This window comes from Giraffa tippelskirchi, chromosome 2, assembly GCF_054371585.1.
Source record: "Giraffa tippelskirchi isolate mGirTip1 chromosome 2, T2T-mGirTip1v1.2.pri, whole genome shotgun sequence".
Classification (NCBI taxonomy): Eukaryota; Metazoa; Chordata; class Mammalia; order Artiodactyla; family Giraffidae; genus Giraffa; species Giraffa tippelskirchi.
In genome coordinates this window covers 2,557,745-2,628,588 of record NC_137276.1, presented here as the reverse complement: position 1 = coordinate 2,628,588, position 70,844 = coordinate 2,557,745, and the positions used below count along the sequence as shown (strand labels likewise).

Below are 70,844 nucleotides of genomic sequence, written 5' to 3'. Positions count from 1 at the left end.
CTGCTCATCACAACTCTCTGTGCAGGCTAGCTCCAGCTCCACGTGGGCCTAGAAGGCCGGGAGGGGCTGAGCCCTGAATCCTCTCTGGCCAGGCCTGGGCAGGGCTGTCGCTGTGAGTCCCCTCTGGCCTGGCCTGACTTGGGCAGGGCTGTCGCTGTGAGTCCCCTCTGGCCTGGGCTGACTTGGGCAGGGCTGTCGCTGTGAGTCCCCTCTGGCCTGGGCTGACTTGGGCAGGGCTGTCGCTGTGAGTCCCCTCTGGCCTGGCCTGACTTGGGCAGGGCTGTCGCTGTGAGTCCCCTCTGGCCTGGCCTGACTTGGGCAGGGCTGTCGCTGTGAGTCCCCTCTGGCCTGGCCTGACTTGGGCAGGGCTGTCGCTGTGAGTCCTCTCTGGCCTGGGCTGACTTGGGCAGGGCTGTCGCTGTGAGTCCTCTCTGGCCTGGCCTGACTTGGGCAGGGCTGTCGCTGTGAGTCCTCTCTGGCCTGGGCTGACTTGGGCAGGGCTGTCGCTGTGAGTCCTCTCTGGCCTGGCCTGACTTGGGCAGGGCTGTCGCTGTGAGTCCCCTCTGGCCTGGCCTGACTTGGGCAGGGCTGTCGCTGTGAGTCCCCTCTGGCCTGGCCTGACTTGGGCAGGGCTGTCGCTGTGAGTCCCCTCTGGCCTGGCCTGACTTGGGCAGGGCTGTCGCTGTGAGTCCCCTCTGGCCTGGCCTGACTTGGGCAGGGCTGTCGCTGTGAGTCCCCTCTGGCCTGGCCTGACTTGGGCAGGGCTGTCGCTGTGAGTCCCCTCTGGCCTGGGCTGACTTGGGCAGGGCTGTCGCTGTGAGTCCCCTCTGGCCTGGGCTGACTTGGGCAGGGCTGTCGCTGTGAGTCCCCTCTGGCCTGGCCTGACTTGGGCAGGGCTGTCGCTGTGAGTCCCCTCTGGCCTGGCCTGACTTGGGCAGGGCTGTCGCTGTGAGTCCCCTCTGGCCTGGCCTGACTTGGGCAGGGCTGTCGCTGTGAGTCCTCTCTGGCCTGGGCTGACTTGGGCAGGGCTGTCGCTGTGAGTCCTCTCTGGCCTGGCCTGACTTGGGCAGGGCTGTCGCTGTGAGTCCTCTCTGGCCTGGGCTGACTTGGGCAGGGCTGTCGCTGTGAGTCCTCTCTGGCCTGGCCTGACTTGGGCAGGGCTGTCGCTGTGAGTCCCCTCTGGCCTGGCCTGACTTGGGCAGGGCTGTCGCTGTGAGTCCCCTCTGGCCTGGCCTGACTTGGGCAGGGCTGTCGCTGTGAGTCCCCTCTGGCCTGGCCTGACTTGGGCAGGGCTGTCGCTGTGAGTCCCCTCTGGCCTGGCCTGACTTGGGCAGGGCTGTCGCTGTGAGTCCCCTCTGGCCTGGGCTGACTTGGGCAGGGCTGTCGCTGTGAGTCCCCTCTGGCCTGGGCTGACTTGGGCAGGGCTGTCGCTGTGAGTCCCCTCTGGCCTGGGCTGACTTGGGCAGGGCTGTCGCTGTGAGTCCCCTCTGGCCTGGGCTGACTTGGGCAGGGCTGTCGCTGTGAGTCCCCTCTGGCCTGGGCTGACTTGGGCAGGGCTGTCGCTGTGAGTCCCCTCTGGCCTGGGCTGGGCTGTCGCTGTGAGTCCCCTCTGGCCTGGGCTGGGCTGTCGCTGTGAGTCCCCTCTGGCCTGGGCTGACTTGGGCAGGGCTGTCGCTGTGAGTCCCCTCTGGCCTGGGCTGACTTGGGCAGGGCTGTCGCTGTGAGTCCCCTCTGGCCTGGCCTGACTTGGGCAGGGCTGTCGCTGTGAGTCCCCTCTGGCCTGGCCTGACTTGGGCAGGGCTGTCGCTGTGAGTCCCCTCTGGCCTGGGCTGACTTGGGCAGGGCTGTCGCTGTGAGTCCCCTCTGGCCTGGGCTGACTTGGGCAGGGCTGTCGCTGTGAGTCCCCTCTGGCCTGGGCTGACTTGGGCAGGGCTGTCGCTGTGAGTCCCCTCTGGCCTGGGCTGACTTGGGCAGGGCTGTCGCTGTGAGTCCCGTCTGGCCTGGGCTGACTTGGGCAGGGCTGTCGCTGTGAGTCCCCTCTGGCCTGGGCTGGGCTGTCGCTGTGAGTCCCCTCTGGCCTGGGCTGGGCTGTCGCTGTGAGTCCCCTCTGGCCTGGGCTGACTTGGGCAGGGCTGTCGCTGTGAGTCCCCTCTGGCCTGGGCTGACTTGGGCAGGGCTGTCGCTGTGAGTCCCCTCTGGCCTGGGCTGACTTGGGCAGGGCTGTCGCTGTGAGTCCCCTCTGGCCTGGGCTGACTTGGGCAGGGCTGTCGCTGTGAGTCCCCTCTGGCCTGGGCTGGGCTGTCGCTGTGAGTCCCCTCTGGCCTGGGCTGGGCTGTCGCTGTGAGTCCCCTCTGGCCTGGGCTGACTTGGGCAGGGCTGTCGCTGTGAGTCCCCTCTGGCCTGGGCTGACTTGGGCAGGGCTGTCGCTGTGAGTCCCCTCTGGCCTGGCCTGACTTGGGCAGGGCTGTCGCTGTGAGTCCCCTCTGGCCTGGCCTGACTTGGGCAGGGCTGTCGCTGTGAGTCCCCTCTGGCCTGGGCTGACTTGGGCAGGGCTGTCGCTGTGAGTCCCCTCTGGCCTGGGCTGACTTGGGCAGGGCTGTCGCTGTGAGTCCCCTCTGGCCTGGGCTGACTTGGGCAGGGCTGTCGCTGTGAGTCCCCTCTGGCCTGGGCTGGGCTGTCGCTGTGAGTCCCCTCTGGCCTGGGCTGGGCTGTCGCTGTGAGTCCCCTCTGGCCTGGGCTGACTTGGGCAGGGCTGTCGCTGTGAGTCCCCTCTGGCCTGGGCTGACTTGGGCAGGGCTGTCGCTGTGAGTCCCCTCTGGCCTGGGCTGACTTGGGCAGGGCTGTCGCTGTGAGTCCCCTCTGGCCTGGGCTGACTTGGGCAGGGCTGTCCCTGTGAGTCCCCTCTGGCCTGGGCTGACTTGGGCAGGGCTGTCCCTGTGAGTCCCCTCTGGCCTGGGCTGACTTGGGCAGGGCTGTCCCTGTGAGTCCCCTCTGGCCTGGGCAGGGCTGTTGCTGTGAGTCCCCTCTGGCCTGGGCTGGGCTGTCGCTGTGAGTCCCCTCTGGCCTGGGCTGGGCTGTCGCTGTGAGTCCCCTCTGGCCTGGGCTGGGCTGTCGCTGTGAGTCCCCTCTGGCCTGGGCTGGGCTGTCGCTGTGAGTCCCCTCTGGCCTGGGCTGACTTGGGCAGGGCTGTCGCTGTGAGTCCCCTCTGGCCTGGGCTGACTTGGGCAGGGCTGTCGCTGTGAGTCCCCTCTGGCCTGGGCTGACTTGGGCAGGGCTGTCGCTGTGAGTCCCCTCTGGCCTGGCCTGGCCTAAGGCCATCTCTGCACATGTGAAGCCACAGCTCCAGAAGCTTGGTCCCCTGGTCTGGGGCGGTAGGTCTGCACTGAACGTTGGCTCCACGTTCATAGCAAAAATCTATCAGCTTTTGGGCTAACAAGCTCAGAATCCCCGAAGGTCTGACTTGTCATGTCCCATCTGAGTTGCCTTCATTTCATATCTTTGTTCACGTGCATCTATTGAGCAAATTTATTTGAGTCAAAGGTGATTTCCTTTTAGATGCCACACACTGAGAAGAAAGTAAAAGTTTAGTCACTCAGTCATGTCCAACTCTTTGTGACCCCATGGACTGTAGCCCACCAGGCTCCTCCGTCCACTGGATTTTCCAGGCAAGAGTACTGGAGTGGGTTGCCATTTCCTTCTCCAGGGGATCTTCCCGACCCAGGGATTGAGCCCAGGTCTCCCACAGCAGATGCTTTACTGTCTGAGCCACCAGGGAAGTCACACTGAGGTGGAGTGTAAATTGGGGTGACTTTCTGGAAAAAAGCATGCATCAAGCAGCCTGTGCAGACACACCCCTTGCCCGATCATTCCTCGGCTACGAACGGGTCAAGCTTGGCCTCGAGGTGCAGCCTTCAGGATACACATCTCTGCTGTGCTTGTGATACTAACAGCAAGCAGGCAGCCTCAGTGTTCCCTGTTATGAATTAGTCCAAATGAAATGCGATCAAGCCATGTAATGTCATGTTCTACAGTCATTAAAATACAACATTCAAGAAGAAGAGTTAATCAAATGGGAAATATTGTAATAAGTGACATTTTAAGAGGCATTAAAAGAGTAGATGAAGTAAATCTTATTTTGGTTGCAGATAAGAAAAAAAATATACTTGAATGTTTCTCCATGAAAATATGTGGATGGTTCTCTGTGTGTGTGTGTCTAAGGGGAGGACAAGTTCTCCTCTACTTTCTTTGAGTCCCTGCTGGTTGGACCTAAGAATTAAGTGGACATAAGATAGATTGACAGGAGAAAATTTTATTGAATTTGTGCATATATATGAATCTTTACCAGAGAATGAAGGTGTTTAGAAGTGACCAGGGCAGGAAACTTTCACATCTTTTGGATGAAGGAACAGTAAGTTTGTGAAGAGTTGACAGGACAGAGGGGTCTGGGCTGGGGGTTGTAAAGGGTGAGGATGTAACTAGGAGCTAAGGGTTAGTTTGGCCTTCCCTGGTGACTCAGTGGTGAAGAATCCTCATGGAATTCAGGAGACGCGGGTCGGACCCCCAGGTCAGGAAGATTCCCTGGAGAAGGAAATGGCAACCCACTCCAGTATTCTTTCCTGAAGAATTCCTTGGACAGAGGAGCCTGGTGGGCTACAGTCCATGGGGTCACATAGTCAGACGTGCCTGAGCAACCAAACAACAAGGGTTAGTCTGACAGGTTTGTGTGTCCAGGTCTCTCAGCCCCTGGTGATAAGGACGCTTCCCTTCCTGGGGGCGCGGGGAGGACCTTCCGGGAGCTTTGCCTCCTGCTTCAGGCGGAGGACGGAGGGTCAGCGTCCTCCATGCCCTGCGTCTCCGTGCTCCGCAGCAGCGTGTCGTGAGGCAGGAGCTCTGCTTCCCTTCGGTCTGGAAGTGCTGTCATGCGCCAGAATGAATTGGGTCATTTCTGGGGGGCAGGGTCACTAACTTCAATTTACCTCTGTGTTTTATCCATTTTCTTTTGTGTTTTAAATTTTTCTATAATAAAAGTGCAGATTAAAAAATTGTGATACAAAAAACAGCCCCAAGTAGATGGGCCAGTCCCTTTTGCTCTGGCAAATGTGATGATGGGGGGCGGAGTGGTGCTGGGGAGCCATGCTGATGCTGATGAAGGGAGGGGCCAGAGACGGCGGCCGGAATGAACGTCCTGTGACAGTGACCGTGCCCCCAGCCATTCTCACAGTGGAGAGGGAGCACCCTCTCGCTGGACCGACGTGGCTGCGCCTGCTGCTGAGCTTCCTTTGCGTGCTGCTGTCCAGGGCCACCCCTTCTCCTGGGGGTGCCTCTGGGACCCTCCCAAGCCCCTCACTGCAGAGCTCTCCCTTTTACTCCCCTGTCTGAGTCTTCTCTCTGGCTCCTGCTGTCTTCCCTTCCTCCTCCTCTCGCCTTTTCTCCCCACCTCCATTTTCTCTCTTTTTTAACAACTGTAAAATACGTATAACATAAAATTTAACCATTTGAAAATTTTGACCATTCTTAATTGTACCACTCAGTGGCATTAAGTACATTCACCTCATTGTGCAGCCGTCACCACCATCATCTCCAGATCACTTTCCATCAGACACTTTGCCCCCATTAAACACGGCTCCCTGTAATGTGGATTGCATATTAAAAAGCAGAGACATCACTTTGCCAACAAACGTGGATATAGTCAAAGCTATGGTTTTTCCAGTAGTCATGTACAGATGTGAGAGTTGGACCATAAATATGGCTGAGCAATGAAGAATTGATGCGTTTGAACTGTGGTGTTGGAGAAGACTCTTGAGAGTCCCTTGGACTGCAAGGAGATCAAACCAGTCAATCCTAAAGGAAATCAACCCTGAATATTCATTGGAAGGATTGATGCTGAAGCTGAAGCTGCAATACTTTTGTCACCTGATATGAAGAGCCGACTCATTAGAAAAGACCTTGATGCTGGGAAAGGTTGAAGGCAAAAGGAGAAGGGGACGGCAGAGGATGAGATGGTTGGATGGCATCACCGAATCAGTGGACGTAAGTTTGAGCAAACTCTGGGAAATAGTGAAGGACAGGGAAGTCTGGCGTGCTGCAGTCCATGGGGTCACAAAGAGTCCAACACGACTGAGCGACTGAACAACAACCCATCCCCCTTCTCCCTCCCCCCAACATCCACCTTGTGTCTCTGTGAGTATGTCTCTTCTATGCACCTCAAAGAAGTGGAATCACAGTAATTTGTCCTTTTGTGACTGGTTATTTCACTAATGATAATGTCCTCAAGGTTCTTCCCTGTTGTAGCAGGTGCTAGAATATCATTGCTTTTTAAGACTGAATAATATCTTAGGTTGACTGCTTGACACATGACCCGTGAACCACTTTGGGGACCTCACATTGATTTGCGTCCTTAAGGATGTGCTTGCAGAGGACAGGTGTGTCAGGCCAAGTTTGAAGGGATGCAGAGAATAAACTGCATCCTGTTGATGAAGGGAGCCCAACCTGGAGGGGTGAGTGTCTATTGGAAACGCTCTCAGCTTCTGGCCCTGCTGGCCTGGGCCCCGGCGGATCGTCAGTGGCCCTTGAGCATCCAGTGAGCTGCCGTGAGCATCCTCCACATGTGGTTAGTGAAGAGCTGGCCATGTGCAGGACACAGTGACTTCTGTGATGGTTGGGATTGGTGAGCATCACGGGCTCAAGGGGTCGGTTTAGGGTCTTTGAGAACCGGTCTGGTGGGCTGGGGCCATGGGAGGAGTGGATGGATGGGCCAATGAGAGCTTTGATTTTGGATACCTTCCTGTGGCGGGCCTGTCAGCGACTCCATCATCCATCACCTCGGCAGAGAACTTTCCGAACCAAATATCCATCTTCAAGAAGAGTGACTCTGGGCTCCCTGACAGCATGTAACCAGGGAGACATTTGTTCAGGGCTTAGAAAGTATTCATGCCATAAACTTCCTGCAAAATCATGGGGCTGTTACAGACCTATCATCACAAGGTGTATCTTTTTAATAATGTGATGTTCAGTGATTCTCTGACTTGGCTGCTGGCCCTTGTCCTTGGTGCTTGCCTGCATAGGAGGTGGGGTCTCCTGACTGCTGGAGCACAGGGCTTCCCACCCGTACCTCAGGGCGGCCGACGCCCATGCCCACAAGAGGTGCCTTTGGGCAAAACCCTGACCTTTGGCCAGTGATAACAGAGGAAGCAACACACATTTCCAGCAAAGAGGTAGAGGAGGAGATGTTTGCTTAGGTTTAATTTCATGAGTCACCCGAGATGCTGAAACATGGAAGAAGGTGATGAGCCGGGTCAGTGACGTGGCGTCCAGGCTTCCGCTTCACCTGTAGGCTCTGGGGGTCCGCAGGGTGGCCGGCGCCTCTCAGGGGGTCAGAGGCGAGTCCGTAGCAGCAGGCTGTCCTGGCTGTCGTCCGAGTCACAGATACCGTCGATGTGGACTGTTTAGTAGCCCTGACTTCAGAGTGCTTGAGGCGCATGAGCATCTCCCGTGTTTGTGTGTGTACATGTGTATTTATATGTGTGTGTGTTTGCATGTGTGTTAAGCTGAACAAACATTCAACAAGTGAAAAGTGAAAGTGTTAGTCGCTCAGTCATGTCTGACTGTTTTCGACCCCATGGACTGTAGCCCACCAGGCTCCTCTGTCCGTAGAATTCTCCAGGCAAGAATACTGGAGTGGGTAGCCATTTCCTCCTCCAGGGGATCTTCCTGACCGGGGGATTGAACCCAGGTCTCCTGCATTGCATTCTTTACTGTCTGAGCCACCAGGGAAGCCTGACATTCAGCTATGTTGACCTGCAGAAGCCGTAGTTTCCTATGGTTCAATCTAATGTAGCTTTGTGAATGTGTATATTTTATATCGCATTTCAGGAACATTTGTTTTTCTGACTGTGATAAAGACTGTTGTGGGAATTTGGAAGCTGAGAGAGGTTTAAAGGAGCAAATGGGGCTCCCGAGCCCCCAGCAGCTGTGCTGCCCCCTCTTACCTTCTGACGTGTGTGTTTCATCCTCTTACTCCTGGGAGATCATGGTGGGATCCTACCCTGTCTACAGCTGTTAATTCCCGGGCGGGCCGTGTTCTCCGTGCTCCCTCAGAGGCAGTGCTCCACCTTCTTTCCTGTCCCCAACCCCCTCTCCTCCTCTCTCTGCCCTCCTTGGGGCCCTGGCAGGCCTACCTCTGGAGGCGGCATCTCCTGGGTCTTCTTCCCCGGCTGGCTGGTTTTCACTTGGGCTCAGCCAATGAGAGGCCAGGATAAGACTGGAGGGCGGGAGGAGAGAGTGGTCCAGTGTTCCTTCCGGTTCCCTCTTTGCTTTGGTGCCGGTTCCCTGGCAGCGTCTCCCCTGAGCAGCCTGCCCTCCTCACGCTTAGATGTCACCTGGCCCCTCCTCTTGGATAATGCGTGCTGAGTGGTGGCCACAGCCCCACTCTGGGTGCCTCACCATTCTCTATTTGACCCTGGAAGTAGTAGTTACATCAGAGACTCTTCATTTGGACCTTCTGGGGTGAATTCTCTTTCCTGCTTGACACGGCCCTGTTACAGATACTAACCCGTCAGGACATCATCACACCCAGGGACACAGCGTCACGGAGCTTCTGCCGGTGCTCTGCTCCTGCATTGCTCACCCCTGATGAGGCCCTCGGTTCAAGGACAGGTCATGGCAGCATGATTTGACCTGCAGGCTCTCTGTTCTGGCTGAAACCCAAAACCACAGCATGGGGCCCAGAGACCCGGAAGAGTTTGCGTGGACTGTTGGCCTCCGAGAGGCGCTGATGCTTGGCAGCTGACAGCCATGTGTCCTGTGGAGGGACTGTGTGCACAGCAGGGGCTGGGACGCACGCCCCCCACCCCCGGGGGAATGATCCCAGCACCTCTCCATGAACCCAGAGCGACCTGCCTGCAATCCCTTATTGATGGTTTCGTAGATGTGGTAACGGATGCTCTGAGAGTTGAAGTGACAGTGCTCAAACTGTGATCTGCAGCCAGGCAGTTTACACTTTATGTCTTTTCAGAAAGTGCTGCAGAGTGCCGACTGTGCGGTCGTCTTCCGCTCGCTCTCAGTCTGCCTGTCCCCCCGGTCGCATACCCCGTGTGACTGCAGAGTCCCCGAGGGTCTCCCCGTGTGATGGTGGCCCATCTCGAGGGGGCGCTTTACGTGCCCCAGCGCCTGGTCTGCACGCTTGTGTCCTCCAGATTCTCATTCCCCAGGGGTGGTGTCAGGAGGTGGGGCCTTTGGGGGACAATGGGATCAGTGTTCTCGTAAACGCGGCCCCAGACAGCAGGCTCTCCCCTCCCACCTCCGAGGACTCGGGGAGGAGGCGGCCGCCTGCAGCCAGAAGGGGGTCCTCACCCAGACCCGACTGCGAGGCCTGCGGGCCTCACACTGCAGCCTCTGGATCGCTCAGAGATAACTGTCCTTCGTGAGCTGCCCGTCTATGATGTTCGCTGATGGTGGTTCCTGGGGGCTGACACCCATCTTCCCGGGAAACCAGGCCTTGGCCAAGCCGTCTGCAAAGGTCCAGAGGACTGGGTTAGTCCAGTAGGTGTCGAACCTACCAGTCTTTACTAGTGGGTTTACTTACTTGAATATATATATATAGGTATATATATATATTACAAAGAGTTCTATCTGGTCGCTCACTTGGATTCTGGCAGAACTGGAGCTTGTGTGAACGGTGCCTTGTGACCGACACAAAATACCTGGAGGAGGAGGAGGCAGCTGGAGGTGGAGGGGCTGAGGGATAACCTGTGAATTATCTCCTTTGGTGCTCATGAGCCAGAGAAGAAGGAACGGTTCTTGGCAAAACCGGCCTGGGAAGAAGTCCAAGGATGCCCACGCTATGTGCTTTTTTTTTTTAAATAAAATGTTCATTTTGGAATAGTTTTATGTTTACAGAAAAGTTATAAGGATAGCACAGATCATCCCTGTGTACTCCTCACTCAGTTTCCCGTGGAGTCAACACCTTATGCTCCATGGTTCTTTTTTATTACAACTCAGAAGCGAGTGCTGCCATGTTACAAGTAGCTGAACTCCAGGCTTCACTTGGCATTCACCTGTTCCCCGCGGGTTCTTTTTCTCTTCCGGAATCCGGTTCAGGATGTAAGGAAGACACTGCATGTGGCTGTCGAGCCTCCTTAGGTTCCCCTGGTCTGGCACGGTTTCCCATTCTTTACCTCGCTGTTAGTGACCTCCCCAGGTCTGAGGACATTGCTCATGTATGTTATACTTTTTCACAAGCCATTATGGTTTTTTGGGATAAACACCACTCAGGCTAAGTGCCCGTCCATCATGTTGGAGGGTACGTACTTTCAACACGGCCTCCCACTGCTGATTTGAGCCTAGATGCGTGTTTACGGGTGTTTGCCAGGTCCTCCTTGGCTGCCCCCGGCCCTGGTCAGGTCACGTTCCCTCCCGTACAGACTCTATTCTGTGGGAGCATGTGGGCTCAGAATCAACCTCTCCTTTCTGGAGGGGGAAGTAGCCACATAAATTATTTGAACTTCTATAAGGAAGACGTCTCTCTTCTCCCTGTGTATTTATTCAAACGTTTCTTTACATCGATTGGGACATGTGCGTATTTAGTTTACACTTTTGGCTATAGTTCCATTTTGCATTATTTATTTTGTTCCTCAGATTGGTCCAGGTTTGGCCACTACCTTTTCCAGATGCCGCGTGAAGGAGTCTTGCACACGGTGCCTTCCAGTCTGGCTTCTCTCACCGGGGTCAGTGCAGTGGGCGTGCAGGTCAATACTTTGTCCCTTTCCACCCCTGAGCGGCGTCCATTTGCGGATGTGCCCAAGTTTATTTATCCCGCCATTTGTGTGCCAGTCTTTGGAGATTATGAGTCAAGCTGCTGTAAACACCCTGCATGGTGTCTGTGTGAAGATCGGTCCTGGCTTCTCTGGGAGAAATGCCCACCAGCCCAGTTCTGGGCTGTGCCTTTTGGGGGTTGAGGCGGCATCCACGGCGGCTGGGGAGGTTGCAAGGCACAGAAGAGGAAGGTGGCTGTGAGTGTGTGTGTGTGTGTGTGGACGCTGTCCCACTCAGCCCCCAAGACTGAGGCGAGTGGAGGGCTGTGATGGGCATGGGGTCACCCCAGGGCACCCCTGGAGGAGGGGAGAGGCCCAGGAAGGGCTGCGGGGCTGCCTGAGCCGCGGGGTGGGCTGGGCATCCTGGGGTCACCCGGAGCCCTCTGTGGTGGGTACGAACGCCTGCAGTTCCTGCCAGGGAAACGGAGGCGCGGAGTCTGGTCACTCACCAGGCCTTGCTGCTGGTGATGGTGAGGCTGCGGTGGAGCCAGAGGGCTTGGCGCGGGGTTCACGGCCTCTCCAGCTCATCCTGCCACCCCTGGAGGCCTTGGTGCCGAGCCCAGGGCTCTGGAGGTGTCCCAAAGGGAGCAGGAGACGTTTTCATCCCGGGACGAGCGCGACTGTCTTTGCGAAGGGCCCGGTGGGCTCTTGGACCAATGGGAGGGCATGCAGACCGAGGGGCCCGTGCAGGGCGGCCGTGGTCGTCCACGTCGGCATCAGGGCTGGGCTGGGGGGGGCGGTGGGTGGGTGGTGAACTGGGTGGTGACTGGGTGCTGAACGTGTGTTGGGGGTGAGGAGGGGTCACTATGAATTCCTCCAGGCAAAGAGATGTGTCCGTTTTCTAAGATCACAGGTATGAAGAGTTGAGGCCTTCCCTGTCAGCTCAGTGGTGAAGAATCTACCTGCAATGCAGGTAACGCAGGTCCAAACCTTGGGTCAGGAAGATCCCCTGGAGAAGGGAATGGCAACCCTCTCTTTGAGGAGCCTGGCAGGCTACAATCCATAGGGTTGCAAAGAGTTGGACACGACTGAAGCGACTTAGTATGCATGCATCAAGAGTTGAGTTGACTTGGTGTATCAGTCAGCATTGCTGCATAACAAAACCAGAGACTGGGGGGCTTATGCCATGGTAATGGATTTTCCCACGATTCTGGAGGCTGGAAGTTGGAGGTCAAGGTGTGGGCAGGGCCGGGTCCTCCCGAGGCCTCTCTCCTTGGCTGACAGTGTCCTCCCGTGATCCGCCCTCCATGTCTGCGTCCTCATCTCCTCTTATAAGGACTCCAGTCACAACAGATTAGGGCCATCCTAGCGACCTTGGTTTACCATGACCTCTTTAAAGACAGTGTGTCCAAATGTAGTCGCACCATGAGGTTCTGGGGGTAAGCGTTAGTCACTGAGCCGTATCTGACTCTGTGACCCCATGGACTGTAGTCCACCAGGCTCCTCTGTCCATAGAATTCTCCAGGCAAGGATCCTGCAGTGGGTAGCTTTTCCAGTCTCCAGGGGATCTTCCCAACCCAGGGATTGAACCTGGGTCTCCTGCATTGCAAGTGGATTCTTTACCATCTAAGTCACCAGGATAAGGGCTTCAGCGTAAATTTGGGGACACTGTTTATCCGCTAACACTTGGGAACGGGGTTCAAGGAGCCTGTGGGACACACCGGAGGTGCAGTGACGGAGACTGTTCAGGCCTCAAGTTGAGGACAGAGGTGGGGGCTGGCGACTTGGGCGCGGGTGGCACAACGAGAGGGCGTGGAACCTTCCAGCAGACCCCGGTTTCCGACATGACCACAGGCCCTTCTGTCCTCACTCTTCGAGGTGATCCTCTCCTTGAGAGGTGGGCTGGGTTCTCTCTTCTCCATCTTGGGTGGGGCTGTGGTCCGATGGAAGTGGTACCCGTGACTTGCGCGGCCGTGTCATCACAGCGGCGCCCCAGCTCTTGACTCTCTGGGGGAGATGCTCCCGGCACCCCGTCATCCTGCGGTGGAGGCAGGGAGGGTGTGTGGGGAGCCGTGCCCTCCAGATGCGTTGCTGAGAGCCATCCAGCTCTGCCCTCGAGAGAGGACGATAAATCGGGCTGTTGTCTGGAGCCCCTACCTTTGGGGCTGATTTGTTATGCAGTGGTGGTAGCTGGAACCTCTGTTTTCTCTCCAGCTTCAAGGAATGAGGTGAGATTTATTGTCCGGTGCCTTTAAGCTTTGTTCGGCCGAGACACGGAAGAAATGAAGTGCGGTCACTTGTGCGTGGCGTGTGCTTCTCACACTGCTGTCAGCTCATGGACAAAACGGAGCCAACACCAGCCCCAGTTTAGAAATGGCAGAGTTGTAAACAGTGATGCTCGTTGATCAAACCTGATCGTCTCTGATGCTTTTATGTGAGTCTCAGAATTCAGTTTTGCTAATTGTCTTCTTTTTAATTTGTGATTCTTCTATGGAAGTTAGTCAAATAATCTCACCATCTACGGTTGGAATGAGACCCTTTGGTATATAGATTTCTTAGTATAATTTAGAAAAAAAAAGCACATGGAGGGAAGTTTGATTAAATAGACTTTTATAGCCTTGGTTTTCTAAACAACAAAAGTTAATTACAGCGGGGTGTTCGCACTTGCATAGAACTCTTCATCCGCAGAATTCTGAGCAGTTTACTGAAACTTGAAATGTTAGTCTGGCATTTATTCAGTATGCAAATAAAGCATGTAAAATATTCCATCAAGCACTTTAAATAGTCAGCCAAACATATCTTTTTTATTATTAGATCAGGAAACTCAAATACAGTTACTCTTTATTGGTTTAATTAACATATTGAATATACAATTTAGTGTAAACCTATTCTTTTCTCATCAGAGCTTGGAACACCGGCAACTGTTCCGTGGGATTTGAAATTCTATTCTTTAAGGTAAATAGCTGTGTTTTCTATTAATGACCTCGTTATTTATTTAGATCAGACAGGAAGGCAGCCGTGGGATGAAAACATTCATTTAAAGGCCGGTGGTGATTTTCTGTTTGTTTGATGCTGAACTAATATTGGCCCTCTAAGAAGTTAATTTCATTCTTTCTGTTTTGATAGAAACCTCCAAAGCAAATTACCGTGGGCCGTTTCTGTTCTTGAAGGGCGTGATCATACTCTCAAGGTCTTAGCTGTGGAAATCCCACACCTGCACTGCTTTTCCCGGCTTGTCAGCCCACACTGGGGGAGGGGGAGGTCTGGGGGCTGCGAGCTCCGTCAAAGGCATTTTGGGTCCTCCAGGGGAATCAGCTCTGGGCGAGGAAGGGAAAGGGATATGGGGGCAGAGGGCGGGTCCAGGCGGGAAGGAGGCCCCCTCCCCCGGCACAGCTAGTCTGTCTCAGACACCAGCACACGGACCTGCCCCCGCAGGAGGTTTATTCTTGGGACTTGGCCAACACTGTCCCCAGTTTTTAAAATGCAGGTTATCTTTGGGAAGCTTTGTGCTGGTGTCACTAACACTCCCTGGGCCTGGAGTGGAGAGAAGAGGGTGCCCTGGGAGTCAGCGGTCCTGGAGGGGGCGTGTGGATGAGGGGGCAGCGCTGCTTGTGCTGGGGCAGAACATGGCAGCCTCTCCCAGGGCCAGAGACCCCCGCTGCTGCACCTGCCTCTCCTGTCCCCAGATGGGGTGGGCGCACCTGGCTAGGGAGGGTCCATGATGCCCTGTCCTGACCCAGCCCCAGATCCTCCCCACAATCTCCTTGAAATCCTGCAGCAGATGCCTTCGAGGTGCCTTCGGGTCCCCGTTGGGGCCAGGTGGGTGGGCAGATGCTCCCCAGTCCTACCCATCCCCGTGTCCTCCACCTGCTGACCCCCCCACCTCTGGACTCCAGGCCACCTGCTCACTTGCTCAGACAAGTCTACCTTCCAGCTGTGTGCCAAGCTGATCTTCCTGTGAAAACCACTTAAAGGAAACTTTGCTTGGAAGCATAAACCAGTTAGGTGGCTTCCCAGGTGGCGCTAGTGGTAAAGAACCCGATTGCTAATGTAGGAGACATAAGAGACACAGGCTTGATCCTTGGATCGGGAAGATCGCTTGGAAGAGGGCATGGCAACCCACTCCAATATTCTTGCCTGGACAATCCCATGGACAGAGGAGCCTGGTGGATCGTACTCTCAAAGTCTTAGCTGTGGAATTCCACACTACAGTCCCTAGGGTCTCAGAGTCTGACATGACTGAAGTGACTTAGCACGCACACATAAACCAGTTAGGCAATTAATGCTGCTTTCATCCAGATGTGGGAGGGGGACCAAAGAGTGCTGGGCCTTGCTTCCCCTCCCTCCCTCCACAGCGGACCCTAAAGAAGTTTCCAGATACTGAAAAAGCCTGTGGACAAATAATTTTCTGTATGCTCTGCAACCTGTGACAATTTCCCAGGACTCTTGCAGACATGACTTGTATTCCGTTGCTTCTGGAAACAGAATTCAATCTGGTTTGGCTCCTAATCACCTGGTTGGCAGATAGAAGTTGGCATGGGGTCCAGGATTTCTGGAGGCTCCTCCCCCTCCCCTCAGATCTTACCAGGACCCTGGACGGGGACCCCCCCTCCTTCTCATTCCCTTCTGGGATCCGGAGCTGCTTGCTGTCCAGGCGCTCAGTCCGGGTGAGCCGCCAGGGAGGCAGCTGCTGCCCCCTCCTCCCTGACCCGGGGCTGAGGACGGGGCCCTTTCGTTGGTCCTGCATCTGCAGCCCTGCCCACAGGTCCACCCATCTTCCCTCCTCCTCTCCGGGGGCTGGGGGCACAGCCTCTCTGAGTCGGGGACCGCAAACCTCAGCCGCGCCATCCCAGGGGCACTCCGGCTCCATCCTCCCCGGCGGGCTGGGAGACCCTCAGAGGGAAGGGGAGGGGAGGCTGCCCATTCCTGGACTGAGCAGCTCGAGAGGTTTTGTGTTAATATACTCGTTTCCGGTGGCTGCGCTAACAGACTTGGAGGAGTGACCCCGCAGAGATTGTTATCCTAGAGTCCCACATGGATCGGCAGAGCGGGTTCCTTCTGCTGGAGACGGCCGGCTCACTGCCCGTCCCAGCCTTGGCCGACGTCCCAGAACACTCCAGACCACATCTCGTTCTCTGGTCCGCCCACCTCTCCCTCTTGGGAGGATGACAGCGGCCCCCCGGGGAATCTGAGAGCATCTCCCCATCTCAGCACCGTTGTCTTCATCACATCCGCAAAGTCCCTCCTGCCGCGTGAGGTCTGTCTGGGGGCCTGGCCATGGCCCTCCCCTGGGGTCTTTATTCTGCCTCCCACGTCACTTCTGTGCACCTCACCCTGTGACGCGTCCGTCTTTCCGCCTGCTTCCCAGGGCTCTGTCCCTGGCTCTGTCCCTGGCTCTCTCTGCACTCGGTCTGGACCCTGTGGCCTCCCCGGGCCCTGGGGGAGCCCCGACTCCAGGGCGTTGCTGGCCGCCCTTTCTGTCGGATCCTTGCCTGTCCCTTTCGCGGGTGGGTCTCACTTGTCCCAGCCCAGCCCCGGCCCCTGGCAGGCCCCAGTGCCTTCAGGCAGTGTGACCCGGCCCACACTGCTGAGCCTAGCCTGGGCGCACCCCTGGCTGGCAGCCTCTCTGGATCTCAGGGATTTGGTTTAGGCGGGACTGTGGCTGCAGAAGTGGAAACTGTTCCGAGAAGAATCTTGACACGGACGCCGCCAGCCTTTTCACCGGCGTTTTGATGACAGGACGCTGCAGGTTCGAGGAGGCTGTTCAGCCGCTGGGGCCCGTCTGGAACTTGGGGGCCGGGGGGGCCAGGTGTCCCTGCCCTGGCCAGACTCCGGCCCCAGCCGTTTCTGAGTGCCTCGAGGCAGCCGCGGCCCTGCTGCGTGAGCTCGGCAGGCGGCAGGGTGTGGCTCAGTGTGACAGGGCACCTTTAACAACCATGTTTTCTATCTGCTGGAACTCGCTTCTCTGATGTTCTCATGTCAGATTTGTATCAATGAAGCCCTTGCATTTTTTATCAATCAGCTTTAGATTCTTAATCATGAAGGAAGAGTTAATCGGAATTTTTTTCCTGTGGTCATTCATTCTGGTTTTCAAATTAAATACATTTGTCAGCTTAATCCAGAAACCAGGAGCTTGTGTGAGCTGACCTTCGTGGTGAGTGTCTGCTTCTCAGAAACACAGGGTCTGGGCTGATCTGGGGGCTGGGGTCAGGGCAGCTCCCCTCTTCTCATTGCAGAGAGAGCCAAGGCCTTCTTGAGTTATGTCCTGCATTCCCGGGCATCCTTCTGACCATCTAGTTTTATAAGTTAACACTGTTTGGTCCAGTTATTTAGTGATTGAGGAAAAAAAAATAATAACCACAGGCCCCAGGAAGTTGTGAACTCAAAACCCCTGGTTTACAAGTGTTAGTTGCTCAGTCATCTCTGACTCTTTGTGAACCTATGGACAATAGTCCACCAGGCTCCTCTGTCCTTGGGATTCTACAGGTAAGAATACTGGAGTGGGTCGCCATTCCCTTCTCCAAGGGATCTTCCAACCCAGGGATTGAACTTGGGTCTCCAGCATTGCAGACAGATTCTTTACCGTCTGAGCCAAGTGGTTTATAAGACCACTGCTGTAACCCTTGAGCTGTGGCTCAGTAGGGATATTTTGGCTTTTTTCATGGCTGTGCTCTGCGTTCAGAACGTCAGCTTTGTCTCCTCTTGTTTGGCGGCTGTGCACTTGTTTTCCTAGTGGCTCGAAATCGTGTTTTCCTTGTCCTTTGCAATACATTTCTTGTGTTGGAGCAGGCACCTCTCCCCAGCTGGCGTGTCTCTGTAATACAAACAGAAGAGCTTTTAAAATTAACAGGACATCAGAGACTTAGGTTTGTTGTAAAATTTCTCCAGGAGCACCGTCTGCATACAAACGCGCAGGCTCCAGATTTGGCAAGCATCCTTTGAACATGGCCGCTGTGCAGGCCTGGCCCCGGGCGCTCTGTACCCCTGGTCTTTTCGCCCTGGGGTGCGTTCAGGGCAGTGGGCACAGGTGTTCTGTTTCCCAGGGGGCTGGGGCAAGGGCCGTGCAGGCAGAAGCAGAGGCAGGCTTGGAGCCGGGCTGGACTTGACAGCATAGCCGAGCGCCCTGTGGGCCTCACCCAGGGGAGGGCAGGGCTGACTTCTTTGGGGTTGATCGCTTTCATAGTTAATTTTTCTTGCTTTTTGCTGAGATATAGTTGACATATAACATCATATTAGTTTGGGGTGTACAGCATAATGATTCAACATTTTTACGTATTTTGTTTTATCTCTTGGGCTTCCCTGGTGGCTCAGATGGTAAAGGATCTGCCTGCGATGCAGGACACCAGGATTCAATCCCTGGGTCGGGAAGATCCCCTGAAGGAGGAAAATAGTAACTCACTCCAGTATTCTTGCCTGGAGACTCTCACGGACAGGAGCCTGGGGGGCTACAGTCCCTGGGGTCGCACAGAGTCAGACATGACTGAGCAACTAACATGTTCACTTTCATCTCACCTCTACTATTTGCTTATTAGTTTTTTCTTTCTTTTTTATTTTTCGTGATTGCTCTAGGATTTACATGTGGTGTAAGAAACAATTCCTTTTTGATAGTGTACTTCTGCTAGAGATGAAATCAGTCAGCTTTTGTTTGTTTCAAAGTCTGTATTTTACCTTTCTTTTTCAAGTATATTTTTGCTGCTGAGTGTAGAATTCCAAGTTGACATTTTTTTTTTAACAATTCACTGAAAGAAAAATCCACTGTTCTCTGGATTTTATAGTTTCTGATAAGAGCTTGACCGTCATTCTTAGCTTTATTCCTTTGCACATGGGTTTCCACCACCCCGCCCCCCTCTCCCCACCCCGGCTCCTTTTAGGAATTTTCTCTTTAGAACTAATTTATAGCAATGTGATTACGATGTGCCTGTGCTATTTTAATTAATTAATTGCTTGGTTTATTTATTCATTCATGTCTACTCTGTTCGATGCTTGTCCAGCTCCTTGAGACTGTGGGTCTATACATGGTACCTGATTTGGATCCACTTCCAGTTCCTTCAAATGTATTTTCTGTCTCCTTTCTCTCTCCCCTCCTCATCGGGCTCCAGTCACACATGTACTAAACCACTTCCTATTGTTCCAGAAGTTGCTGAGCCTCTGTTCACATTTTTTCTCTCTGGGTTTCATTGTGTGTAGTTTTCATTGCTTTGTAGTCAAGGTCATGGATCTCTTGTTTGGTATCTCCTCTACTGTTTATTTCATCCAGTGTACTTTTAAAATTTCAGATGTTGTGTTTTTTCACGTCTAGAAGTTTTATTCAGATCTTTAAAAATACCTTCCATGTCTCTTCTCACTGGGTTTCTGGCCTCCTTCCCTTCCTCCAGTGTGGAGAGCATGTTGGTAACAGCCATGTTAATGTCCTTACCTGCTAAGTCCATCTTTCCAGCGTTTGTTTCTGTTGATAGATTTCTCTCCTTGTTATGGGTCACATTGTCCTGCTTTTGTATACATGTTGATTTTTGCTTGGGGGCTGGACATTTTCTGCTGAATGCAGGGTTTCATTTCATTCCTTTAGAGAGTGTTGGGCTTTTCCTGGCTGGTGTTTAAATTACTTGTAGATTGAACCATAAAGAAATCTGAGTGCCAAAGAATTTATACTTTTGAATTGTGGTGCTGGAGAAGACTCTTGTGAGTGCCTTGGCCAGCAAAGAGATCAAACCAGTGAATCCTAAAGGAAATCAACCCTGAATATTCATTGGAAGGACTGATACTGAAGTTCCAATCCTTTGGCCACCTGATGCGAAGAGCCATCTCATTGGAAAAGACCCTGATGCTGGGAAAGATTGAGGGCAGGAAGAGAAGGGGACAACAGAAGATGAGATGGTTGGATGGCATCATCGACACAAGGGACATGAGTTTGAGCAAACTCTGGGAGATAGCGAAGGACAGGGAAGCCTGGCGTACATACTGCAGTCCATGGGAGTCACAAAGAGTCGGACGTGACAGCGACTGAAAAACAATGGATTAGTGTGACCTTTTTGAGGTTCACTTTTAAGTCTTTTTAGAGTAGGTCTATGCATCTTTTATTTCAGAGCTATTTTAGCTCCACTTTAAAGAATGGCCCTCCTGGGGTCTGTGCTGAATGTCCAGTCTTTAGTTAGATTTCTCTCATCTGATTGGAGATAGTTGGACAATTTTCAGCCCTGGCTGTGTGATGGGAATTGTTTGTTGGACAGCATCTTGAAATCCTTCCTGGGGCGTTGGTCTTGTCTGGCCTGGTGGGGTCCATTTGGCTCGATGTGTAGCTTGGCATTTAGCCAAAGACTCCAGGGAGATTGCTCTTGGCGTAGCTCCTCCTCTCTGGAATGTTGCTCTTGGCATAGCTCCCTCCTCTCTGGAATTCTCGTCCTAAATTCTAGTTGCCGGGCCTCCAAGATCACTAATCTCCTCCACTCAGAGAGACCACTGAGACCTGTTTGGGTTCCCCACGAATATTCTATGAGCTGGGGTGAGTGTGAGGTTCACCCCATTTGTTTCTCTTCCCTTAGGGATCACAGTCTTGCATTGTCTTTTGTCCATTTTTTTTTTTCTTGAAACAGCCATTTAATGTATTTTGTCTGGTTGTTTCTGGTGGGAGGACAATTCTGGTAGCAGTTAATCCTTCACGGCCAGTAACAGAAGTTCTTGTTACTCTTGAAAGGCTGTTCGGAGTCCTTTATTGTCGAAATGCTCTCTTGTCTTCTGGGCGCAGGGGTGGCAGCTGCCAGAGGGTCGCAGGCCCAGCAGGGCCGGGGCTGGGGCGGTTTGCTGTGATGCGTTTGGACAGTGTGGGGCTTCCTCCTCGAGTCCCGCAGGCTGTTCCGTGATTCTCAGTGAACGTCCGTCCAGGCACCTACATCATGCTTCAGAGGAAGAAAATTCGGAGTGGCCTTAGGTGTAGGAAGCTCCAGATACATTACTTCCTCTTTCCTTCTTTACATTTTAGGAGGAGAGAAATGGTGTGTTTTCCCCTGGAAATGGGTTTGGTGGCCCTGGTGGCAGCAGCAGTGTATTTTGAAGGTTTGTTAACTGCAGAGAAGTGAGAACTAAACTTAAGTACAAAAGCCACCGGTTCTAAAGTTCAGCTAGTTTTCTTTTATTGCTCTTATGAACCCTCAAAGTCTGGGTGCTGGGTAAGACCATGAACCCAGAATTCCTGGAGTCTGAGTTTCTATCTGGGCTTCCCCATTTACTGTCTTTTTGATCTTGGACTGATCATCTTTTTTGGCTTCAGTTGGCACATCAGTACGATGGCATCCTAATAGCAAACACCTCCAGGAGGTTGTTATGAAGCCTGAATGAGCTGGTGCATGCAGAGTACTGGGCATATAGTAAGTGTCTGGTGAATGTTCGCCTGTCGCTGTAGACACTGCTGGAAATGGCCACGGATGTTCTGTCTGTCACGTAAAATTTCGGGATTACTTAGTCAATGGGGTGACTGTCACAAGGACAGAACACGTGGGCCTACTCAGCACGCTGGTTCCCAAACACCTCGCAGACTGGCTGCTCCCGGAACACCTGGGGGGCTTGTTCAAATCCAAGCACCTAGCCCCACCTCAGCCCAGCTGGATCCCTTTTTAGGATGTGTGTGTTCGGTCCATGGGCGATCCTGATCCATGACTAGGTTTGGAAACATCAGTTCAGTTCAGTTCAGTCACTCAGTCATGTCCGACTCTCTGTGACCCCATGGGCTGTAGCACGCCAGGCCTCCCTGTCCATCACCAAGTCCCGGAGTTCACCCAAACCCACGTCCATTGAGTCGGTGAGGCCATCCAACAATCTCATCTTCTGTCATCCCCTTCTCCTCTCACCTTGGAAACATCAATTTACACAAAATGAGTTTTTCTTATTTGTTTAGTGTTTAAAAACAAGTGGAATTTTGAGAGGAAAAAACAATAAAAAATAATACTAACTGCCAGAATTATTAGCACAAAGCCTGGAATGGCAGGATTTCTGTCTCTAGCTGTTGGATGTAGAGGAGGCATGGTACAATGAGGCAGTAAGTTATATTCTCTCATTTTTCAAGGTGCTTCCTAGCTTTGTTTTCTGCCTCTTTAGATGGTCGCTTTGGAACCAAGCAGCTGGTAGATTTAGGCAAAGAAATCAAAAGAGTGGGTAACTTTATTAAGTCTCTGAAACCCGCGTGCACCTTGCACAACTTGCCCTTTGTCTTCCTTGAAAACACTCAAAAACTTTTTCTCTGGGAGTGTTTTAGGGCAAATTCCAAACATCCCATGATTTCTCCTGTGAATACTTTACTATCTATAACAGACAAGGACTGAGAGACAGAACCAAAACTTCGTTACCACCTTCAGCAGAATTAGCAGTGATTTCCGCATGTAACCTGCGCCCAACCCATGTTCAGATTCCCCCAACCCCCTAAAATAGTGCACTTTCACAGTCGGTTTGTTTTTAATCAGGAGCTGAGCATGGTGTGCATGCCGCTTTTATTCGTCACGTCTGTTAAGTGACTTCATCAATGGCGGCCCCTCTTCCTCCTATCCGCCTTCGTGCCAGTGACTTTACTGGAGCTGGGGCGTTTGTCCTGTGGCACCTCCAGACTCTGGGTTCCCGTGACGGTGATCTGGGCTTTTGTTTAATGAGCTCTCTTATCCTTTTCCCATGTGTTGGAAGTTAGAGTCGAGTTTAGCTCCAGCTTCATTTCTGTCCTTTGGTGAAAAGGAGGTTTCCCAGGGATGCTGTGAAAATCGGACTGAATCTACACATTTCTTTCTTGTTCTTCTCCATCTCCTCTTCACTCTCTCGCACCCCTTGCAATTTATTGGTTGGAAAAAACCACTTTATTGGTCCTGTAGGGTTTCCCACAGCTTGGGTTTTCTTGACCAGAGGGAGATGTGGGCACTTCCGTTAAAAGGCAATGTGTAAGCCTCTCTCTTTTTATCATGTGTTAAGCCATCAATGATCAGCCCAAATCTGTTAATTTACTAGGGATTGACTTTCAAATGGTGAGTATAGTTCTTCCTTTATTAGATGTGCTATTTCTACGATAAGAAGTTTCATTAATTTTTTAGTTAAAAGAGAAAGTTCATAGAGGAAGGCAGGGTAAATGCTTGACCCGTTTCCTCTGTTTACTATGAACATCTTCCCGAATAATGACCTGGTTCTCTTACATGCTCCAAAGGTGACCAGTGACTCAAAAAAAATGATCATCATGAACTCATGGCTTTGAACAGTTTGATGCATTTAACCTGTTGCAGTTGTTATCTTTATTGATTCTGAGATTTGTTCCATCTTGGGGCTATGGGAGCATCTTCATGCTGGATTCTGAGTCCTTTTGACCTGACCCCAATCTTTGATAGCATCTTTGCTTTCTGCTGATATAAAATGTTCCAGGCACATCTTGTACATTTTCCATCTCACTGAATCAGATACTTGACAAGAAGGGTTGTTTAGTTTTCGTGTGACCTAGTATTATAGGAAATAGGGTGTAGGCACGTTTAATGCTGCTGGGTTGGTGGTTGTTTTTAGTCAAGCTAGGAAGCACACAGATGCTTTTAGAGATAAAGAAACAAATTCATACAATCGTTTCAGTTAAAATTGAAGCCTATAGAATTTTTACTTAACCGTGTTTCTCTTGCGTCTCTCTCTTCCTGCCTCCTGTGCTGAAAATTCCATCTCCCAAGTGCACCAGTGTAATTACTGGTTTACAAGACATGTGCACCATGACGGTCCCAGAATAATACCACGATCACTCTTACCTCCAACACTGCCGCCCCTGCTAACAATATGACTCCTGAGATCAGTTTAAAAGGTTCTGGCAATTCTTTTTGTCCTTAGACTATATCCCACTAGGGTGTACAATTACCTTGCTGTGATTTAAACTTATTACTTATTTAAAATAATTCCCCTCTAAGAAGTTATGCCATTAACTCAAAACATAGTTATGTTCGTATGACTCAACTTCGAATTTTAGGGACTGATTTTAAATTTAATTTTGGTTTATAGACATACAAAGTATCTACTTGTTTTCAAAGTCAAATCTATAAAACCATGTGTATTCTCAAGGAATGGACTTCTTTCCTTGTTGCTTCCCTTCTGTTCTGTCTCCCTCCAAAAGTAACCATTAAAAATATCTTATAATTTAATTTTTAAATGAAATACATCTAGAAATGTATTTATTATCTGTTTTGTTTTCATAAAACATAAACTGACTCGATGGCATCACTGACTTGATAGACATGAGTTTGAGTAAACTCCGGGAGTTGGTGATGGACGGGGAAGCCTGGCCTGCTGCAGTCTGTGGGGTTGCAAAGAGTCGGACACAACTGAGCAACTGAACTTGTTTTCATGTGTTCGAATATATACTTCGATATTTTTAGAAAGGTCTCTGCCTTTTTAAAGATTTTCTTCATTTTTGGCTGTGCTGGGTCGTTGTTGCTATGCAGGCTTTTCTGTAGTTGCCATGTGCAGGCTTCTCATTTTGGTGACTTCTCTCATTGCCAAGCGCTAACTCTAGGGCCCGTGGGTTTAGTGGCTCTGCCGAATGTGGGATCTTCCTGGGTCAGGGTTCACACCCGTGTCTTCTGCACTGGCAGGCAGATTCTTTACCACTGAGCCACCAGGGCAGCCTTCTACCTTTTTTAAAAGAACATACATATGTATTTTTGTCCACCCTGCCTTTTTTCTGCAATAATATCCTGGAGATTACTCCACGTAAGTATATAGAGAAATTCCTCTTTCTGTTTTACAGGTGTGTGGTATCCCATTCTGTGAATGTATACCATTGTTTAATCAAACAGTCCCCGTAAATGAAAATTCAAATGAGTTTCAGTGTATTCTATTACTAATTGTACTTCTCTAAATAGCTTGGGGCATATGTCTAGCATGCATCAGAGTGGATTTATACAGTTGCAGTTACTGTATCAAAGAATAATCGCATATGTAATTTTTCTAAATGCTGCCATAGTCCCACACGCTCTATAATGTATTGGCATGGTGATTTTTAAAGTCTGTCATTTCTTCTGCACTTACTAACTGGATCACCAATAAAGACTGTTCACCCTCATTAACTATTTGATTTAGCTGAAGTACAGTCCCTACAGAACAGGTAAGATAGATGCTTTATTCTTTCCTTTTTATAAGTTATAGTTCGTACAGATGAGTGGGCTTGCTGCTGCTGCTAAGTTGCTTCAGTTGTGTCCGACTCTGTGCGACCCCATAGACGGCAGCCCTCCAGCCTATCTCTGTGATTCTCTAGGCAAGAACACTGGAGTGGATTACCATTTCCTTCTCCAATGCAGGAAAGTGAAAAGTGAAAGTGAAGTCGCTCAGCCGTGTCTGAGTCTTCTCGACCCCATGGACTACAGCCTACCAGGCTCCTCTGTCCATGGGATTTTCCAGGCAAGAGTACTGGAGTGGGGTGCCATTGCCTTCTCCAATGAGTTGGCTTAAACTTCATCATTTTCAGTATTACCATGAACCCATGAATTTATATCTATTGTGATTTAGCCCTTCAGAGTCACTTATATTTTAAAAGTATATTTATTTTAGAATAATTGTAGGTTTATAAAAAAGTGGCCAAGGGTCACTATACCCTCTTCACGCCGTTTCCCTAATGCTGACATCCTGATGTTACATGGCCATTAGTCAAAGTTAAGAAAACAATATTGGTATGTGATCATGTTAGCTAAACTCCAGATTTTATCTGGATTCCTCCGGTTTTCCCACCATCACCCTTTTTTCTGTAGGATCTAATCTAAGATATCACATTGCGGTTAACATTAATCTTTTCAGTGTTCATTCTTTTTCCTTCTTTTTCCTATCCAACCAGCTCCTGACACTTAGGTAAAATCCCGATGGCCTTTGACTGTGTGACTGTGTGTTTGTCTAGGCTGATAAAATGGTCTCCAACTCATTTGGAGCATTTCTTGCTCCAGACCTGGAATGAACTGTTTTTCTACGGCTCTTTTGTCCTTTTCAGTGAGAAATGGCATTTAGAGACCATAATCTCAGAGCTAGGGGTGCTCATTTCTATTGGATTGTCCTTGACTTTTTAGGCCTTTTCAATGCACAGAATTGAGAAATACATGCTTTTTAGAAAGGAAAAAAAATTTATGAGTTCATACCTATATCTACAATTTAAGTTAAAGATCATAAGGTCTTCAACTTAATGACTTGAAGTAATTTTATATTTGTTTCTCTTTTGCACTGAAAATCTCGGTCCTTAACAGCACAATTACTATGTTCCTTATTGTATAGGGGCTTCCCAGGTGGCTCCCTGTTAAAGAATCTGCCAGCCAATGCAGGAGACGTGGGTTACATCCCTGGGTCAGGAAGGTCCCCTGGAGGAGAAAATGGCAGCCCACTCCAGTATTCTTGCCTGGAGAATCCCATGGACCGAGGAGCCTGGCCGGCTATAGTCCATGGGGTCGAGAAGAGTCCGACACAGCTGAGTGACTGAGCACACACAGCCACAGGCTTATTGTGTATAATAACCAGACAGTGTTAGTAGAGATAAGTTAGGTCATAGTGTGAAATCCCAGAGGTTTGCTACAATAAGAGTTTACTGCATGTTTTCACTCTGCACCCATCACGGTTGGCTGTGGTTCTGTCTTCACTCAGAGCCCAGATTCATGTAGCCCCTCTTTCTGAAACATGGTTCATTGTTCTGGTGGAGAGAAAACAGACTTCACAGACTACATGCTGGCTTTTAAACTTCTTGCAACATCATTTCCACCCGAATTTTCTTTTTTGCCTCATCAGGTTGTGTGGCCCATCCTGAGTTCAGCAGGGTGGACCCTGCAGATCCTGTAGCCCAAGACTTGAGCCAGTGGGGCAGGGTGTGAAGTCCAGCTGCAAGGGGGGAACACATATATTTGTGTGTAATCCCTGTGACTGTGACATTACTAAAAAGAATATGAGGATTGAATGCTGTGTTAGAGTCCCCTTTGTCCACAGGCTCTTATCAAACTAAAGACTGAACGGTCAAGCATGAGCTTCAGGTTCATTCAAAATTTTTTCTCTGTGTGGTTGTGGCACCAATTTGATTTGCTGTGAAATTTGTTTCAGTTTATTTTTTGATTTGGGGGGACCACTTTTTAACATTTTATCCTTTTATTTTTTATAGGAAGCATTTATGTAGCCCCAAATTCAAAATATAAAACCAGGTATATTGAGAAAAACCTACCCTACCTCCTTTTCCCCTACTCTTTCTTCTCTACGTTCTAATGTAGATTTTTTTTTATCAGATACAAAATTAATTCATTTGTCATTATACATTTATAATATATTTGTAGTTTATAATGAAACTAATAAAATAAGGTCATTCATTTATTTTATCATTCTTTTGTTTTTGTTTTTGAAAATGCACGGAAATATTTTCACCTATGTTTTGGGCAATAAGCCTTGCGCCCCAGCTTGGAGGAGATGCTCAGGCCCACCCCCCAGCTGTCACACTTTCAGGCAGCAGTGGGTTGACTGTCACCCTCTGAGTTTCTCCGCAGGGCTGACCTGAAGCCTGGGTGTGGCGTCTCTCTGTCGTGGGGACTGTCTGTGGTTCAGCCTGGTCTGAGAGCGCCCCGTCACAGACGTAGCGATCCTGCTTCTGCATCGCTTAGGAGCAGAGGTTGGTTTGAGGGGAGGGAGTCGAGGTAGGTGTGACTGATAAAATGTGGAAGTGGAGCTTCCTGGACGTGTAGCACTGAGTCCTGCCGGGACTGAGGGACGGCCGGGGCCGCTGGCCCCTCTCTCCGCTTCTTATCTCCCTCGCCCTCCCGGGCCCCCTCCTCGAGACCCATGGCCGCATAACACCCCCTCCCCCCCACGCCACCCCGCCAAGTGAGCACATGTTGGTGGAGAAAGTGGCCGCCTCCTCCCCTCCCCTCCCTGGAGCTGCAGGGGCCACGAGAGCTGATTCTCTGAGACCAATGAAATCCATGCACAGCCCAGTGAAGCCCATTCATCCTCGGTTTGGAGTTCAATGCACACCAAGCTCTAAGAGGGTGGGGGTGCTGTACAGTAGAGTTTGGGGGTGCTCAGACCTCGTCCTGAAAGACCGCGCTCAGTATTGAGCTTGTTCCAAAGGGGCCCTGCTTCTGCCATCCTTCGAGGATGTACCAGGAGCTGCCAGGGAGAAGAGCATCTCCCCTTCCCGGGCGGAAGGTCACTCTGCAGGACGGCCTGGACAGTCTGATGTGCTCGGAGACAACGTCTGCCTTGTCTTCCAGGCTGAGCACAAGTGTCTCAAAGTGTCCACTTCAGCCAACAGAGCTGACTTTCTCATTAAAACCTGGGGCAAAGTGTTGGCTGATATTATCTTGTTTGTATCACGCTCTCTCTTGAAACCAAAGGAGTAATTTATTTTAACTTCTGAAGAAAGCACTTCCTGGAAAGGCTGGTTATGTCAGAGTGTTAGCAGGCTTACGGGGGCTTCGAGATAAGAGCCCCGTGGCTCTGCTAGAAGATTTAATATGGTTCTTATCACTTGTATTGATGCAATCCAAGGGGGGTTAGATGTTTGCAGGGAGAAAATGAGCAACTTTGGGCACTGAACCGTTTTGTACTGAAATGTTACTGGTCATGGAAGAGACTCAGGCACTCCCTTCCATCAGCAAGGGTGGATTTTGGTCGGAATTTGTAACTGATTGACCACTGGCTGACCGCCTCTTTGGGGTCCTGATTGCCCCTGGATTGCCTTTGTAGGAGCCACCTCAGCTTTTCTTAGGAAAGTTTCACAGATTTAAGTCAGGAGACGCTGTATGACTGGACCGTCGTTATTCTGCATAGAAATCATCTCTTTTGTGCCCCGGGAGTTCAAGAGAGTCTCGTCTATATGTACAGGGGGTTCTACCTGACAGAACAACCGTTCCGTCTCTGCGCGCGCGCGTGTGTGTGTGATCTCGTTTCCTCCTCCCCATCTGTAATTTCTGCAGGGACACACTGGTCCTGTGAGTTTTTCACCCAGGGTCATGTGCCTGGCAAGCTCCATGGCACCCAGCCATGTGAAGCTTTTGTGAATAAGTTAAAAAGTTTTCCCACGGTTCTGTAGTCCTGAGAGAGCTCCTGGGGCCCAACTACAGAAGCTCCACAAAAACCGCTTCCAACAAATGATCCAGTGATGTCACCACCGACTCTGCTTGACCTGGTCCAGGCGGCCATCGGAGCGCGGCTGTTAGACCTGGTTGTGTCTGACTCCAAAGGAACGATGTGAAAAACACGCTGTAGTTTTAATTCTCCCAAAGGCTTGTCTTCTCTCTTCTAAATGTGAGCTTGTTTCCTTTTATTTTTTTTAAAAAACAACCTACTAAATGTAACTATGTAAAAATTGCTTGTTCAGAACTGTACAAGCTACAAAATGTATTATTGCAATCTGTAGTTATATAATGAACAGACATGGAACTATGTAACAATTCCCAGTATGAAATAATCATAAAATCCAATATTACTTTTTCCCCGGCATAGCCTATATTTTTTAATAAACTGTCACTTCTTCCGCTCTCCACAAACTCCAGGTTTCCTTTGCAGCCTGAATATTGCGCTTTGTCTCATTTTGAACATAACAGGGAAGGGCTGCTTCTTATCTTCTCAGTGAACTGCCCAGGGATTTGGGATGATAAACAGGTTTGCTTTTAAATCAGCCTGAACTTTTGGGAACTGTCCAAATGCTGCTTCTGGGGGAACCCATGGTTTATAGCTACACAAGCCATGTGAATTCGGCTGGCTGTCGCCGACCACCTCTGAATGTCACGTGCCCTTTGAAAGAGATCCCGCCTGTCACTGGCTGGGATGTCTTGCACGGTCTGGGATGCCCCTGGCTTTGTTGCCCTGGTATTTCCAGCATTGTCACCAGCCATGCTCCAGTGTAGCCCGCAATGCAGTCCAGGGGGCACGCTTTTGACTCTGGATTTCCTCTGCACCAATTTAGGAAAATAGGGGCTGGAAGGGGACATTAAAGGAGGTTTTCTGGTGCTCTCAAAGGCAAGAATAGTCTTCTTTTTTGCAGAGAAGAGCTTGTCCTAACTAGGGGCTGCTCCCCTTGGCCCCCCTGCCAGCCCCAGTCTGTCCTCAGATGGAGGAGGTGGTTGTACACACGCCAAGCAGACTGATTCCAGCCACTATTTCCCCACCTGGGGGCAGCAGGGCTTCAGGATGGAAACCGGCTCTACCTTTTCTGGCCCAATTTTAAATCATCTTCTTTCTCTGTGTCCAAATGTTTGCTTTGACTCTGGGGAGGGATGTTTTTTAACCAAGAGCCTCCCAATTTGTTCCAAGTGAAATTCCTAATGAGATGGGTAGGCTGTGGGCTGGTTATTGATGGAGGTGATGGTGAAATTAATAATAATAGTAATAAAAGTGGGAGCTTGTGGCCAGTCCTGGGGGGGGCCTGCCCTTGGGGGATCCTGTGGTTGGCTGGGAGGCCTGGCCTGGGTGGCAGTCACCTCCTCGTGGGGGGTGGGGTGACAAAGCCGGCTGGTGCCCAGCACCTACACGCCACTTTCTCCAAGAGGGCCAAGGGAGACTCCTGACCCCCGTCTGCCTTAGTCCTCTGTCTCTAACTGGTTTAGGACTCAGGGGGCAAATGGGGATTAGCCCCCCAACCTCCAATTGGAGGAGCCAGCTGAGGCCAGTCTCTGAGTGCTCAGGTCAGCAGAGGTCAAGGTCACAGTTTCCATGAGGGAGGGTGGTGGGGAGGGGCTGGGGGTTGGGGCTGGCCCTGGGGACTTCATGGGGAGCGGAGCGTGGATGGGATCCTGCCGGGTCCTGTGGCCCAGACAGAGAGCAGCCCAGCTCAAGGTTGAGCTCACCCACCCCTGGGAGCAGGAGAAAGACCAAGGCAGGAGAAGCTACAGATTTGCGATGAGACAATTGCAGCAAACTGCACACCTTGTCCAGGTACAGATCAGAATGTCCCATGAACAGCAGGTTAAACTTTTTCTTCTGAATATGTATTAATTCAGAGAAAGCCAGAATGTACTTTTTACTAGCTATTGAGAGCTGAGTGGACTTGTATAGATTTAATCTTAATTCATTATCTTAGTCTTTGGCACATGGGGCTGGGGGGTGGTGGTGGGGAGAGTGAGGGGTGGCTGTATCCATCACTCGGTGCTGTGTTCTCATTAAACTGAAAGTCGCTCAGTCCTGTCTGACTCTTTGTGACCCCGTGGACTATACAGTCCATGGAATTCTCCAGGCCAGAATACTGGAGTGGGCAGCCTTTCCCTTCTCCAGGGGATCTTCCTGACCCAGGGATTGAACCCAGGTCTCCTGCACTGCAGGCAGATTCTTTACCAGCTGAGCTACCAGGGAAGCCCATGTTCTCATTAGGCAGATAGCACTTTGGAAACTGGAATGATGCCACAGATGAAACATGGGCTTATAGTTCCGGAAGACTGGCTGCCGCTCTGTCTGCACCAGGGAGGTGGGGGAGCTCCAGGTCCTGGTGTGTTTAGTGCTGGCCGTGTGTTAACCCGAGAGTTTGATAAAACCTGCACGCTGATCTCCTCTGGGGGGAAGCGAGTCTTCCTGACCATCCCCTCCATCCCAGAAGGGGAGCCCCCAGGAGGAGTGAACGCAGCCCAGCAACTCTAACATGGACAAAACGCTGCACCCCACCAGACTGCAGGCTGGGCCCCCCCACCTACCCCCATCGAGAACACGACTTTGCACATTGTAAGTGCTCAGCGATGTCTGCCACCAAGAGCGTGGCTCACTGATTTTCACCAGAGTGGTAAACAATTCAATAGTCATCAATTTCAGAGTAGAATATACAGGGCCCATCCCTCCCATCACAGACCCCGAGTGTCCTCCTCAGAGGCAACCTGGTTCCCTGATGTCATTTCAGATGGTTCCCTGATGTCATCTCAGATGGTCCCCTGATGTCATCTCAGATAGTTCCCTGATGTCATCTCAGATGGTCCCCTGATGTCATTTCAGATACCTGCTTGCACATTAAAGCAAATACATTTGCACATGTGCTTCACTTAATGAAAACCTGGACGTGTCCGTCCTCCTCTTCCACCTGTGTTTTTCACACAGTGTCTTGGAAATTGTTCCACGTCCACACTTAGAGAACTACCCCACCCCCCTACGGCCTGCCTAGAGTCGCAGTCACTGGATGTTTCATCGTTTGCTTAGTGGGGCCCTGGGCTTTAGTGACTGGCGGTTTCTAGTCTCTTGTGATTTCAAGCTACCACACAGTCAGCTTGATGGTACATACGCCGCAGTGCCCATAGCCCAGCATTTCCATGGTACAGCTCCAGGATTGAAATTGCTGGGCCAGAGGGCAGAAGCTCTCAACATATTGATGGATGTCGCCAACGTGCTCTGGAGAGACTCTGTATGCGGGTGTCCATCACCCTCTTGTCAGTGTGGCCCGCTCCCCCACCAGAAGGCAGTCTGGCCCCCTGACGACTGCCAGTCCCCAGGGCCTCACATTAGGACTTCAGGCAATATCAGGGGCTTGCGGTGATGTTTTGAAAAGTAAGTTTTAACGTGGGTTGAAGTGAGTTTTTAACGTGGGTTGAAGTGAGTTTTTAACGTGGGTTGTCTCTAGAAATTCAAATTGCTTCAAGCTGCCGGTGTTTTCTGTGTGTTACATGACATTTTGAATCAAGTGACAGGTAAATCCCATGAGTGCTGACTGGTGCGTACTAAGTATTCAGCAAGTGGTGCTTTTTCCCCTTGAAGGATGACTGTCTGTGGCTCTTTTCCAGAAGAAGGCAACGTTAGACTGAGGGTGTGTTGGGCAGGGGCCTGGGGTCCAGCTCCAGCCAGGCCCTGTTGGTGGGGGCACCACGTCCTGAGTCCAGGTGACTCCCAGCAGCCCTTGGAGGGGGTGGTGTTGCCTGCACCTGCAGGGGTGAAGCTGGGGCCCCGAGAGGCCAAGCACCTTCTCAAGATCACGGCCAGTGGACGGCCGAGACCCCAAAGCCTGTGCGGGCCGTCCCACTCTAGTGGTTGTCCAGACCAGCTGTGGGAAGCAGTGGGCTTTTGTGTGGAGCAAGCCCTCTAGGACCAGATGTCTGGAAGCCTCTTCTTTGGACGTGTATAACGTTATCCACTGACGACTGCTGAGCGACCGTCAGTCCGGTGAGGCGGATGGAGAGATGTGTATAGATTGCATTTAAGCTTCTATTTACCCTTTTCTCTGTTGGTCCAGCCAACAGGTCTCAGCACTATTTCCAAATTATTCAAGTTAGGAAATAAACCTGAAAGGAGTTCATGTCCATGCCCGATGCGTCACTGATAAAGCCGGGAGAGCTCCCCCCACGAGAGTAGTAAGACCTTCGGAAAAGTCATTTTAACGTTGATGCGGCCACAGAGATTTTAGAGGGGATAGAGGGTCATTTTACACCAAGCTCCCCAAGCTTCCAAATGAGGCAGAGAGACTTATAATGAAGCCCAAAGGAAACAACTCTGACAGGCACAAACCTGCCTTTTCCCCGTTACTAAGTGGATGTCTTCCTGAAGAATGAAACACTCGGGAAGTCGCTGCTAACTGCTGAGTGACAGCTGCGGGCCATGGCCCTCCTGGTCGGGGCCGGCGGTCACTCTCCGTCCCCTGGGGGAGGCCGGCTGGCTCGCCTTCCCACCCAAGCTGTCCCTGGTGCCCGGGGCGGGACGGTCTGTTCCTAAACGGGCTTGGCTCCCGACACACCCACTTTTATCTGAAGCGAACTGTGAACGTTTGCGGGTTTAGTGTAGATCCATTTCACAGAAGCCTGGCTCTTCCCTTTCATACAAGTGCCGAATGTGCCCGTGTCCAGGGGCCGCCCCAACAAGTCACCACAAACAGGGGCTTAAAACTGCAGGCACTTCTTTTCTCGCAGCTCTGGAGGCGGGGTCCAAAGGTGGGGTCCAAAGGAGGTGCGGGCAGGACTGGGCTCCCTCTAGGGCTCCGGAGGGCTCCTTCCTGCCCCCTCTGCCTCCCAGAAGCTCCTGGTGGGTCTGACTTGTGGCCACGCTCTCCCAACCTTTGCCTCTGTCTGCACACATCTTCTTCCCTGTGTGTCTCCTCTCCTCATAAGGACTCCAGTCCTTGGCTTTAGGGCCACCGGACCCATTGTGACCTCAGCGGGACTGATGACACCTGCAGAGACCCTATCTCCAGATGGGATCACATTCTGGAATCCCAGCTGGACAAGAACTGGGGGCAACACTGTTGAATCCACTGTGCTGCTGTTTGCTGTACTCAGTGGCTCAGCTGTGTCTGACTCTGTGACCCCGTGGACTGTAGCCTGCCAGGCTCCTCTGTCCATGGGATTCTGCAGGCGAGAATACTGGAGTGGGGTGCCATTCCCTCCTCCGGGGGATCTTCCCCTCCCAGGGACTGAACCCACATCTCTCATGTCCTGCAGTGGCAGGGAGGTCCTCTACCACTGCGCCACCAGGAACATCCCATTCAGTCTGCTACACTCAATAAAGAAAACATTTAGCGTAAGGATGGGTAAGCTAGGAAAAATACCTCACACACAAAATTTCTTAAAATAAGGAATTTTGGTGTCTCGAATGGGGATACCTGTCACTTAACTGTGATATTGCAGTAGTGTCCAGCAGGCATGGCAAATACAGGGCAAAATGCTTATTTTGTCTTAGACACCTCTGGGGTTGCAAGCACAGAGTCACACATCCTGTTTCCCTGGTCCAAAGTGGCTGCAGGGCTTCTTGTCAGTGGACATAGGATCAGGGCCCTGGACATTGGCCTTACAGGACTCTATACTCAGCTTATTATTATTATTTTTACTACTTTAAGTAAGTTTCAAGTATAACCCATTTGAATTCATTGTGACTGCTGAGTCCCTGCAGGGAGGGTGTTTGTGACAGGGTGGGGTCAGCATCTGGGCGTGGTTCTAATGCAGACCCTCTGTACTGTACCCCCCAGCCCCACATGAGGCCTGCTCTTAGCAGCTGTTAGCTAGAGCTCTTTGTGCCTTTAGACACACGCATGGATGTACGTCTTCATGATACAGACCATCAGATTCTAATCCTCCAAAGTCAGGTCTGAGGATTCTTTCTGCTATTTCCCTTTCAGTGTATCATTTCAGTAGTATTTTGTTTGTTTTTAGAACCAGCTGGGCTTTTCTTCAGCCACAGTTTAATAATACAGAATTATAATGGTGCAAATAATATGAAATACTACATGCCCTAAAGCCTATACAAATAAAAGCTACTTTTATGAAGACAAAGTGGGCAGGAAACTGGCTTGGATTTAAAGCTTTGCTGTCAGAGCAGGGAGGAGGCAGAAGCCATGATTCCGTCGGTCAGTGTGGAAGAAGGGCCCGGGGTCTCCCGCATCCCCCCAGCTCTGCTCAGAAGCTCTGCCATCTCTGGGGTCTCACTCCCTTCTCTTCTGGGAGGCGGGATGGTGCATCCTGTGCCCCTGAATCAGTGGGCTGGCAGCTCTTACTTCACACTGTCAGACGAAGGGACTGCTCCTCCTGGGGTCCATGAGCCAGAACATTCCGTTTTCTGGGGGCTCCCCTGTGACACACACACATATATAATCCAGCACACCTTGCGGCCTGCGGAGTCTTACCCAATCAGGGATCGGGTTAGTGGAAGCACTGAGTCTTAACCACTGGACCACCAGGGAAATCCCTGGAATTTTTTAAATGCTTTGTCAACTACGTCCAAGTTAAGTAGTAACAATAATATATAGTTTTTGTTGGTACATATAGATGCACACACTGGAGAAGGAAATGGCAACCCACTCCAGTATTCTTGCCTGGAGAATGCCATGGACAGAGGAGTCTGGTGGGCTACAGTCCACGGGGGCGCAAAGAGTTGGACACGACTGAGCGTCTAACACATATACATGCACACAAACAGAAAAAGATTCATTCTTAGGAGGGGAAAGGGGATTGTAGATTCATCTGTAATGTTTCACTTTTTCCAATAATTTTTTTCTTTTTCAATGGAAATAATAAATGTATGGGGTATAAAAGTCACATATCACCGCTAAACTAATAACCAGAACAGCAGTCGCTGCCCCAAGCTCTCTTTTTAGATTCTTGCCCATTTCCAGGCAAGACTATTGTCACACTGCTGAGCTCTTTCTTTTGAAATTTAATTCTGTATATTTAAAGTGGGCTTATATTTTTGATTGCTCCATTTGGAGTATTGTTTATGGACTTTTCGTTGACTTTACTATTTGATAATTAATTCTTTGCATGAAAATTCCCTTGGTATCTCTATTTTTCTTGAAGAGATCTCTAGTCTTTCCCTATTGTTTTCCTCGATTTCTTTGCATTGATCACGAGGAAGGCTTTCTTATCTCTCCTTGCTATTCTTTGGAACTCTGCATTCAAATGGGTATATCTTTCCTTTCCTCCTTTGCCTTTCGCTTCTCTTCTTTTCAAAGCTATTTGTAAGACCTCCTCAGACAATCATTTTGCCTTTTTGTATTTCTTTTTCTTGGGGATGGTCTTGATCCCTGCCTCCTTTACAATGTCACGAACCTCTGTCCATAGTTCTTCAGGCACTCTGTCAGATCTAATCCCTTGAATCTATTTCTCACTTCCAGTGTATAATCATAAGGGATTTGATTTAGATCATACCTGAATGGTCTGCAGAGTACATCATGAGAAACGCTGGGCTGGAGGAAGCACAAGCTGGAATCAAGATTGCCGGGAGAAATATCAATAACCTCAGATATGCAGATGACACCACCCTTATGGCAGAAAGTGAAGAACTAAAGAGCCTCTTGATGAAAGTGAATGAGGAGAGTGAAAGAGTTGGCTTAAAGCTCAACATTCAGAAAACTAAGATCATGGCATCCGGTCCTATCACTTCATGGCAAATAGATGGGGAAACAGTGGCTGACCTTATTTTTGGGGGTTCCAAAATCACAGCAGATGGTGACTGCAGCCATGAAATTAAAAGACACTTACTCCTTGGAAGAAAAGTTATGACCAACCTAGACAGCATGTTCAAAAACAGAGACATTACTTTGCCTACAAAGGTCCGTCTAGTCAAGGCTATGGTTTTTCCAGTGGTCATGTATGGATGTGAGAGTTGGACTATAAAGAAGGCTGAGCACCAAAGAATTGATGCTTTTGAACTGTGGTGTTGGAGAAGACTCTTGAGAGTCCCTTGGACTGCAAGGAGATCCAACCAGTCCATCCTAAAAGAAATCAGTCCTGAATATTCATTTGAAGGGCTGATGCTAAAGCTGAAACTCCAATATTTTGGCCACCTGATGCGAAGAACTGACTCATTTGAAAAGGCCCTGATGCTGGGAAAGATTGAAGGTGGGAGGAGAAGGGGACAACAGAGGATGAGATGGTTGGATGGCATCACCAACTCAATGGACATGAGTTTTGGTAAACTCCGGGAGTTGGTGATGGACAGGGAGGCCTGGAGTGCTGCAGCCCATGGGGTCACAAAGAGTCTGACATGACTGAGTGACTGAACTGAACTGAACTGAATTAATTCTTCTTTGTTTCCTTCTGTTCCTTGTTTCTGGAACTCCTATTGTTTGAACGTTGGACCTCCTTGATGAATCACCTAATTTCCTATTTTTTTTGATCTCTTGTTTTCTATCTGTTTTTGTTCACCTATTTGGAATGTGTCCTTCATCTTATCTTTCCAACCTCTGAAATAACTTTCCTTTAGGTCTGCTCTCGTGTTTTTCACTTCTAAGAGCTCTCTGTCTTCTTACCTGGCTGTTCCTGTTTTCCACGCACTGGCCCTTCTCTGGCGGATCTTGCATCATAGCTTCTCTTGCATCTCTTGCAGATGCACCATCTCCTTCCGCCTCCCTGAGGACACCGGTCTTAGGTTTCTGCCCGCAGTGCATCTGGTCAGATCCCTGCACTGTCTGCTGCTTCTGAATTCCCTGTGTTTGGTTGGACTGGTTCCTCTTCCAGAGCCTTTTCTTGCTGGGCTGTTGGCTTGTGGCCTCTCACCGGCATCTAAGGAGAGGCCCCGAGAGGCGGGGTGAAGCTTTCTGCAGGTGGCACTTCCCGACTGGTGGTTCTGTGGGGGTGGCTGCTGGGTCCTGCTCTTTTACTGGGAAGCTCCTCTTATTGGTTTCTGCATATCTTCCTCCTGGGATGATGTTTTCCTGGAGAGGCACCCTCCACCGCCGGCTCACAGGGTGTATGAGATTGCTGGGGCTGCCGTGAGCCGATACCATGCTTGGGGTGATTGACAGCAGACACTTGTCTCCTCCCAAGCTGGACGTCGGGGGCGGGACATCCAAGGTCAAGGTGTCTGCACGGTGGTGGTTCTCTCTCTCCCGGATGCTTCTGTGTGTGCACCCTCGGTCTTCCTTCCTCTTCTGATGTGTCTGCCAAGCCTATCAGGTCAGGACCCCACCTTAGGAGCTCGCTTAACCAGTCCCCTCTTTAAAGGCCCTGTTTCTGAACACGGTCCTGTTGGGGATTAGGGCTCCAGCACGTGGACTGTGAGGGGACACAGTTCAGTCCATAACGTGGGATGTAAGCTGGCTGTCAGCGTCTGTGCGTCTGGGGTGGTGGCTGGGAACCTCATGTTGAAAATGACTTTCACTTAATGCCCTTGTTTCGGTGCTTCATTCTGATCCCTTGAGTCTCATCCTTGAGTCCAGGGCCTCTTGTCCTCAAGCCCAGGGCCTGCGTGGTTCTTCCGCCCAAAGACATCTCTTGTTTCCTCTAGGGTCGGGGGCGCCATGTGGATCCAGGTTCACAGCGGCTCCTGCCCACAGTCTCGCTGGGCTCACCCTCAGAGTAGCCGGGGCTCTGGTTCCCTTTCCAGGGATTCCCGAGCCCTGCTCACAGCCACTCGGCGCTCTGACCCCGCTGGTCAGCTGGTTTCTCTCTCCTCTTTGTCCTTATTGGGGACAAGGGCACACAGCAGGGCAGCGGAGACCCACACATCCCTCCTTATTCCTGTATTGCTATTGTCATGGTGAGTTTGGGCAGGATCTGAGGAAGCAGCAGTGGTTTGGGTGGGCCACGTCTAATCGGAAGTCCATGGTGGGTGCCTCCTGTGTGGGGGTGAGCCTGCTGAAGGCACTGTGTGGACACTGCACTCTACCCTTGTGATTTCTGTGACCTCAGACAGCAGTATCGCATTGGTGTGGCTACGTCATGGTATGGAGTTCCTGGTGAAACTGAATACATCTCCTTTTCTTGCAGAAAACCTTGGTGGGCTGACTCTCAGGACAAAGTTCGGATAGCATTCATGGATTTATTTGATCAGAATCCAGTGAAGATATTTTGTGGAAATAAATGCTGCTGAGAGGTAAGGACTCTTCAGCGATGGAGTATCAGGATCAGCTTTATTTTTGAATTAATGGGACCTAGAAAAATTAAACAGATCTTGAGTCACCATCTGCTATAGTTCTTGAGACTCAAGTCAAAATATTTTCCCCTCTTCATGTGTTTTGCCAACTGTTTGTCTTTATTATTTACGAAATTCATCACTGTTTTTTCAGGCCGAGATTCTGTTCTTCCTAAAACTCGATGACACCCCTCCTCTTCCTGCTTCTTTCTGTTGTTTAAACTGATGTTTTGACCTTAATATGATGTCTTATCAACTATTAAGTGATAAAGGAACACAAGTGGGAACCTTTCTAATTACTTCCTCAGACGTTTCTGGGGAATGCGTATGAATTGAGCGGAGCCCCACGGGTGAATAAACCTCGTGGTTTTAGAGTACTCCATCCTATGTGAGTGTAATTAACGCCAGGGTCTGTGAAAGAGCCGTGCTATGCGCCTCATAAAACTCGGAGAAGGCGTAAAAGCCCCCTCCTGCCGCTGGTTGTCATGGTTTCTGTTTGGGGAGCACTTTGTTATCCATTTCCAGCCCCTTCCTTCCTGTAGCGGGATGATAAGGCCACCGATTCGTGGGTCTCTGCTGCCCGGCTGTGTCACCTTCTCTCCCTGTTTACCACCTGGGCCTGGGTGGGGGTCGGACGCAGGGACGCAGCAGGTGGCTGACTGCACTGTCATGGGAACTTATGGGGCTGGGGAGGTCAGGCCAGATGAGTTTAGGACCCCAGAATCAGGTCACAGGTTGGTGATAAAACGAATTGGCCAATAGAGGGGGACTGGGATGCTGTAGTGTGAGAGGACCTGGGGCTGGGGAAAGGGGAAGAGGTCCTCTCTGCAGGGGGACCGAGGAGACCGAGGGCCCTGGTGGACCCCTGGGCAGGGGCATGGGGCGGCCAGTGTTCCCGCTGCAGCGAGCAAAGAGAGGATGCAGGAGGCATCCTAGTTAGGCCATCGGTCCAGTCAGTCTGCACATCAGACCCTGGATAGGGGAGTGGCTTTGAGTTGCTTTCTGTGTGACTGTGGACAGATCCCTGCCCTCTCTGAGCCTCAGTGTCCTCGTTTCTTATAGGAACTCTGCTGCTGCTGTTTAGTCACTTCAGTCGTGTCTGACTCTCTGCGACCCCATGGACTGCAGGCTCCTCTGCAGGCCTGCTCCCACCAGGCTCCTCTGTCCATGGGATTCTCCAGGCAAGAATACTGGAGTGGGTTGCCATGCCCTCCTCCAGGGGGTCTTCCTGACCCAGAGATCGAACCTGGGTCTCCTGCACTGCAGGCAGATTCTTTGTTGCTGAGCCACCAGGAAAGACCTTTGGGAAACTCTAGGTGTGTGTTTGGAGAAGGCAATGGCACCCCACTCCAGTACTCTTGCCTGGAAAATCCCATGGACGGAGGAGCCTGGTAGGCTACAGTCCATGGGGTCGCTAAGAGTCAGACATGACTGAGCGACTTCACTTTCACTTTTCCTGTTCATGCACTGGAGAAGGAAATGGCAACCCACTCCAGTATTCTTGCCTGAAGAACCCCAGGGATGGCGGAGCCTGGTGGGCTGCCGTCTATGGGGTCGCACAGAGTCGGACACGACTGAAGCGACTTAGCAGCAGCAGCAGCAGCAGGTGTGTGTTATACAGGAGTTTTGGGGAGTGTATGAATAATGCTGAGAATGCTCAGCAAAATGCTGGAAATATGGTTAAAAGCAAATATATCCTTATATCCCTGTGTGTTAGTCACTCAGTTGTGTCTGACTCTTTGTGACCCCATGGACCGCAGACTGCCAGGCTCCTCTGTCCATGGGATTCTCCAGGCAAGAATACTGGAGTGGGTTGCCATTCCCTTCTCCAGGGGATCTTCCTGATCCAGGGATCTAACCTGTGTCTCCTGCATTGCAGGGAGATTCTTTACCAATGAGCCGCCAGAGGAGCCCATTATAGTCTTAGGTATTTACTATAATTTAACAGCAATTCCTGTTTTTATTGGGGTCACCGCTGGAGCTGTTTGTCATCACAGCTCCCTGCTGATCAGAATGTGGACTGGGAAGCGTCCTCCCTGACGTCTTCACGCGGTCCAAGAGCAAGCAGCAGGAAGGAAGGGGGCGTGCAGAGCTGTTTAGACGTGTCGGTGCAGCTCTGGAAGGGCCTGTGTGCACTTTGTCTGTAAACTGAAGTTTAATTTTGTTCTTCCTGCTTCAGAGTGGAGTTGGTGTGATTTTCATAGCAAATTTGTCATTGGCTTTAACTATTATTTATTAAAAGTGATTACTTTCTATGCTGAAGCCTAAAATGGAAAGGTGTGGAGTCAGGCTCCTGGAGGAGTCAGTGTTTTTACTGCTCCTGTTCTCACGTAAGCAGATGGCCGCCGAAAACAGGGGATGTTATTAAGGTGGAAGGCTTCTCTGGTGGCTCAGTGATAAAGAATCTGCCTGCAGTGCAGGAGACTCAGGTTCGATCCCTGGGTCGGGAAGATCCCCTGGAGGAGGGCTTGGCAACCCACTCCAGTATTCTTGCCTGGAGAATCCCGAGGACAGAGGAGCCTGCTGGGCTACAGTCCATGGGGTCACAAAGAGTCGGACGGGACTGAAGTAACTAAGCAGCAGCAGTAGCGTTAAGGTGGAAGCAAACCTTGTGAATAGTGCAGGGTTTTGAACTTTAATTTAACATTAAATGACTGTGACGAAATATCCAAAATAAAGACGGTTTTCGGGATTCTATTGTCTCTAACTCAGAGAAAAGTCTAATGAATATGCATGAAACTGACGAGGGAATGCCATGTAAGGCTGTTAAATTCCAGACTGCTAACTGTTTTCGGAACAGTATTTCCGGAGTTTGCTGGTGGTGTGGATGCAGGCAGCCCCCTGTCCTGGAGTTGCCCGTGGGGTCACTTGGCTCCAGACCCTGGTGTGACACTGGAGAGAAACCTCTTGCTCCCCCATCCTCTCCCCAGCCCTCAGGGGCTTCCTGGAGAAAGGCTGAGGGTACTTCTCAACAGCCTTAAATCACGTTTATTTCTGTGACATATGGACGTTTGATGGTTTCCCAGAGAGATGCTTGAAAATGTAAGTGCTTTCCCCAAATCCCCCAAATCCACAGTGTTCCCACATCCTTCCAGCTGAGTGACAGTGTCTGAGTGCTCACGGGCTCGGATCCCCGGCTGCACGGCTCTCGGGATTACCCCTGGAGAAATTCGCATCCTGATGTCAAGGGGTCTTGCTTTAAACAATGGCCAGTGTTGGATATTTTTAATGCAGTTACTCTGATTGTTTTGGTCTGGGAGGCTCGGTGACTGAATCTTCATCTTGAGCTCAGGCCTGTTCATGGAAAACTGCTGATGCCGCCTGTCCGAATGGGCTGGGTCATTTTTTCCAGCTTTATTGGGGTACAGTTGACTTCTGATGTTGTGTGAGTTTAAGGTGTACAATGTGTTCATCTGATATGCTTACATCCTGCAAAAATGATGCCACCATGGGTGTAGCTGACACCTCCATCATATCACATGATTACAATTTGTTTATGTGTGTGTGTGTATGTGGTGAGAACATTAAGGATCTACTCTCCTAGCAGGTGGCACTAGTGGTAAAGAGCCCACGTGCCAATGCAGGAGACGTGAGACAGGGGTTCCATCCCTTGGTCAGGAAGATCCCCTGGAGGAGGGCATGGCAACCCACTCCAGTATTCTTGCCTGGAGAATCCCCAAGGACAGAGGAGCCTGGCAGGCTACGATCCACAGGGTTGCAAAGAGTTGAACACGACTGATACGACTTAGCATGCATGCCGGCTCCTAGCTACTTTCAACTATGCACGTGTGTGTGCTAAGTCGCTTCAGTCATGTCCGACTCGGTGACCCCATGTTCTTTAGCCCACCAGGCTCCGTTTATGAAATTTCCCAGGCAAGAATACTAGAGCAAGTTGCCATTTCCTTCTCCAGGGGATCTTCCTGACCCAGGGATCGAACCCACATTTCTTGCATCTCCTGCATTGGCTCAGTCGCATCAGTTGTGTCTGACTCTTTGAGACCCCATGGACTGTAGCCCACCAGGCTCCCCGTCCATGGGATTATCCAGGCAAGAATACTGGAGTGGGTTGCCGTTTCCTTCTCCAGGGGATCTTCCCTACTCAAGGGAGTGAACCCGAGTCTCTTGCATCTCCTGCATTGGCAGGCCAGTTCTTTACCAGCTGAGCCACTGGGGAAGCCCCAAGCATCTAACAGTGTTAGTGACTGTAGTCACCCTGCTGTCCCTTAGATCCCCAGCACTCGTCCGTCTTATAACTGAAAGTCTGCCCTTGACCCTCTGTTCCTCCCCGGCCCCCTCCAGCCCTGGTAACAACTGTTTCACTGTATTTCTATGAGCTTAGCTTGCTTAGGTTTCACATAAATGATAACGTACAGTACTGTCTTTATCTGACTTATGAAGGGCTGTTCCTTAACCTCTGAGTCTTGTCTTTTCCTCTCAAAAGTGGGGAGAGTGGAACCAACCACTTAGAGTGTTCGGATTGGTGCGGAGGGAGCTTGTGGAGGTGAAGCTGTAATCAGAGGTGTGGGTTTCTCCTGCGGCGCGTTCCCAGCATCACCCTGCTCCCTCCCCCGCGAGCCTGGCCCCGGAAGCACAAGCGCTTAGGAAACCAACGTGGTCTATTTCCAGAAGCAGTCACTTGACGCTGTTTTTGCTAACAAAATATGCACATTCTGACAACCCTTCCTAGACTCTGGCAGCCTCAGGCAGCACCTGCGATGCAGGGTGTCCATGTGGTGCGTGGCCGGGCCTCAGTCCTGGGGTCTGAGCGTGGTCAGCAGGCCCTCCTCAGGGTCCAGGTGCTGTGTTTATCCGGGTACCACAGCTGTTGTTCCGGGGAGCTCCGAGGGCGCCCTGGAGTGTCCCCTGGGCTCTGCGTGTCTTCCTTCATGTCCGCGCTGTGTGACGAAGCCTTGCTTCCAGGGATCAGGGCCAGTCACCCCTGTGAGACCCGGGTCTCCTGTTCTCGCCTGAAGTGCCCAGACATCGGCTGGCGACCCTGAGTCAGGGACCCTGGGTGTCTCCTGGCGAGCGTATGCCCCCTGTGTGGATTAAGACCTCCACCCCACCCGACTCCACCCCCAGAGCTCAGAGCAGCGGGAACCGCAGGCACGAAGGCTCTGTGAGCGCTGGCAGGATGCTGAGTGGACGACCGCGGCCGCACGGCTGTTGCTGCCCAGGTCGGCTTGAACGCACTGGCCGGGCTGAGCAGCCGTGAACCGCGCTGGGGCTTCCTCCTCCTCCCCTAGCTGACCGTCCGGGGGCCCTCTTGTTCCCATTTCCCTGTCCCTCTCCCTCCTCCCCACCAGTGCTCCCTGCAGTCCTGTCCCATCAACTACTGTGCTCAGACCTCGACCCTAAGCTCAGCTCCTGGGGAACCTGAACTGAGACGTGGTGAGTCTTGTGTTTTACGAGGACAGGTGCCTGTTTAAAATGAGCTGTTTTGTTTGTTGGGGAGAAATTCATGTGCTGTGTATGTGCGTGCGTGCTAAGTTGCTCCGGTCATGTCTGACTCTGTGATCCCCTGGACTGCAGCCCGCCAGGCTCCTCTGTCCATGGGATTTCCCAGGCAGGAATACTGGAGTGGGTAGCCGTTTCCTTCTCCAGGGGTTCTTCCCCACCCAGGGATTGAACCCGGGTCTCTTACGTCTCTCCTGCATTGGCACTTTACCACTAGTGCCACCCGGGAAGCTTGACACAGAAATACCCCTCCAGAAAACTGCACCCCTGGCCCCGTCTGCATCTTTAGCTGAGCCAGGCAGGAGCGCTGCGCCAGTGCCGGAAATGCCCCCTCTGGGGCTTCTCCTGGAGTCCCTGCCCCTGGTCTGTGGTCTCTGGGTGGCCCTCCTCCATCGTGGGGGACACAGCAAAGGCTGAGTGTCCCCCCTGGGCACCGCGGGAGGGGATCTTGCTCATCTCCTATCCCCGAGGAGGTTCAATGTCAAGACCCCTTCCCCCCAAAGCTGTGACACCACAGGCTCTTTCGGTTACAGCCTGCCGGGGCGATCACTTTGACGTGGGCCAATTGCATGTTCTGCCTTTCACTCACCCTCCTGGCTTATCACACCTCATCACCAAAGACTGCTCCCAGCTTCCAGTTCATCCTCCAAATTTGAAGATTTCCCACCGGTTCAAAATAATTTGTTATACTTTCTTGAAAGCAACTGGTAAAGAGGTTTTTTCCCAATAATGAAATAAAAACAGATGTTTTTGGGAAACTGTGTATACTTGAATGTATAAATTTGGCCCATTTAGTGAACTATTGCTCACACTGACTAGAATTACATCTCATATGTGACTTTTTTTTTTCAAAGTAGGCTTTTGGGAACCACTTAGCATTTTCACAAAAAAATTTGACTTTTTCAAGAGCTTGGTAATACCAAAGAGCTTTTCTTTTGTATTTGGCAAAAAGGAAGCCTTCCCCATCCTGTAGAGCAAAGGAAAACACCCCACCATGTACAAAACCTCTGAAGAAAGCATTGAGCTCAAGAAATCAGAGTTCCAGGAAGAATCTCCACAGCCGGGTCTGCAAGGGTGTCTTGAACTTTTAAATGCAAATGTGGTTGGAATCGATGGTTTTTTGAAACTGTGTAATATGGTGAGTGCTGCCAATACAGCATAATTACCCTGGACCCATGGGAGCAGGAATCCTTTTGATGAGAACTGACTTTGCCCGGATGAAAGGAGGCCTTGCCTGTGAACAGGCCGGGGAGGGATCCTTTCATATTCTGAGAAGAGGCTGCTGGGGCTGCATGATGTCAGTGGCCTTTCAACCAAAAGGCCCAGAAACATTCTCCCTCTGAACCGCAGAAAGTGGGGCCATTACTAACCCCTAAGAATCATATCGATTTTAATTACTTTTCCTTTGAATTTACTCAGAAACCAAGCTTGGGAGTGGTTGGGGCTCGTCTGTTTCTTTGCAATTACTTTATAGATAATTTGGAGTATCATTGGAAAGATGCCTTCATGGGGGAAGTAGAGTTATTTTTAGATCACTTGAAATCAACAAAACTTGAGTTTTGTGAAGAGATGTTGGTAGACTTGAGCCTTTGGGAGCCCACGGTCAACTCCTTTGCCTTCTCTTTCTCATTCTGGTGAAGGAGGTCTTTGTAGACACACCTGCCGGTTGCAAGTTTGGGCTCCTGGGAATGGTTTCTCCAAAGTGAAGTCTGATACCCCTGGGTGCCCCTGGGGGCTCGATGGATGAAGCTGACCGCTGGCTTTGCCATGTCGGGATCGGCTGTGATGTTACTCTGAGCCCACCGCCCTCACTTGTTATGGCAGGGGACGCACACGTGGATTTTGTGTCCCGTGGCCGTCTCCTCTTTACTGGAAACAGGAACACGTTCCTTTTTGCACAGAGAAAAAAAGACCCCCTGCACTTCCTTGCTTTTCTGGAAGGAAGCTTCATGTCTTTACTTGACCTCCAGGTGATGTGTGGGTGAGAAACATCTCAAAGGCAGGTTCCTCCTGCCGTTCCTCCCGGATGAGCAGGGCCCCGGTGTTTATCCAGCCAAAACTTTCTGCCCTCTGAGCCCTCAAGGTCTTCTGTACTTCCATTGTAGTTAATAGGAAAAGGATTTTACCAAACATGCCTTTTTTTTTCTCTAAATCCTGGGACTTTCAATTCAACAGCTCCTCATTTGTAACTTGGGCAGCTCCTGAAGACAGACGTCAGTCACTGAGCCTCGAAACTCCACCTTCTCGTCAATAACAAAATCAGTGTGTATAGGACTTTCCAGATTCCCAGAGGGAATCATTACTGGGGTAATTATTTAAAGACATTTCTTTGGAGCATTTTCCCAGAACTGAGATCTGGGAGCCCTACCTCCCAGGTCTGTTTCCTGGGGCTGCTGTAACTGATTACTACACGTTGGGTGGCTTGAAGCAACAGAAATGTGTTCCCTGACAATTCCGGAGGCTGGAAATCCAAACTCAAGGCGTCAGCACCTTGTGCTGTGCTCGCTGCAGGGGTCCCTGTGGGAGGCTCCTTGTGGCCTCTTTCGGCATCTGGGGCTCCAGTGATCCTCTGTGTTTCCTGGCTCGTAGGTGCATCTTTACTTATTCACTTATCTTTGGCTGTGCTGGGTCTTTGCTGCTGCACGGGCTTTCTCTTGTAGCGGCGAGTGGGGGCCGCCCTCTATTGTGGTGCAGGGGCTTCTCATCGCAGGGGCTGCTCCTGTTGCAGACACGGGCCCTGGGGCACACGGGCTTCAGTAGCTGTGGCTCCCGGGCTCAGCTGCTCTGCAGCACGTTGGATCTTCCCGGACCAGGGATCAAACCCCCGTCCCCAGCATCAGGAGGGGGATTCTTAACCACTGGACCAGCAGGCAGTCCCTTGTAGGCGCATCACTGCAGGCTCTCTTTCCATCTTCACATGGTTTTCTTCCTTCTGTGTCTCTGTCTCCTCTTTGTCTCTTATTAAGTGCACTTGTCATTGGGCTTAGGGCCACCATAAATCCAGGATGATCTCATCTTGAGGTCCTTAATTATTTATATCTGCGAAAATCCTTTTTCTAAGTAAGATCACAGTCCCAGGCTCCTGGGTTTAGGACGTGGGCGCATCTTCTCGGGCGCAGCATCTCTGTCTCTCCCGTGTTTTATGTCTGAAGCGCACACAGCAGACACGTCCCTTGGGTGTCACAGGCTTTGGGAGCAGGTGGCAGGGATGCCCTTGCTGCTGCTGCTCAGTCGCTTCAGTCATGTCCAGCTCTTTGCAGCCCCATGGACTGTAGCCCGCCAGGCTCCTCTGTCCATGGGATTCTGCAGGTAGGAATACTGGTGTAGGCAGCCATTCCCTCCAGGGGATTGTACTGACCCAGGGATCAAACCCAGGTCTCTTATGTCTCCTGCACTGGCAGGCAGGTTCTTAACCACTTCCCACCTGGGAAGCCCAAAGAAAGTGTTGGTTGCTCAGTTGTGTCCGACTCTTTGCGACCCCATGGACTGTAGCCCACCAGGCTCCTCTGTCCATGGAATCCTCCAGACAGGAATACTGGAGTGGGTTGCCATTTCCTGCTCCAGGGGATTTTCCCAACCCAGGGATCAAACCTGGGTCTCCTGCTTTGCAGGCAGATTCTTTACCATCTGAGCCACCAGGGAAGGCCATATGGAAGCAGAAAGCCATGTGTAACAGATAGCCACATGCAAGGGTTTCAAACAGTGGGGAATGTGACCAAGTGTTGGTTTAGAAGTCCTCCCCCAGCCCTCAGTGGAGCTGGTGCAGGGACACCCAGGGGAGGGGTGAGTGAGGCTGCAAAGTGGGGGTGGGCTCCAGGCAGGGGGAGAACTCCAGTGCCTTGAAAGACCATCTAATTTACATTCAGAGACTCTCTCAGTTTCACCTCATTAGAAAGGGATGCAACTCGACACAAGGACAGCTTGGTAAATTAACGCATGGAGCTCTGGGAAGACAGGGAGGCTGGATTAAAAGCCCTTAAAAGCCAGTGACTATTCCCCGTGGATGCACTGTTGGACTTCATCAGCCGCAGGCACATCCCAGTGGGGCCAGGGCGGATGGAGGCCACCTGGCAGGGCTGTGCCCCCTGCCCGTCGCTTCCCCGCCCGGGGTGGGGGGCTACACACCCTGCCTGCTTCACCCCCGGGGTGGGGGGGATGTGCACCCTGCCCCTCTGCCCCTCCACCCTGGGTGGGGGGCTGTGTGCCCGCCCGGCCCTCTGTCCCAGCTGGGCTCAGCCTCCGTGCTGACTCTGGCCGCCTTCCCAGCCTGTCCCCACGGTTCTTGCAACACTGGCAGCAGGGGGCCCGGCTGGATTTGCGATGATGACCACACAGAGGGAACTTGGCAGCTCTTCTGAAGGCTGGGCCTCCAAGGCCAGTGTCGCCTCCAGGGTCTGGGTCCGAGGCCTGGGGCCGCCTGACCGACAGCAGCGCTGGCTGCGAGAGGGACAGGCTAGGTCTGACTCCGCTGTCTGTCAGCCGGGACAGTCAGCAGCGTGAGGCCAGGGCCGAGGCAGGGAGCACTGGTCAGCGCTGGGAGGAGAAGACAGGGCTCCTCTGGCCCGTCTGCCAACCCCTGAAGGGAGAGCGGAGTTTTGGCAGAACCCACCATGTGGCCATGTCCTCGGCGGCTCTCAAGGGGGCTCCAAGGAAGGACGCTTTGCTGTCGCGTGTGCTGAGTCCTGACTTTTGGCCTTGTGGGGGCTGCTGAGCGGGGGTCTCTGAGTGGGGTCCGCTGAGTGGGGGCCTCTGAGGGGGGTCGCTGAGTGGGGGCCACTGAGGGGGGCCTCTGAGGGGGAGTCGCTGAGTGGGGGGCCTCTGAGGGGGGTCGCTGAGGGGGGCCTCTGAGGGGGGGGCCTCTGAGGGGGGTCGCTGAGTGGGGACCGCTGAGGGGGGCCTCTGAGGGGGGGTCGCTGAGTGGGGGGCCTCTGAGGGGGGTCGCTGAGGGGGGCCTCTGAGGGGGGTCGCTGAGTGGGGACCGCTGAGTGGGTTCACTGAGTGGGGGCCGCTGAGTGGGGTCGCTGAGTGGGGACCGCTGAGGGGGGGGCCTCTGAGGGGGGTCGCTGAGTGGGGACCGCTGAGTGGGTTCACTGAGTGGGGGCCGCTGAGTGGGGTCGCTGAGGGGGGCCTCTGAGGGGGGGGCCTCTGAGGGGGGTCGCTGAGGGGGGCCTCTGAGGGGGGTCGCTGAGTGGGGACCGCTGAGTGGGTTCACTGAGTGGGGGCCGCTGAGTGGGGTCGCTGAGTGGGGACCGCTGAGGGGGGGGCCTCTGAGGGGGGTCGCTGAGTGGGGACCGCTGAGTGGGTTCACTGAGTGGGGGCCGCTGAGTGGGGTCGCTGAGGGGGGCCTCTGAGGGGGGGGCCTCTGAGGGGGGTCGCTGAGTGGGGCCGCTGAGGGGGGGCCTCTGAGGGGGGCCGCTGAGGGGGGGCCTCTGAGGGGGGCCGCTGAGTGGGGTCGCTGTGTGGGGCGGCTCCAGGCGCGGGGTGGGGCGCTTGTTCTCGCTCACGGCACAGTGCTGGCCTCAGCCCACCCTCGTGGGCCCAGCATGGCGGCTCCTGCACGCCCGGTCCGTGGTGACCAGGGCAGGGAACCCGCACTCTCCTCCGCGAGTGGAGCTGGGGACATGAGAAAGCTCTGGGCCCCGGGCGGTGCCCACGCCCACGGACGGAGGCAGAACTGTCCTGAGCTCATTCTGGAGCCTGGAAGACGGCAGGTTCAGCGGCGAGGCAGGCATCCACAGGCCAGGTGGCGGCTGAGACAGGGGCCTGGCTGCGCCACAGTTCCGTTTCTGACTCGAAATTGCTGTGTGGAAACCACCACAGCAACACAAGCGTGGACGCTCCGAGTCGGCCAGGCGGTCCCTGCGCGCTGAGCGGAGGCTTCGCGGCCTCAGTGTGGACGGCGTCTGTTTTAGGTGAGCTGACCCGGGCCAGCCTGAGCCATGACCAGGCTCAGCCACGGGGTGCCCCCAGAGACCAGGCTGCCGTGAAGCCCACTCGCAGCCCTGCTCCTGGCCTGGCCTCCTCCCCAGCCCCGCCTCGGGCAGGAAGGACACAAGCTGGCCACTTCCTGGCTGTGATTCTCATCTCCTGGGAAAGAAGGCGGAGCTGGGTCTCCTCCGTCACAGTCAGCCTGCCCTGTGTCCTGTGCTGATCCTTAGTCCGGTCACTGTGACCACAGGCTGGATGCTCTCTGCCCCAGGAAGCTGGAGTCGGTCACGGGGGGCGGGTGGGTGCGGGGACATTGGTGGCTCAGTCAGTGTTCCCCTTATTCCTAGCACGTTACCTGCGTCTCGGGATTCCTTTAAATCCATCTTTCTAGGTCCTTCTTCCTCTTCTTTTTTTTCCCCCTAAGTGCCCTTTCATTTCCGAGATTTCTAAATATGGTCATGTACAGCATAGTGACTTATGACTGTAATTGCCAAAAGAGCCCTGGGCACAAAAGGGGATTTGTGGGCTCATGTAACTGAACATGCAGAGTGAGAGTGTTGTCTCTTGCTGGTGGTGAAGGCAGTGCCGCCTGCGGTGGGGACCAGTGGCCCCGTCTCTGCCCTTTTGGGTGTGGGAGACTCTTCGCTGTGCACAGTCCTCACTCCCAGCTGCCGCATCGTGGCCCGTTTCCTCCCCAGATGTCCCGGGTGGGAGTCCCTGGGACCAGGGTGATGGACAAGTACCCTGGGCTTTGGAGAGGACCCTCCTCTCTGGGGGAGGGTCGGAGGTGTGTGTGCACTGGTTGGAGACCAGCCAGGAGTGGGCACACGCTGGCCAGGGCGAGCAGGAACGACTCACCGCTCAGCGATTCTGTGCTGAGCCCCTTGTCTGGTCCTTGCTCCCAGATGCCTAAAGGCGCAGCAGCTCCTCGGCAGGCTTTCTGTGGCATCAATTTCTTTTAAAGATGACATTAGTGTCAGCAGGCATCCTGGCAGTTTTGGACATCATCCTTCTGTTCAGTGAGTGCTGCCCTAAAATGAAACCATTTTGAGCAGGATCGATAGAGTTATTAGGAATTATCTTCCTAGACTCAGAATGAAAGTGCTATCGATCCCTGTGTCCATTCCAGGTCACTGGGGCTGAAGCCGGGCAGGATTGTGGGGGCACTCAGAATCCTCGTGATGGAGCTCTGTGTTTGAAGCCTGGATACAGGAAATTTCAGAAGAGGATGGTGCTGTGCCTGACGGCGGGTTGGCTTGACAGACCCCGGAGTTGCAAAGGTATTCTATGTTTTCTTCAAGCAGCTATACTCTTTAAGCTTTTACGTTTAGGCTTGTGATATGTTTTGAATTAATTTTTGTTTACAGCATGTGGTAAGGGTCGAGAAATTTATTTTCGTGTGAATATCTGGTCCTTCTGAGATGGTTTTGTATAAAGACTTTCCTTTTCATATATGATCTCTTCTGTGCCTTTGAACCTACTTTTGCTCTATTTTGTTTCCTTGATGTATTTGTTGGTATTTTATGTCAGTGTCACGCTGCCTTGATTACTGGAGCTTTGTAGTAAGTATTGAAGTCAGGTAGCAAGTCTGCCAACATTATTTTCTTTTTCTAAAATTGTTTTGGCATTTGAAAATTGTTTTGGCATTTCCTTACAAATTTTAGAACCAGCTTGTAAATTTCCATATATAAGCCAGCTGTGCTTTTGATTGGGATTATGTTAAATTTATAGAGGAATTTTGGGAGTGATTGACATTCTTAACAATATTGAGTCTTCAAAGCCATGAACATGGGTCATCTCTTCACTTATTTAGGTCTTAGTTAATGTCTCTCTTACTTAAAGCCCACCAGGGCTTCTCTGGTGGCTCAGCTGGTAAAGAATCCGCCTGCAATGCAGGAGACCTGGGTTTGATCCCTGGGTTGGGAAGATTCTCCTGGAAAAGGGAAAGGCTACCTACTCCAGTATTTTGGCCTGGAGAATTCCATGGACTGTATAGTCCATGGGGTCACAAAGAGTTGGACACGACTGAGCGACTTACACTTTCATGTCTCTCAGTAATATTTTAAGTGAACAGGTATTACATACACTTGTGAATTTATTGCTAAGTATTTTGTTTTCTGATGTTATTGCAAAAATAGTTTTAAAAATTTAATTTTCCAGTTGTTGCTGGTGGTAGTGGTGGTTCAGTCGCTAAGTCGTGTCTGACTCTTGTGACCCCATGGACTGTAGCCTGCCAGGCTCCTCTGTCCACGGGATTTTCCAGGCAAGAATACCGGAGTGGATTGACATTTCCTTCTCCAGGGGATCTTCCCAACTCAGGAATCGAGCCCGGGTCTCCTGCATTGCAGGCAGATTCTTTACCGACTGAGCTATGAGGGAATTGTTGCTAGGATACAAAATTATAGCCTATTGTATTTTAAACGTGTTCTGGGACCTTGCTAATTCATCTTTTAGTTCTAGTAATTTTATGAATTCCTAAGGATTGTCTCTGTAAGTGGTGAGATTACATGCAAATAGATGGTTTTACTTCTTTTTTCTAATCCCTATGGGTTTTTTTTTTTTGCTTTTTCTTGTCTGATCACAGTGGCTAGGACTTCTAGATTCATAACTGAGTGTGTGTCCCGAGAGCGGAGCCGAGGGTGTTGCCTTATTCCCTACATTAGGGGGAGTATTCAGTCTTTTAACATTGGGTGGTATAACTGTTGTATTTGCTGGGTTTTTTTAAATCTCTTTAGCAGATTAGACATGTTCCTTTCTATCCCTAGTTTGCTGAGATTCTAAAAATCATGAATGATTGTTGCATTTTGTTAAATGATCAAATGCTTTTTTCATGTCTATTGTAATAATCATGTGATTTTCTTTTATTCTGTTAATAACACAACTTATTGCTTTTCTAAACCAACCATATCTTCTTGGGTAATTCTCACATGGTCATAAGATATTATCTTCTTTATATATGCTAATATTTTGTTAAGGAAATATGTATGTATTGTGACTTTTTTCTGTGATTTTCTTTTATTGTAGTATACTTTTAAGTTATTGTATTAGAATTATGCTGGTCTCATATAATGGATTGGAAAATGTTCCCCACTCTTATTTTCTGAAAGAATTTGTACAAGAGTGCTGTTATTTTCTTCTTTAACATATACAAGGCTATTCAGATTTTATGCTTCATCTGTGTCAAATTTGGTAAGCTACACATTTTTCACAAATTTGTTCATTTCATCTAAGTCACCAAATTTGTTGGCAAAAACTTATTCAAATACTCCTTTATCTTTCCTTTTAAAATCTGTAGGTTCTATAGTAATACTCCATACTTCATTCCTGAAATTGATAATTTCCTCTTTCTTTCTTTCTTTAAACCAGTACAGCTAGGGGTTTATAAATTTTATTGGTCTTGTTTGTTTTCTGTTTCATTGATTTTATTATTTCCTTCCTCTGTTTAAGTTCACTTTGCTCTAGTTTTATACTAGGTTCTTGGGTTATATGCTTATCCATTAATTTTTCAACTGTTTTTATTTTCTAACATAGACATTTGAAGTTATAAATCTCAGCATATTCCAAAAATCATGAGTTGTATTTTCATTGTTATTTGCTGTGAATATTTTCTGAATTTCCCTTATGTTTTCTTCTATGAGAAGAATTTTCACACATTAACAGTTTTTTGAAATATCCTATTATTAATTTCTAATTTAATTCCACGTTGGTCAGAGAACATACTATATGATTTTAACCCTTTCACATTTAATAGGTCTTATTCTATTGGACTGTGTAGTGTGTCCTGGTGAACATTCTAGGTGGACTTACAAAGAATGTGTATTATGCAGTTTCTGGTTGTAGTAAAGAGTAAATCTATAAAGCTTTACTCATTTTTAATCTATTTGTTTTATGTATGAGGGAAGGAAATTTAAAATCTTCAACAGTCCTTTTGGAATTGTCTATTCTTTTAATTCTATCAATTTTTTGCTGCATAGAGTTTGAAATTCTATTAGGTACATGCATATTTAAGATTGTTTTGTTTTCCTGTTTCTTCACACGTCTTGTATTTTTGGATTGTATCCTGCACCTTGTTAGTGTTATGTCTTAGGGACTTGGGATTTTTTTCTGTGTCTCCAGAGAGTACTTATTTTCCTTGTGAAGCAGGCCGTGTATGTGGCTCAACTCAACCTTCAAATCCTGTCTGTCTTGCAGTGTGAATAGCTCACATCCAGGTCCAGTCCTGTTAGTCTTAGCAGGGCCACCTTGGGCCTGCCCTGTGTCTGTGTTGTTCAGCGGTCAGCAGAGACGTGGGTTGAGTTTATACACAGAGGACCTTCTCCTGTCCTGGCTGTGTCCTCTCCAGGATTTCCCACATATTCTCCAGTGAGTGTGGTTGCCCCAAACTCTTTACTCTGGTTCTTCAAGTCAGAGAGACTGAGGATTTGCTGTTGAAGCTTAGCTGCCCTGGATGTCTCAGATTTGGACCTACACTTAGACCAAAAGTCATATAAATGGGAGATCCACCTCATGCAAAGATGCTGAAGGGCTCAGCCCTGGGCTCCAGCGACCCCATCACACTGCCGTCTGTTGGCACAAGCAGAGAACGTGGACCTGGGGGCCCAAGGGCGGCACTTCACTGATAGGACCGGTGTGTCTGATCCGAGTCTGTGGGCCCCTTTCTTGGTCTCACATAGTCGTCCCTGAGGGCCCGCTTTCCTGCTCTGAGGATGCAATAGTCAGGATATGCAGGTCTTCCTCCTCCTGCGATGGAGCCCCACATTCTCATAAACCATCGTAAGTTGAAATATGTTTACAATCTCTCTCCTCCCAAACATTGCAGCTCTGTCTGGCCTCCACCACATGTGCTCAGAACACTGACGTTAGCCTACAGTTGGACAAAACAAAGCCTGTAATGAAGTGGTGACCCTCCTGTGTAACTTACTGGGTCCTGCACTAAGGTGAACAGCACAGCGGCTGTCTGGGTCCTGGATGGCTGGAAGTGTGCTGGTTTTCCACCCTGAGATCACGGGGCTGACCGGGAGCTGCAGCTGCTGCCCAGCATTAGGAGAGAGGTTGGGACCTCATCTCTCCAGCCCCAGAAAAGATTCAAATTCAAAACCTGAACTCCGTGGTTTCTACTGTATGCATAGCGCTTGCACACCATCGTGAAGTCAGAAAATCCTAACCTTAACCACAGCTTCCCTGGTGGCTCAGATGGTAAAGAGTCTTTCTGCAAAGCAGGAGACCCACGTTCGATCCCTGGGTCAGGAAGACCCCCTGGAGAAGGAATGGCAACCCACGCCAGTATTCTTGCCTGGAGAATCCCGTGGACAGAGGAGCCTGGTAGGCTACAGTCCATGGGATACCAAAGAGTTGGACCGACTTCACTTTCACTTTCAGCCACAAGTCGGGGACCGTCCTGGGTGGGGCTGAACTTCTGGAAAGAAGCCTCATTCATCACTTTCTTCCCAGGAGAACCAGCGCCTTGCTCAGATAAAGCATTTTTAGAGATCTTCTCTGCTACATTAAAGAAATGGTTTGAGAATTTGTCTGGATCTAAATTTCACTTTGATCTCACTTTTATCTGACAAGGCAGGCCTGGCAGGGTCACGTGCCAGGGTTACCTCCTGGACTGGTCACCGTCACCGAGGAGCAGATTGGTGGGGTGTTCTGCGGCCTTCACTCCAGGTGTGAGCTATCTGAGTTGACATCACTGCCAACCTGGAAGCTGTAATCACACTGGGTCTGAGAGCTGCTGAGACCCACATCATTTTCCTGATTAATATGCTGGTGAGACAAAGAAGAAGCTCATTTTGGGGAAAGTCGGAGGCAGATGGAGCCTAGTGGGGACACACAATTAGGAGCAATTTATAATTTTCATCAAGTGTCAGATTTCAGAGACCGTTCAGTCCAAGCTGGAACTCCAGGCAGAGCGTCCATCTGAAGCTGGTTTTCCAGGGGCCTTCCTTGTGTTTCTCTTTAAAATTCATTAGCTAAGTTCTGGCTGCACTGGGTCTTCGTGCTGGGCATGGGCTTTCTCTAGTTGCAACAAGCAGGGGTTACTCTCTGTGTGAGCTTTTCACTGGTGGCTTCTCTTGTTGGGGAGCACAGTCTCTAGGGCGTGCGGGCTTCAGTAGTTGTGGCGTATGGGCTTAGTTGCTCTGAGGCATGTGGGATCCTCCCGGAACAGTGATCAAACCTGTGTCTCCTGCATTGGCAGACAGATTCTTATCTATGGACCACCAAAGAAGTCCCTCACCTGTTTTTTGACCTCACTTTCCAGATGATGGATGAGAAAAAAGTCATTGAGGGATGGGCTTTGCTTTTCAGGGGAGGCGTGGGAAGTGGGCTGCAGCCATTCTGTCATCGTGAGGGGAAAGCCTGCCTAAGAACGGAGACATAAACCAGAGCTGGGATGAGGGAGAAGCCAGTGGGGCCCAGGGGTACAGAGTTTAAGGAGGTGTCACTCTCAGGGTCGTGCAAGTCAGGTCGGTGCTGACAGCACCATTGAAAGCAGACTCGAGGGAGGGAATACAAGAATTCCTGATGAGGTCGTCTAAGTTGCTGGATCCCACCGTACCTGAAGCCATTCACACCTGGATTATTCAGAGTGTGAGCCCGTATGTTTTCTTTTGCTCAAGCCAGTTTGAATTGGATTCTCTGCCTCTGCAGCCAACAGAACCCTTGTAACACACCGGCCCCCTGTGTTACTCCCCAATGAGTTGGAAGGGTGCTCTAGACCCTCCCCAGAGTCTGCTTGAGGGTCTCATTTGAAGTCCCAGCATCAGATGCAAATCTCCCAAGGTCTATACATCATCCCTCCAGAGGCTACTATAAATACACCCCCTGTAAGCCGGCCTGTTCTCCTCTGTGATCCCCACAGTGGGGGACTCTCCTGTGAGCCGGGCATCTCCTGTGAGCTGGGTGTATCCCAGGAAAGAGCTGGGAGATTACAGAGATGAGGGGTCAGGTCGAGAAGTGCTGCTTGAACTTCAGAGAAGCCCCAGGAAAGAGAGACAACAGGTGGTTATTAGGAAAATGTGTCCGATGATCTCAAGCCTGAGATGGGCAGAAGGCCTGTGGCTTCAGAATGAGGTTCAGTTTTCCAAGCGCTGGAGGTTCTGGGGTTCCCATCGTCATGATGATGCATGGGATCTCCAGGCGAGGATACTGGGCCTGGAGATGGGCCTGCCTTTCTGTGAACATCCGGCCTCCCATGCCCTGCCCGGGTCATGCAGGACCTAGTTTGGCCTTGGTGGAGGACATTTTCCATAGTTTGTCCCTTCTCCACACCCCTACCTCCAAGTCAGGCTTCTGAGCTCACAGACGATATATTTAGAATACAAGTTTATGATGTGATAAACATGTAAGAACATTCGTGAACTATCCTGTATTGGAGAATTACAGAGAAAACCAGAGTTCCCTAGAGTAGATGCAATAATGGCCCCTAAAGAAGTCCTCATCTTGATCCCTCAAACCTGTGAATATGGGACCTTCCAGGGCAAAGGTCACTTTGCAGGTGTAAGACTCAAGATGGGGAGGTTAACCTGCATTATCTGGGTGAGCCCACTGTCATCACAAGGGGCCCTATAGGAGGGGGCATGTGGGCAGAGTCTGAATTGGAGCAGAGGGCAGAGCGGTGTGGGGAAGGGCCAGGAGCCAAGGATGCAGGTGTCCTCTGGGGACTGGAAAGGCAAGGACACGAGTTTCCATGAAGCCTCCGGAAAGTACCAGTCCTGCCAGGGGCTTGGATTTAGGACTCCAGAACTGTAGCAGAATACATTGGTGTTGCTTTAAGCCACTAGTTTGTGATATTCTGTTACAGCAGCCACAGGAAGCCCATACGTTTGCCCTGCTGGTCGGTAGGGAGGCTGCATGTGCCTGGTAAATGCACCCACAGATGCCACAGGAAATGAGAGAGGACCTCGGTACCCGGCTGGACCGCAAGGGGCCCGAGGTCCTGGCCACAGGTCTGCCCTCCGGAAGCCACAGGGGTGTCCTGACGTCCAGACAGGTGTCCTGACTGCACCTGGCTGTGCAGTGGGGATTGAGGGGGGTTCACAGCCTGGCTCTTCCTGCTCTGCTCCTGGGTTTGAGGCATCCACACTGGTGGCGTCTCCCTCTTTGGAAGAAGTGGTCTCTGATGCTCGGAGAGGCACTGCTGGATAGGATAATACATCGCAATCTGAGAAATTTCTGTGGCAGATTAAAAGTAAGACAGGGATCTTGGTGTGCAATCAGAAACACAGAGGGTGGCGTCCAAGCCTTTGTTGTTGTCCAGCCACTAAGTCGTGTCTGACTCTTGGCAACCGCATGGACTGCAGCACACCGAGCTTCCCTGTCCCCTACTATCTCCCGGCGTTTGCTCAAACTCATGTCTGTTGAGTCAGTGATGCCATCCAACCATCTCATCCTCTGTCTTCCCCTTCTCCTCCTGCCATCAATCTTTGCCAGCATCAGGGTCTTTTCCAATGAGTTGGCTCTTCGCATCAGGTGGCCTAAGTATTAGAGCTTCAGCATCAGTCCTTCCAATGGATATTCGGGGTTGATTTCCTTTAGGGTTGACTGGTTGGATCTCTCTGCTGTCCAAGGGCCTCTCCAGAGTCTCAGCCCGCACGATGTGAGATCCCACTCTGTCACCCTCCTCTCCATGTGCCCCTCCTGCACTGATGAGTGGGATTTACTTCTCTGTTGTTCGAGCCTCCTTGAGGAGAAATCCTCCATGACATGTCCCCATCCCATCTATGTGGAAATCACAATAAACAGATTTTGTGTCATCTATTTATGCAAAACACTGAGTTTAGATTGCTCACTGAAATTGAACTCTCCAGCAAACACTTGCTTTGTGGCCCGCAGGGTGGCACGTGGGGAAGACGTGTAGCTAATGGTACAGCGAACACTGGGGAGCTCGGGTCTCATGGTCGTTGTGTTATGGTCAATCCAAGCCTAATATCCTCTTTCATAGTATTTTCTGCTGCCCTAAATCTTCCCTCTGAAAAGCAATAACGCAAGGCCATCAGCCATCAGTTTATGAGGAAACCATCCTGCCTAAAGCACCACTGATTACTGGACGAGGGCACTGCTGGCTTGTCGGGGGCAGTGTGACTCACTGGAATGACCTGGACCATAGCCGGAGATGGACCCCTGCCCGGCGTGTCGTTAAGATGAGCGAGTGGGCTGCTGGGACAGGTGGACTGTCCTGGGTTCTGGCATCCTGTCTGCAGGGAGGCACCTTGCAGGAGAGAGGAGGGCCGGGCGTTGCGCTGGGGACAGGCTGGCCCAGCGCTCGTGCAGAGTCTCAGAGGAGGGTGGGAGTCCGAGGCTGCACCCGCCCCAGACGCGAGGGAGCGTGAAATGCCACAGAGCCCAATTCACTGTCCTGGGGTGAGAAGTGAAGTCTGTGCTTTTCTCCTTCCTGCAGAGGATGGCTGGAGATGGGAATTTTAAGGCATTGGCTCAGATAAGCTTAGGAAACTGGAGACCTTACAAAGGACAGAAGTGACACTGGCCCCTGCGTCAGTCCACTCGGGCTGCCAGAGGACCAAGACGGGGCGGCTCAAGCGCCGGAGATCTAGTCCCCATGGCTCTGGAGGCTGGAGGCCTGAGGTCCAGGTGCTTGGAGCTGGTTCCGCCTGAGGCCTCTCTCCCTGGCGTGTAGACAGCCTCCTTCTCCACGTCCTCGGGTGGTCTTGCCCGTGTGCATGGTGTCCCTGTATATATCTATGGGGCTTCCCAGGTGGTGCTAGTGGTAAAGAACCCACTTGCCAAGCAGGAGACGTAAGAGACCCGGGGGTCCAACCCCTGGTTCAGGAAGATCCCCTGGAGGAGGGCATGGCAACTCAGTCCAGCATTCTTGCCTAGAGAATCCTATGGACAGAGGAGCCTTGTGGGTTACAGTCCCTGGGGTCGCAAAGAGTTGGGCACGACTGAAGGGACTTAGCAGGCACGTGAGTGTGTATCAGTTCAGTTCAGTCGCTCAGTTGTGTCCGTGTGTGTATATACACACACATACTGTGACCTTTTCATTTCTACCACATGATATTCTTTTCTTTAATCCTCTTAATTCAAATCTCAGCTAAATCACTGCTCTTGTTTTCCAGTTGGCCTGTAGTATTTTTCACTGAGATGCTCCCTTTTATGGTCCCTGATGTTGTCTCAGGGTATCTTCTGTCACACAGAGCTGACCTGCAGTAGCTCCAGCCTATTGCATAGTTACACATTTGTCTGATGGATACTGTAATATGTCTCACCTTTTCTCTTAGCTGGTGTAATAGAGAAGGTGTGATAGAGAAGAGATCCCTGAAGAGAGGAAACATATGAGCTGAAGGTGTCAGACATAAAAACGCTGAATTTTCGGTTGTCATTACATTCAATAAAATGCATTAAGGTGGCTCTTTGAATTTTGCCAGAATTGTGGAATCTGTACTCTGGGTGAGTTAAGATTTGGGTTGTAGATGTGTGCCCATCAACCACATTTTTGTCATCAGTATCAATTCAATCTGTTATATTTTATGGGGATGCAGTCTTTTACTCTCTCCTCCTTTAGATCCAAGAAAAAATCCCAAGCTGTGTGGTTTATCCTGTGTTTCACAAGCCGATATGTCTGTTCTTTCTGAGAAATCCTGGGGGTCCAGGTATTTCTGTCTCCCTAGTTGACAATCATGCCTGCTAGCATTTTAAGGACACTTCTGGTCTGGAGTTGATCTCACATCACTAGTCCTGGAATCTAGGAGTCAGAGTAAGTCATGTTATAATTTTTTAAATTAAATAAATTTTTTTTCTTGTAAAATACACATAAATGAAATTTAACACTGTAATCATTTTTAAGTGTCCAGTTCAATGGCATTAAGTACATTCACAGTGTTTTGCAATCAGCTCCCTCATCTGTCCATGGACCTTTCTCATCTTCCCAAACAGACTCTGCCCATCAATTCCCCTAAGTAGTCTTTTAGATTTGCTCACCAAAGGACATTTGTACAGCTGCTAGTGTGTGAACGCTCACTTCTGTCGGCACTAAACACAGTAAGGGTGGATGGCCATCCTGGGGTGTGAGGACACAACCCTGGCGTATCAGTGAGGCTGGTGAGGCTCAGGAGGGGCCCACCTGTGTCCCTGTCCATCCGGCCCCACCAACTGGTGCTTAACCTCTCTGCCTGCATCTTGCATTCTGGGAGGCTGCAATGCTGATAGCATCTTCCTTCCAGGTAGCGAGAATCAGATTGTTTTCCCGTGTAGGCGTGCATTCAGCAGGTGATTGGTACATGGCTTTGGAAACACATACCAGAAGCAGAGCTGTCAAGCCAAGAAGTGTTTCACCAACGTGTGCTCCTCGAGGCAGGGTGGGGCCTGGTCCCTGAACTCTGCTCTTCCTCCAAACATGGGATTCCAGACCCCGAGGACTCATGACTGTGCCTGTGGGGACTCTGGGCAGAGGGGACGCACAGCGTCCACCCTGCTCTCAGTCCAAGGAGCTTTCCTTGCTCTTCCCCAGTCACTGGACCCCTGACCCCTGGCCTGTGCCCCTCCCACGGAAATATCAGCTCTTCCTTGCAGACCTGGGTAATGACTGGGGCAGGCCATCACAGGGACAGTGGCCATCGGGCAATTGACTGGCCAGTTTTGCTGTGCTGAAAGCAAATGGGTCTTTAAATGGGAGCTTTTAAAAGACTTGTCATGGAGTGAGTTGACCTTTGGTTCTAGGATTTGCTGCCACAACCTTTATTATCCGCCAAGGAGGCAGTGCTCAGGCTGGCCGTGCCTGCTGGCTGGAGGGGGTGAGAGATGGTTTCTGCTGAGGCTTGGCATGCAGGTGCAGTGCCAACCTGAGGCCTCAACGCTCTTTCCTTAAACGGCTGTGGGGTTGGGGGTGGACCCCGAGGAGCAGACTCAGGAGAACGAATCTGGAATCCAATACAATGGATGAAGGAAGCTGACGCAGTCAGAGACCTTGTCAAGGAGAATTGCTGGGTGGACTCTGGACCCCAGCCTGTGAAATAAGTGGTCTCGATGTTCTTTTAAGAAAGGATCCATTCACATCCATTCCGCAGAATCCACATTCTGAAACAGTTCTGCTAGCCATCCCTCCTCTGAACACATGTCCATTTGCCAGATTATAGTGCCCTGTGCTCTTCCAGGAAGGACTGATGTTGAAGCTGAAACTCCAATACTTCTGCCACCTGGTGTGAAGAGCCGACTCATTTGAAAAGGCCCTGATGCTGGGAAAGACTGAAGGTGGGAGAAGAAGGGGACGACAGAGGATGAGATGGTTGGATGGCATCACCGACTCAATGGACGTGAGTTTGGGTAAACTCCAGGAGTTGGTGATGGACAGGGAGGCCTGGGGTGCTGCAGTCCGTGGGGTCACAAGGAGTTGGAGACGACTGAGCGACTGAACACGACTGAGTCACTGAACTGCAGTTCCCTGTGTCTCTCTGCCAGTCAGAGACTCCACTAACTTATAGTCTTAGCCTCTGTCATCTTTGGCCACAGCCAGCACACCAGCCAATGTGATTTAGTCAAGGGAACATGAGGATTCACACATATCTCAACATAATAAAGGCCATTGTATTCTAGCCTTTAGCTAACGCCATCCTTAGTGGTGAAAGGTTGAAAGCTTTTCCTCTAAGATCAGGAACAAGATGAGGGTGCCTGCTCTCACCACACCTATTCAGCATAGTGTGGGAAGTCCTTGCCACAGGATCAGGAACAAGATGAGGGTGCCTGCTCTCACCACACCTATTCAGCATAGTGTGGGAAGTCCTTGCCACAGGATCAGGCGAGAAAAGGAAAGGAAAGGTATCAGAAATGCAAAGTGAGAGATTGTCTATATTTGCAGATGATGTGATTGAATATACAGAACATTCCAAAGGCTCAACCAAAAAAACCCAGTTATATCTAATCAAAGAATTCAGTAACGTTGTAGGACACAAATTAATATAGAAATCAGTAGAGTTTCTATACAATAACAGTGAATTTTCTGAAAAAGAAGTAGTCAATTTCATTTTAATAGCATCAAAAATAATAGAATGCTTATAAATAAATTTATCCAAGGAAGTGGAAGACCTTTACTCTGAAAACTTACCGAAGACATGGATAAAAGGAATTGAAGAAGGCACAAATAAATGGAAAGGTGTCTTGTGTTCATAGATTGGAAGAACTAATATTGTTAAAATCTCAATACTACCAAAAGCCACCTATAGATTCAATGCAACATTTGTGAACCCTAGTGTAAATCTAGGGACATTGGGTGATGCTGATGTGTTAATGTAGATTCATCAGTTGTAGCAAATGTCTGATTCTGGTGGGGATTTTGATAGTGGAGGAAGGTATGCATATGTAGAAGCAGGAGAAATCTTTAGCTTCCTTTCAACTTTGCTGTGAACCTAAAATCACTCTAAAAATCAAAGTTTATTAAAAATATAAAAATGAGTTTAGGTACTCCAGAGAAACAGAATCAACAGGAATGTGTATTTATGTACAGAGAGGGAGAGGGACCAGGAAAGAGAGAAACAGAGAGTTATTTTAATGAACTGGCTCACGCGGCTCTGGAGGTTGGCATGACTGAAATCCACAGGGCTGGCCGGCAGGCTGGGGACCCAGGGACGAGACAGCATTGCAGGTCCGTCTTGGGGCCATCTGGAGCAGAATTCCTTCTTCCTCGGGGGACCTCAGTCTTACTCGTAAGATCTTCAACTGATTGGATGAGGGAGGCCTGCTGCACAGGGGGGCTGATCTGCTTTACTTGATGACCCAAATGTTAATCTCATCCTGAAAACAGCTTCACGGTGACCTGGGTTGGCATTTGACCTGACAGCTGAGCATGGTGGTCTTGCCAAGATGACCATTACGGCAGTCGGCAAATGTGATATCATCTCCCATTTGTGGCCTGGGTTCATAAACGTGAGGAAGTTACCTTTGCATATTTTTCCAAATGAAAACTTTTTTTTCTGATCCTAAAAATTATAATACATCTTCATGTATTTAACTGTGAAGGTCAGTAAGGAATGTAGAAGTAGAAGGCCACTCTCATACTTCTCTTTCCAGAAGAGCCGCTATTCACATCTCTTCTAAGCAAATAGGCATACAGGCCTACACGTGTGCACACACACATGCACGCATGCACACACACATGCTTTAATTGAAACAAAATTAAATTATGCTTATGCTTGTTGCATAAGCAGTCCTCTTCTGTCTTTGCTGGGCAGAAGCATCACTAACCTACATGATGGATGTTGGTATATATCATTCTTATTAATGGCTGCCTTGGTTTCCATTGAATCAATATGTCATCCTCTATGTAACCAACTGCATAATCAGGGGTATTTAGGGTGTTTCATGTGATTTGAATATATATTTTAAGCAGTTGTCTAATGATCTGCTCAGGACAAATTCCCAGGAAAGGAATGTCTGAGTGCAGGGCCATGCGTGTTATATTTGGATTCCTGTTGCTCAGCTGGCCTGGGGTGTGGTTGCCTCAATTTACAGTCCTGCCAGCAGCCAACTCTGACGGTTTGCCAACATGATACATGGGGAGGGACAGCTGTTGTTCTTTACACTTGAGTCCTTGAAATATATCTGCCATTCTTCTCATGATTTTAAACCCATCTCCTCTGTCCTGCTGACTGCCGTGCGTATAGAACACAGTAAAGAAGGAAGAATGATATTCTCTTTTCAGAATAAAGGAAGGGCATCCGTTATGGACTCAGTGTTTTACATCCAGAAGCGCAGGACTCTAACCGGCGATGTGGAAGGAAGGCGTAGGGAGAACCATGATGACAGCGTCTTTAATTGTCAACACTGAGGTGTGGGAATCTTTGCAGAAATAAAAACCAGGTTGTGAACACTCCCTCTTCAATCAAGACTGCATCTGCAGTCCAGTGCAGAAACGTTGAAAAGCAGCCAGCAGTGGGTAGTGATGATAAAACGGATGGGGGAGATTTATGGTCATTCAGTCCTGAGGAGAATGGGGAGCCCATGAATGCAAAGAGCTGAGGGCATTTAGTTTCAGAACAAGTCTCCTCACCAGTCGTTGAGTTCCCTGTAAGGAGGGAGTGTGTCATGTGCTAAGACGTCTGCTGATCCCGCAGAGAGAGCACTCCTTCCCGAGTGTGAATCTCGTGTGAGCAAATCTGCTCCCTTCTCACCCTGTCTGAGCCGAGCAGACACGGCTCTCAGCAGATGGAGAGAAGGTGGGGCCATGTCTGCCGGTTCCCAACAGGGCCTGAGTCACAGTGACCTCACTGCTCCCCGAACCCTGCATAACCCTGAGGCCTCGCCCCCTCCTTGGTGCTTTATTTTTTATTTTTATTGAGATCTAGTTGATATGGAGGTCCCAGGTGGCACCAGTGGTAAAGAACCCACTTGCCAATGCAGGAGACATAAGGCACGGGTTTGATCCCTGGGTCTGGCGAATCCCATGGACAGAGGAGCCTGGCAGGCTACAGTCCATAGAGTTGCAGTCAGACACAACTGAAGTGACTTTGAATGCACACACAGTTTATGTATAATATTAAATAAGTTCAGTTCAGTTCAGTTGCTCAATCGTGTCAGACTCTTTGCGACCCTATGAACTGCAGCACACCAGGCCTCCTTGTCCATCACCAACTCCTGGAGTTTACCCAAACTCATGTCCATCGAGTTGGTGATGCCATCCAACCATCTCATCCTCTGTCGCCCCCTTCTCCTCCTGCCCTCAATCTTTCCCAGCATCAGGGTCTTTTCAAATGAGTCAGCTCTTTGCATCAGGTGGCCAAAGTATTGCAGTTTCAGCCTCAACATCAGACCTTCCAATGAACACCCAGGACTGATCTCCTTTAGGATAAACTGGTTGGATCTCCTTGCAGTCCAAGGGACTCTCAAGAGTCTTCTCCAACACCACAGGTCAAAAGCATTAATCCCTCAGCGCTCGGCTTTCTTTATAGTCCAACTCTCACATCCATACCTGACTACTGGAAAAACCATAGCCTTGACTAGAAGGACCTTTGTTGACAAAATAATGTCTCTGCTTTTAATATGCTGTCTAGGTTGGTCAAAACTTTCCTTCCAAGGAGTAAGTGTCTTTTAATTTCATGGCTGCAATCACCATCTGTAGTGATTTTGGAGCCCCCCAAAATAAAGTCAGCCACTGTTTCCACTGTTTCCCCATTATATGTTACAGGTGTACAAAAACATAGTGATTCATAATTTTTAATTCCACTTATAGTTATTGTAAAGTATTTGCTGTGTTCCCCATGTTGTACAACATATCTTTGTAGCTTATTCATTTTACACAGGAGATTGTAGCTCTCAATCCCACACCCCTGTCTTATTCGTCTCCCCATTTTCCTCTCCCCACTGCTAACCACTAGTTTGTTCTCTGTATCTATGGGTCTCTTTCCTTTTTGTTATATCACTAGTTTGTCCGTCTAGTCAAGGCTATGGTTTTTCCAGTGGTCATGTATGGATGTGAGAGCTGGACTATAAAGAAAGCTGAGCGCCGAAGAATTGATGCTTTTGAACTGTGGTGTTGGAGCAGACTCTTGAGAGTCCCTTGGACTGCAAGGAGATCCAACCAGTCCATCCTAAAGGAGATCAGTCCTGGGTGTTCATTGGAAGGACTGATGTTGAAGCTGAAACTCCAATACTTTGGCCACCTGATGTGAAGAGATGACTCATTGGAAAAGACCCTGATGCTGGGAAATATTGAGGGCAGGAGGAGAAGGGGACAACCGAGGATGAGATGGTTGGATGGCATCACCGACTCGATGGACATGGGTTTGGGTGGACTGTGGGAGTTGGTGATGGACAGGGAGGCCTGGCGTGCTGTGGTTCATGGGATCGCAAAGAGTCGGACACGACTGAGCGACTGAACTGAGCTGAGTTTGTTTTATTTTTAGAATTCCACGTATAAGCGATGTCATACAGTATTTGTCTTTCTCTGTCTGACTTGTTTCACTTGGCATAGTGCCCTCCAAGTCCATCCATGTTGTTGCAAATGGCAAAATTTCATTCTTTTTTATGACTGAGTAGTATTCCATTGTATATGTGTACCACGTCTTCATCCGTCTCTTCGTGGACACTTCCTTCCATGTCTTGACAACTGTAAATAACACTGCTGTGCAGTTTTTTGAATTAGTGTTCATCTTTTTTTTTTTGGATATATACCCAGGAGTGGAGTTTCTGGGCCATGTGGCAGTTCTGTTTTTACTTTTTAGAAACTGCCGTGCTGTTTTCCACAGTGGCTGCACCAATTTGCATTCCTGCCAGCAGTGCACAATGGCTCCCTTTTCCCCACATCCTCGACAATGCTTGTTATTTGGGGTCTTTCTGAGGACAGCCATCCTGACAGATGTGAGGTGGTATCTCATTGTGGTTTTGATTTGCATTTCCCTGGTTAGTGATGTTGAGCATCTTTTCATGTGCCTGTTGGCCATCTGTAGGTCATCTTTGGAAAAATGTGTATTCAGGTCTTCTGTCCGTTTTAAAATCAGGTTGTTGTTTGATGCTGAGTTGTACGATCTGTTTGTATATTTTGGATGCTGACCCGTTTCCGGTCACATCAGTTGCAGACGTCTCCTCCCGGTCAGCAGGTTGTCTGTCCCTGTGCTGCCCTCCCTCACCCCGCTTCCCTTCTGGGGGACAGAGGAAGCAGTGGTCATCCCACTAGAGACTCGCCCTCGAGGCTTGCTGAGCACATGTCCCCTCGACGGCCTGGATGGGGCTCTCCTCTCCCCAGTGGGTGAGTAACCATCCATTCAGACTAGAGTGAGCCCCTGAGTCTTGGTGACACTGACTGCAACGCAGGGGTTGCCAAGTCTGGTCTCAAGTGCTAGGGGAAAGGCCTGCTACTGACCCACCCCAGAGAGGACCCAAGGACAAGCCTGACCTGGGGGCTATGCCCCCAAGTGGGACAGGGCATCTGGTTTCCACTCTGCCCTTTCAGACACACACAGAGTGGGCGGCATCTCTCTGTGTCTAAGCTTCTACTGCCAGGAACCCCAAAGGCTAACCCCTGAGAGGGCACCCCAGCCCAGGCCTGGCCCCCACCCCTCACACACCTCTGGGGCAGACCCAGGACTCTCTGCCTCTCCCTCTCTTGGCCCCTCCTCCCCCACTGCTGGGGAGCTGAGCCCTCTCACTGCCATCACAGCATCTGATTATAGGAGAGGATGTTTCCAGATTGTGACCCGCAGGGCGGGGAGGCCCGGCACCCACTTTGTCAGGACCAGCCTGGCCCTGGGTAGGGATCAGTCTTGCTCCCTTTCACCCTCACAGCTGGCTCAGTCTGGGGGACACACTACGGGATCCCTGGCTGTTGGGACCCTCGTTGATTGAACCATCACCCGCAGTGGGCTTCACGGGTGGATGGGGTGACTGGCAGAGTGGTGGACACAGCTCCCCGGTGAGCAGCTCCGGCAGGGTGTGGGCACTGTGTGGCCTCGTCCTCATAAGAGCCTCCCCACAGCCTGCAACAGGCAGGACCGTGCTGCTTGTACCTGGGTGGGGGGTGGTCAGACAGATTTGTTCTGGAATTTTCTCTCTCCATCATCTCACGTGGGCATGTTCACAGATTTATCAGTTCTTAGCTGCTGTCGTCTTTAATGGTCATATAGCATCTTACCTCACAGATCTGCCATTTTTGGTCCCAGCATCTCCTTTCACTTCCGGTTGTTGTGTGTTCTGGCGCATCCGCGCGTCCGTCTGCATCCCTGGCTCCTCAGGAGCGTCGCGGGGGAGAGCCGCCAGGTCAGCTCTGAGGCTCTGCGCCCTCATGGACGAGTTGCATCAGGAAGCTCTGAGCTGTTGACCCCACTCCTGGCAGCGAGGCCAGCGCCTGATCCCCCGCCTGGCCACAGCATTTTAATCTCATCACGACTTGGGAGCAGCAAGGGCTGGGGCAGCTGGGGCCTTTGCTCCTTTTATCAGCTTTTTAGCCGTGTTGGCCCAGCGTAGTCACTGGGTGTAACAAGGGTCAAGAAGCAGGCCGGCCGCTGGCTTGGACCTCTCGCCATGGAGCCCAAAGCACAGCCCTTCTTCAAGACGTCCTCACACAAGGTCCTACCTGCGGGCGCTGCTCAGGCATTGGGGGCCTTCGAGGTGTCTGTTTTCTGGATGGACAATTCTAGCACGCGCTCCCCGCCTTCCAGACCGGCAGACCCAACGTGAGCGCTGCCTCCAGCTGGGCCGGTCCCTCTGGGCTGCTCTACTTGGTCTGTTCCTGTGCTGGGAACTTTGTGTCTGGGCTGATTGGACAGCATCTGGCAGGTCCCAGCCCCGCCCCGCCCATAGCCCCGCCCACGCCCCCCCCCCCCCCCGCGCCAATCCCGCCACGTGCAGGACCGGGTCTGTCTGTGCTGGACTGAGAGCCCAGCCCCTACCCTGGGCGTATGAGTGCAGATGTGTGTGTGCCTGCGAGCAAGTGAGTGTGTGTCCTTGAGTGTATGAATGTGTGTCTGTTGCCATCTTTGTGTTCATGATACAGCTGACAACAGCCTCACTCTTCCTTGATCTGGTTGATAATTTAGACTCTCTACCCCCTGCCCTGGGATGGAGCCCAGATACAGGTCTGGAAGCTTTCTGATTCCTGGCGGCCCAGGCATGGCCAGGTCCTGACCCCACCAAAGAGACGCACCCACAATTCTGGAAGTAGAGGAGCCCAAGACTGAGAGGACTGTGCCCACCTGGGATGGGGTGCATGAGGCCCTGGAGGCCGAGGCTCAGGAGGACTGACAGCTAGAAGAGGGCATCCTTGACCCCAGGGCTGGACCAAGGCCTCGGGTGTGGCCTTTAGCCTGTCTGGAGCCCTGCACCTTGTGGGGCCTGGCTGGCCACCACCCCAAGGCCCCAGCCCTGGGAGGTGCTGATGGAAACGCTAGCGAGTTCCGTCCAGCCTGGGCCTTGTGGGAGCCATGGGGGTGGTGAGCCTCGCAGTGGGACTGGGGTGTCTCAGAGAAGGAGGCATGAGATGAGCCTGTTGAACGTTGCCCCTCTGGGGGTCGGTTATGCTGGGGAAGGTTCGGGTTCCTTGGATGAAGACAGAGCTCCTGCCAGAAGGTCTTCGGTAGGGAGGCGGATGCTGCCAGCCACCTGCCTGGTAGGTGGTGGGACTGCACTGGAGGGGGAGGGAGGGGGCCGGGGGCTGCTTCTGTCCCTGTGGCCCTGCGGGGGACCCTCCACATGAGGCTTCTCATCTGTCAGGAGTTTAGCCTGAACACAGAGCCCTGCCACCCCCGTCCCCCACCTGGAGCATCCCCCACCTTGTGCTGACTTTGCCAGAAGTCACCTTGTGTTTCAAAGATGGATTGTGCCTTCAGGAACGTGGCCTTCCTGGGTGGTTGACTGTCACTGGCAGTTTCCTGAAAAAGCAAAGTTTTTAAAATGTAGTGCCCGATTTAGTTTTTCAGCAAATGGCCTCAGATCTTTTTCAAAGTTGTGTTTTATTGTTGATGGAAAATAAGCACTAAATGATCTCCTTTCTGCTGATCATGCTGCTTTAATTGC

The 70,844-nt window shown here is 50.9% G+C and overlaps 1 long non-coding RNA gene across 1 annotated transcript; it reads left to right on the top strand.

Moving 5' to 3' along the window:
• The first annotated feature begins 34,595 nt into the window (after window positions 1–34,595).
• Window positions 34,596–65,203, top strand: LOC145539268 (uncharacterized). The gene is made up of 5 exons (XR_014077680.1): window positions 34,596–34,737; window positions 38,858–38,963; window positions 51,517–51,667; window positions 62,501–62,659; window positions 65,041–65,203. It is a non-coding gene; the product is annotated as an uncharacterized LOC145539268 (long non-coding RNA).
• Window positions 65,204–70,844: the final 5,641 nt, after the last annotated feature.